General features: G+C 42.5%; 2 long non-coding RNA genes and 1 other non-coding gene across 6 annotated transcripts; 1 reads left to right on the forward strand and 2 right to left on the reverse strand.

The window, feature by feature from the left end:
• Positions 1–24,294: 24,294 nt before the first annotated feature.
• LOC140699702 (uncharacterized) lies at positions 24,295–25,653 on the reverse strand. The gene is made up of 2 exons (XR_012077946.1): positions 25,567–25,653; positions 24,295–24,580 (listed from the first exon to the last, which is right to left on the reverse strand). It is a non-coding gene; the product is annotated as an uncharacterized lncRNA (long non-coding RNA).
• Positions 25,654–26,464: 811 nt separating this feature from the next.
• Positions 26,465–26,591, reverse strand: LOC140699942 (small nucleolar RNA SNORA25). Its single transcript, XR_012078169.1, has one exon. It is a non-coding gene; the product is annotated as a small nucleolar RNA SNORA25 (small nucleolar RNA).
• A 7,493-nt stretch (positions 26,592–34,084) lies between these two features.
• On the forward strand, positions 34,085–54,074 carry LOC140699206 (uncharacterized). Of its 4 annotated transcripts, XR_012077215.1 has the most exons (4): positions 39,676–39,723; positions 44,377–44,545; positions 52,035–52,289; positions 52,647–54,074. It is a non-coding gene; the product is annotated as an uncharacterized lncRNA (long non-coding RNA). The 4 variants fall into 4 exon arrangements; XR_012077217.1 differs by lacking the exons at positions 39,676–39,723; positions 44,377–44,545 and adding an exon at positions 34,085–34,284; XR_012077216.1 differs by lacking the exons at positions 39,676–39,723; positions 44,377–44,545 and adding an exon at positions 51,281–51,364.
• The last annotated feature ends 18,015 nt before the right edge of the window (positions 54,075–72,089 follow it).

Consider the following 72,089-nt stretch of genomic DNA (forward strand, 5'->3'; position numbering starts at 1 on the left):
CTTTACCAGTATAAATAATTACATAGCTACAGGTGAAAGACTAGAAAATTTGCATCTACTGAGGCAGTTTTGAATCACTCATCCACTTTGGATTCTGACAGCTCAAAATGAACTTAAGATGACTTTCACATATTTCAGCGAAGAAACCAAACTGAAGGGCCTTGCTATTTCATCTGCTCTTGTTCTGCAATAAAGCGGTAGGAATTTACTCATACACAAGATCAAAATGTTAGAAAAAAATTAAAACTTCATTCTTTTAAATGAATTGCAAAAATACCCTCAAAATGTCTACTTAAGGCACATATGCTGAACAAACCCTGTTTAGAGAACTACCAAGGGAAATTTCAAGAGTGTGATGGTTTCCAGGACAAAATCCTCCTAACACTCAGGAGTCAATTCATTGATCAGTACTTGCAAATAGTTTTCCTACCCCTCTGATGGGCTCTAACCCTTCATTAGAACGGACCTACCACGATATAGTAAAAATTTGGTCTGTAAAATCCTGCAGGGGCTCAGTCCCCTTCCTGAATTACTGCGTGGATGCAGTATGTCACTGCTGTGGGTCAGAAAGGTGAGGAAATGCAGACTGCTCTTGGCTGCAGTGATTTGTTAGCACTTTGAAGAACAACACTGAGATGAGGTTCCCCAGGTTTTTCGGACTTTCTGGGTACCATGAGAATAACCAAATTCTGTATGGCTCGCGGGGATGACCCCGGGAACTGACTGTCGGAAGCAGAGGAACTCCCTCCCAGAAAGTCACGCAGGGATGGGCCCTTTGGGGGTGGAGGGGCAAGTACCAGGTCCTTCCTGGGGGGCGCACGCGCACGGCGCCCCCAGCTCCGCCGACACCTCCACCGCTCGCTGCAGCAGGCAGCGCGCCCGCTTGCGCATCAGGGCATCCTCGGCCTGGGCCAGCCCGGCCTGCACGGTCCTACAGAAGAGCTCCGCGCCGGGCTCGGGCAGCAGCTTCTCGACCAGGGCGCTGAGCACCAGCAGCTGCGGCCCGACGCGGCCCGGCCCCGAGGGCGCCCCGGGCGCGACCAGCCCCTCCCCCACGTCCCGCAGCGCCGCCCCGCCGCACTGGCCCAGGGCCGGCAGCAGCCGCCCGACCACCAGCGCGGCCGCGTCCTCGGCCGGCCCCGCCTCGTCCCCGCCCAGCGCCAGGCCGAGGGCGGCCTGCGCCACCCGCTCCAGCAGCGCCGCGTCCTCGCGGGGCTGCAGGCAGGGCCCCACGGCCGCCAGCACCTCCATGGCCGCCTTGGAGGCCCCCTCGAGGCCGGGCGCCGGCCCCACAGCGACTAAGTCGCGCAGCGCCTCCTCGGCCAGCGCGGCCGCCAGCTGTGGGCCCCCGGCGAGGCGGGCGCACGAGCGCAGGGCCGTGCCCGCCGCCCTCAGCAAGCGCCGGCGCTGGCGGGCCGGGGAGCCGGAGTGCGGGGCGCCCGCGCAGGCTCCGCAGCAGCGGCACAAGGCACCTGGCCGCGACCTCGCGCGCCTCCGCCCCCGCTCGCCTCCTGGTCCTCGAGTCGCTGCAGAGGAAAGCGCAGCGTCTCCATGCGCTCCGCGGGAGCGTCCCCGCGGCACAGCGCCCCAAGCAGGACCCGGGGGTCCCGGCTCTGCGCGAGCAGCGTTCCCGCGAGCCGCCGAGGCCGGGCGCCCAAAGGAAGGCGTGCGCGTGCGCGGCTGGCCCGGGCGCGCGCTGGCAGGTAGGGAGCTTGGCTTCCTACCTTGGGCCTTGGCGCGCTTCTGACAGATTTCACCAGCAGTTCCTGGAGGCTGATCCGCTGGCTTCTCCCCCTTACTTTTTTTTTTTTTACTTTAAAAAATTATGTTTTATTTTCAAGGCACAAGTTTACAAAAAGGCAATTATAAAGTGTTAGCATTTTAATCCAATGCCAGTGTGATACAAGCACTAAATCTGCTATTAGTCATAAATGTTCTCATTATTCATGGCAGACCGGTAGGCACTATACAGATAAATCAAGTATCATTTATCTTGTTCCACTTCAATTCAGTAATGTTCTGACTTCACAAGTTCTCTTTCAGAAAGATAATTCTGAATTTAAATAAAAATTTTCATTTCCCTATCATGCCAAAATCCTTGAAGTTTTCTTGTGCTAAATGACAGAACATTAATTGTAGAGAATCAAGTACCCCATAAACTCCATTATGCCAACACTAATTAAAATTTCTAATTTAGGGTAAATTCAGATCAACTTCTTCAGAAATCGAGGTGTCTCTTGTTATTCAGCAAAACATGATGGAGACAGAGTAATTGGACCGACATCTAGACATCTAGACCCTTTAAATAACTAACTTTTAGATGCCCCAGTTTCCCACTTTATCATTAAGGAACAATATTCTCCCTAGTGACAAATTTGCAAGTCTGTTTTGAAAATGAACCATTCCCATAAACTGTGAAATTAAAATTCCTCAACACAGCTTACAAAAGATAAATCTAGTACGATGTATTGGTCACTTAGAAGTCAATGAAATCCACTTTCATTTTGTGCTTGGGGAAAATTTCAATAAAAAAGGAAATATACATGGGGACCAGCAAAAAGAAATAAACAAGTCCACTATTATATTCGGAAACTTCAACATCCCTCTTTCAGTAGGAATAATTTAGGAAGGAATGTAGAATTTAACAAAAGGATCTCACTGTATTACAATGCATCAAGCAATCTCACTGAAAGGGGTGGGGGAGAAGATGCTGACCTAAGTAACTTGGGAAATAAACAGAATGTATAAAACTAAAGGCAAACGGAACTGCACATAAGCGCTGTACTCCAGTTGATAAAGCTGTTTCCGTGTTACAGTAGTTAATTCTGATACTGCTATACGTGTACACTGGAACTGAACTATTAGGTAAATGAATAGCAGTAGGTAGAAAGATTTCTCACTATTGGAGTGGAAATTCACAGATAAGCAAAGGAGGAGGCTACAGTGATCCATGTGGTAATGTTTCAAAGTTGGAGACATCAATAAGAACTCACATTTTATTGGTTATAGAAAAATATGTGTGTGTGCCTAGGTTACTGTACACACATGTATTTAACACTCTGTTCTCTGAAAGAGCCTAGAAGCAGTGACATCCCAGTAGCAACAAGAACATCTAAGGCCCAGATCTTGGTTTCAAATACCATTTTCCCAGCCAAAAGAACCAGGTTCCTTGCAGAAATGGCTGATTCTAGGGCTAGAGCAGAAAATATATAATGTGAGCTCTTATAGTGACAGAAGGCAAGTACTTAAGGAAGTACTTCTTTTTTTTTTTTTAGTATTTTTAAAAATTGGATTATAGTCATTTTACAATGTTGTGTCAAATTCCAGTGTAGAGCACAATTTTTCAGTTATACATGAACATATATATATTCATTGTCCCTTTATTTTTTCCTGTGAGCTACCATAAGATCTTGTATATATTTCCCTGTGCTATACAGTATAATCTTGTTTATCTATTCTGCATATGCCTGTTGTATCTACAGATTTTGAAATCCCAGTCTGTCCCTTCCCACCCCCTGCCCCTTGGCAACCACAAGTCTGTATTCTATGTCTATGAGTCTGTTTCTGTTCTGTATTTATGCTTTGTTTGTTTGTTTGTTTGTTTAGATTCCACATATGAGCGATCTCATATGGTCTTTTTCTTTCTCTTTCTGGCTTACTTCACTTAGAATGACATTCTCCAGGAGAATTCATGTTGCTGCAAATGGAGTTATGTTGTCGGTTTTTATGGCTGAGTAGTATGTTTTATGTATAGTATATATGTTAATCCCAAACTCCCGATTTATCGCCACCCCCTCATACACTTTCCCCTTTGGTAAGCATACTTTGTTTTCTATGTTTGTGAGTTAAACTGTAGTTTGTAAAAAGGTTCATTTTTGTCATTTTTGGATATCACATATATGTGATATCATATGACATTTGTCTTTCTCTGTCAGATGTAATTCACTTAATATAATAATCTCTATGTCCATTCATGTTGCTTAAAATGGTATAATATTGTTTTAATGGCTGAGTAATATTTCATTGTATACATATATCACATCTTCTTTATCCAGTCATCTGCTCATGGACATTTATCTTGCTTCCATATCTTGGTTATTGTAAACACTGCTGCTAAGAACACTGGGATGCATGTATCAATTCATGTTATGGTTTTACCTAGATATATGCCCAAGAGTAGAATTACTCAATCATATGGAAACTCTGTTTTTAGTTTTTGGGGAACCTTCCATACTATTCTCCACATTGGCTGCACCAGTTTACATTACCCCCAACAGTGTAGGAGGGTCCCTTTTTCTCCATACTCTCCCCAGCATTTATTCTTTGTGAACTTTTTAAGGATGGCCATTCTTCCTGATGTGAGGTGATACCTCATGTAGTTTTTATTTGCATTTCTGATCACTAGTAATGTTGAGCATCTTTTCATGTGCCTGTTGGCCATCTGTCTGTCTTCTTAGAGAAATGTCTCTTTAAGTCTTCTGCCCATTTTTTGATTGGGTTGGTTGTTTTCTTTTATATTAAGTTGTATGGGCTATTTGTATATTTTGGAACTTAATGCCTTGTCAGTCTCATCATTTGCAAATGCTTTTTCCCATTCTGTAGATTGTCTTTTTATTTTGTTTATGGAATCCTTTGCTCTACAGAAGCTTTTAAACTTAATTAGGTCCCAGTTGCTTATTTTTGCTTTTATTTCCATTACACTATGGAGCTGTTGGAAAAAATGTTGACACAATCCATAATTTTCAGTGTCTTGGCTTTTGCCTCTGGATACAAAAAAAGAAAAGGTCCTGACTGAGGACCATCACCAGGACACAGCCAGAAAGAACCAAATGTACAGCTGAGAGAACAGAACCAAATCCCGGGAAGAAGTACAAACATTTGAGACCCAAGCTAGACTTGGATCCTGCCCCAAATGCCAGAAATATGATCTGTGGCACACTGTATAATGAATAATTTGCTCAGTTCCTTATATGACTCTTTCTTCATAATCTGAATTTTGTGTATGCATGAAAATGTTCTTCGGTGACCCCCACATCTCACTTCTACCTTCCACAGGAGAGCCAGGTGGCTTTATTCTCCCAGTTGTGTCCCAGGGAAAGATAGACACTCCCAGAAAACTCCCAAGGACTGCACCTGATTTTTAATCTGGACAAGGCTAGGTCTGGAGGGAGCAGAAGCAGGAACTGACAAGCCTTCCAGAACTGCGACCTTCCAGACTGGTCACACATGCATCCATGGACATGCGACCTTCCTCACACTCAGAGGGGAGACACAGTGGCAGATGATGACCCTTCCCAGGAGCTACCCATTCTCAAGCTTCAATCAGTTCAAGTTGCACCACTGGTAGCCACATTAAAGACTTTATTAAGGTTTTTGTTTATGTTAGTTTAGTTTGTTTGTTTGTTTTTACCTTTTCCTCTACTGTTTTCTATTAAATCTTCCAAAGCAGAAGGTTACTTCTGAAGAAAAATGAAGAAATTAGTTTTATATCAGCCGACTAAAGAGTGACTGAACTGTGCTGGCATATATGTCCACAAGCAGATTTGGAAAAAGTCATAGATTTATTTAAATAAAATGAAATATATTTTTTAATTCTCATACAATTCAGTCTTTCTTTCATTTGCATTTATACTGCATCTATTATGTAATGATAATTATACTTGGGGTACAGCAATAACAAATTGATTAAAAAAATCATGGAACTTCCAATTCAGTTAAGAATTAAACAATTCACAAAAGACTGTACTTTACATAGGAAATGTAATAAAATCTTGAAGGGAATGAAATATGGATGTGCAGCAGCAAGGAGGCCTGTAGGGCTGGAGTAGTGTGAGGCCCGGCCAGGCTGTAGAGTTAGATCAGAGAGGTAACCACCTAACAGATGATGTAGGACTCATTGGTGCTGTGTGCATTGTGGCTTGATCTCTGAGAAGTGGAAAGCTATGGGCAGAGTGAGTTGAGGAGTGACCTGACTGGATCCCCTGGTGCTGGGTGGTAAACAGCCTGAAGGAGCGAGGGCAGGGGAAGGAGCATGGTTAGTGGCAACCACAGCCATCCTGTCAAGTGGTGGTGGTAACTCTGAGCAGGTAGAATGAAGGAGATGAATGAGGGACATATTCTGAAACTGGGGATGGAGTTCAGTGATGGCGAGGAGATGAGGTGGAGATAGGGGAGAAGTCAAGAAAGACCATGAAACTGGGGCTTCATCACCTGTCAGGATGGAGTTACTGTCACAAAAAGAAGGGGAGACAGAGGGAGAGCAGGTTCAGGGGAGACGTTTAATCTGTTTTTGGCATGCTAGGTATTCACATGGAGATATTGTGGTGACAGCTGGAATAGAATAAATCTGGACTGTATGGAAATGTTTGGAATGAAGAAATTAATTTCAAGTCATGACAGTCTAGATGTCATGGATGCCACAAGTCTGGATGAGGTCAGCAAGGAGATGAGTTGCTGAGAAAGAAAACTGGTCCAAGAACTACTTCCTGGGTAAAAACTAATCCTAAAGGGTATAAAGAAAAGTAGAAACCATCAGTAGAGTCACAGAATGAAAGGCCAGTGAGTTCTAAAAATACAGAAAACAGCCACAAAAACAATTATAAAAATGGTAGAATGTATTGAACTGGAATCCACATGATGGAAGCATTTCAAAGAAAGAGAGAGATTGACTGTGTCAAATGAAGCCAATAAAGAAAAGTGAAGATTGAGAAATCTTTATTTTTCTGTGATAGAATTTTCCTAAAATGGGATTGTGAGAGAGACACAGTTCAGCACATTTGCACACATAAGAACCAAAGGATTGTGTATTTAAATGCTTGAACTTCTGGCAAGTAAATTATACCTCAAGAAATCTTGCAAAATAAAGGAGCATTTAACACATATCTACCTAATATAGCTACTCCCAGGTATTCATCACACAGAGTAAATGAAAACAAATATTTAAAAACAGACACATGTATAATAATTAAAAAAATATTTATTCATAACCCACACTCGAACTAAACCAAATATCTATTATTAAGAGAATGGATAAATATTTTGTGATATATTCTTACAAGGACAATTTTTTTTAGCCCTACAAACAGAATGAATGGAATATTCAAATAAAAACAAGTAATTCTGAAAAACATTATCTAGATCCAAAGAGACAGACATCAATGTGTATATTGTGATTTCTTTCATTTTTATCAAGTTCAGCCACCATCCAACTGATGGATACATGTTGTGAGAGTGTTTGTGTTTCAATAGGAATGTGACAGAGAGGTATTTTCTGTGTTAACAGATATGATAAAAAACATATTGTTCATACACTGAATTTCAGATATTGTTGAGGGTTAAGTTAAAGATTTCTGAAGCCATACACTTAACATTCACACATTTCACTACATTTTAATTTTATATACATATAAACACATAAAGAGTTAAGAAGAATTACCAGTAGCCAGTAATAGAGAGAATCACATTTTAGTTACAACCCTCCCCTCTGACACAGCCCCTCCCCTACATACTGGGTAACTGATCAATCCAGGGTGTCAGTTGCTGGTTGGGTTCCAAGTGGAATGTTGGGGTGTCCCCTGGGGCTTGCTGTCAGTGGTGGATCCATGGTAATTGGGCAGAGCCCTGAGTATGTCGGTGCCATGGAGGGGCTGCTGTCCTCTGTGGAGCTTGGCTTTAGGCTGATCCTGAGAGAGGTGAGTGCAGACCTGGTGTTGCTGCTGCCCATTGGTCTGTGTTCTCAGTTCACTTTCCAGAGCCTTCAGTGGGAAACAGTGTTGAGTCTGCCTGTCCTCAGCTCATTGCTTGGTGTCTTATTTACTTTCAGACTTGTTCAGTCTGTTAGAAGTCACCATAAAGGTCACCATAAAAGTCACCAGAAAGGAAGACATGAAAAGCAGCTGGCAGAAACACTGGCTGCACAGATTGAGGAGAAATGCTACCTCATTGACAAGCTTTGTGCTGCTAAAAAAGAGTGTGCCAGGATGGAGACATCTGTAGAGAATGCCAGGCTAGAGAAGGAGCCAATAAACATACCCAGCCTCGCTGACGCTTTCAGAACAGTGATGAGCATCAACCTGAGTTTGAGGAAGGAAATCAATTCTCTGCTTCAAGAACTGAAGAAAGAGACATTCCTGCAGTCTATACAAGAAGAGATGGCAGAGATGCTAAAAGTGTTCAAGTTCCTGGAAGAGGTCATGAGAATCAGCACATCACAAGGGGCTTTTATAAACAAGCCAGGAGACCAGGTACCAAGCCCTGCTGGTCTGTTTCCCAGGACTGGGCCCTCTTAGTAAAGCTGTGCTGTTCCCTCTCCTTCAGTTCAGGCCTCCCAAGCTGCCAGGCTGCATTCACTCAGTAAGTCCGATCTCCACCTGCGCTGCACGTAGGCCAGTGGATGGAGGGGAAATCCCTCCTTTGGACCAGAGTTCCTCCAACTTTACCAGTGAGCACAGCAGTGAACTTTTTCATGGTCAGCTTCATCTAAAATGTACTGGAATTCCCAGAAAACACCAAGTAATGTGGGACTTTCTCAATATTCACAGAATGCTTGGATTGTCTCTAATTAGCAGTGAAAGAAATGTATTTAAGAGACTAATCTTTTACTCAGTCTCAACCTTCATTAAACCATATTCCTCAAGACAGTTTTGGTAATTATTATACATCAATTGTATAAGAGAACTGTATATATAGTTTTCTCTGTACAAATATTGCATTATAATTTGATAATATATGTAGTTTATCAATATAAAACTTTAGTTGGCCATAGCATTTTTTCTAAAGTTTATTTCTTAAAAGTCATAAGTTGAAGTTAAACAAATGTTTATGCCTGAGTTTTGTAGTAAAAAAAGACAACATCTTTTCAGATGGTAATAGTTTATTCTTATAAGAATTTTTATTTAATATTTATATTGTGCTAAAACAATAGATATATTTCAAAATAAATTTGATAAATTTCATAGAAATTATTTCTTTTTCCTTCAATAATGCAGTAGTATGAGTTTTCTGACCAAGAAGAAATCCACCTGGACAATTTGTGGGAACCTCCACATACCTGCCCTTATCTCTCCCTTGCCATCTGGCATACAGTTTTCTTTTCATACATAATTAAGTCTTGGGTCCATAATAAGTATCATTATTCACAAATGATGTGCTCTCATTGCACAGTGGGCACAAAGTGGTTTTTATTATGGTAGAAGGGAAGGAGCTCATAACACTTTGGGAACTGGAGGGAATCACATGAATAAATGACGGACCATCATCATAAGATATATGGCATTTCCTAAAGAAAAATTGTGCTTGGGTTGGAGAAGATTAATTAAAACTAAAAAGAAAGTCCTGTCTTCCTGTTGGGGAGGAAAGGATGATTCCAAACACATTTCAAAATAAACAGAAGATGTGGCATTTCAGAGGTGATACACGTAAATATAAGGAGGGAAAGTGGAAGCAGTGGATCTGGATTGGCCTTGGCAGAAGTGGCCCTGAAAGACCTTTTCCAGGAAGGGACACCTGAGCATGAAGGACACCTGGAGAGAAGCTTTGTAGGTTGAGGGGACAGTATAGGTGACAGCTCTGAAGGAGTTGTCATGATCACAGTGTGTGTGAGGACCAGTCAAACGCAGAGTCTCCAGAATGCAGTGAAAGAATGGGAGAAGTGAGGGTATGGCTACCAGGGGTCAGAAGATGGAAGGAGCTGACACCACAAAACTTTGATTTCAATTTGAACAGTTATTAGCTACCACTTTGGAAAAAAAGATAAAAAGGGTAGGACAGCATGAATGTGATTTGAGATTGATAATGGTGGTGACTGGAATAGGGAAGTGATGGAAGTGCAGGTGGAGCAGTGAAACTGGTTCCCCCTTTAGTCCTGCAGGCAGAGACCATGGGACATAAAGAGGTTTGTGGGTTGAGGAAAGTGAAGAGTCAGGATGAAGATAAGAAATCCAAGTGAAGCATCTGCATCAGAGGTGATGACTTCCAGTGAAATAGGGATGAAAACAGGAGTGCATTTAGAAGAGAAATCGGAAAGAGACTGTTTTGAAGAAGACTTTAGACAAGGTCCCATGACACCACAGTAGAAATGCCCAGTGCTGAGGGGGTACCAAGATCTTGGGGTCAGGGAGTGATTAGAAGGGCAGCTACAAACTCAGGGAGGAATGTTACTCTAGCAGAGACATAGACCAAGGCTTGGTCAACTTCAGAGGGGAAACTCCATGGGTCTGTTTGTGCTCCCAGGTCAACTTGGGTTTCTCAGTATCAACAATAAAACAAAGGGCCACAATGGTGGTCTCCTTGAGTGTGTCCCCACGTGCTGGGGTTTGAGTTGTGCAGAATCCCCACCCTGGTCCCTTTTCACAACAAAGGAAGTGACACCTCAGGTAATCACAAAGCCCTGGAGAGCAATAAGGAATGTGGTGTGAAGCATCACACAAGAGTCATGGCACAGGAAGTTCTCCTGTTGCCTTTGGCTCTTGTAAAATGATGGCATCCTGTGTTTGACACGGTGACTCAGCCTGAAGTTGGGGTTTGAACTCAGTTCTACCTCTAGGCACCCTGTTCCCCTATCAGGTGATATTGAGATGGAAAGACATCCTACTTTCCTTATGCTTCTGAGGGTGAATTCCACACTATCATCCTATGAAACTCTGAATCTATTACCTCCCATTTCCCAGGGCTGGGGTTGAGCGTCCTTTAGCCAGAACATTAGAGCCCATGCAAGCAATGTCACATGTGTCTTAACCCAGAGCAGGAGCCTCACTTTCCTTTGAAAATTAGAAATATGCTGTAATAAGGGACAGTAGGTGGATACCTGGATGCTTAAAGGAGAATATTAAAATTACTCTAAAAATGAGATACTTTCAGTTACATAAATAATGTAACTTATCTCACTAAGAAGGGAGAATTGACATTTGGGGGACATTTCTTTGAGTATGAAAAGTTCACTATCAATGCAGTCAGATCCTTTTATCTTTTTAATATTTTTTTCTTTTAATTTCTTTTCTTTTTTTTTTTTTGTCCTGGGACCATCCAATTGAAGTTCATTAGATGGGAGTGTGGGGAGAGGGAGATGCACTTGCCCTCACTCTCCATAACATAGTGCAAAGTAGGCATACCTCTGCTGGTCCAGGTAGGGGTGGGGAGGTGGGAGAGCTCACAGCCTCAGTCCTGGGGCAAGCTGAGAGAGAGGTGGTGGAGGTCTGTGTCTTCCTCATCACAGAGGCTCAAGACCCCTCCACCTTGGCCCCTCCCCTACAGGCAAAGGCAGATGGCAGTGGGATCCTGGCCTCAATTCCAACACACTCTGTCCTGACTTGGTCACCAGCAAAATGTGTTCTCCAAAGACCACCGACAGGAGCTTGAAGGGTATGTCCCTGCAGTGCTGTGGAAACCACAGGTGGTGCTGACCTGCTCAGAGATGGTGCTGGCCATCTGCTTGTCATTCTCTAGGTCCCCAGGTGTCACCAGCACTGCATCTTCACTCAGCACCAGGTAACAGAGCTGGTCTAGGATTTGCTCCAGCCCCCGGGTCAGGGAAGAAGGCATCACAGCCTTAGGTGCTGGAGGGCGTTTTCTGCCATATGTGGCTTCTGGGTCCACTTCAACTGCAAAACTTACTGACTTATAATTAGAGAGAAAACCATACAGCCTGAGACAGCTCCCAGCCCCCACCTCTGACTGTCAATTACTAATCTGTTCTTTGTAACTAGGAGTCAGGTTTTGGTGTTTTGACAGTTTTGTTTGCTTGGGGTTTCTTTTTTGGTTCCACAATGTGAGATCATGTGATATCTGTCTTTCTCTGTCTGACTTATTTCAATTAACATAAGACTCTCAAAGGCCATCTGTGTTGTTGCAAATGGAAAGATATCTTTTCTTTTATGTCTGAAGAATATCCCATATATATTCAATCGGATATTTATTATATATATGCATCACGTTTTCATACACGTGGAATATTTGTATCATATGTATATATCACATTTTCTTTATCTGTTCATCTATTGATGGAAATTTAAGATTACTTCCATGTTTTGGCTGTAGTAAATAATGCTGCAGTAAGCATGGGAGTGCAGATAAGTTTTTCAGTTTATGTTTTTGCTTTCTTTGGATAAATACCTAGGGGGGATTGCTGGATCATATTGTAGTTCTATTTTTATTTTTTGAGGAACCTCTGTAGTGTATTCCATAGTGGCTGGATCAATTTACCTTTCCACCAACAGTGCAGGAGGTTTCCCTTTTTACCACATCCCTGATGGCACTTGTCATTTCTTGTCTTTTTGATAATAGCTGTTCCAATAGGTGTGAGGTGAAATCTCATTGTGGCTTTGATTTGCATTTCCTAGATGATCAGACATCTTGAAGATCCTTTCATGTGTCTGTTGACTCTCTGTGTGTCTTCTTTGAAAAATTTGCCTACATAGATCCTCTGCCCATTTTTAATCAGATTGTGTTTTCTTTCTCTTTTTTCTTTTTCTTTCTTCCCTTCTTTTGCTATTGAATTGTAGAAGATCTTTATATATTTTCAATATTAACTACATGAGTTTACAAATATATCCTCCCATTACATAGGTTGCCTTTCCAGTTTGTTGATGGTTTCCTTTGATGTGCAAAAGTTTTTTAGTTTGATGTAGTCCCATTTTTTTTTCATTTTTGCTTTTGTTGCCTTTGCTTGTGGTGTCAAATTTTAAAACTCAGTATTAAGACCAATATCAAGGAGCTTAGCACCTATGTTTTCTTCTGTAAGTTTTACATCTACATTCAAGTTTTTAATCTACTTTAAGTTAGTTTTTGTGCGGTGTAAGCTAGTGGTAAAGCTTCATTCTTTTGCATGTGGCTCTTCTGTTTTTCAGGCACCATTTATTGAAGAGACTGCATTTTCTCCATTGTATATTCCTGGCTCCTTTGTAATAGTTTAATTAATTCATGGGTTTATTTCTGGGTTCTCAATTCTTTTCCACTGATGTATGTGTCTGTTTTTATGCCATTACCATATTATTTTGCCTCCTGTAGCTTTGTAATAAAGTTTGAAGTGAGGTAGTATGATTCATCCAGCTTTGTTCTTTCTTGAAATTTTTCTGACTATTCAGGGTCTTTTATTCTTCTATAAAAATTCTTGGATCAATTATTCTCTTTCTGTGTTCACACCTTATACGTTGTTTGGCCTGAGGTTTCCCTGCCCTTAAGCCTACAGGCTATTGGGTGGGGCTGGGTCTTGGTGCTAATGATCCCATCAGCCTCCAGGGAAGCTTATTTACATGAACATTCCTGGAATGTCAGTCATAAGCTTTTATGTCTCTAGGGTGAAGCACAGCCATCCCCTAACTCCCCAGGGGACCTTTTAAAACCAGCAGGCAGGTCTGGCCCAAGTTCCTATGATATCACTGCCTCTGCCCTTGGACCTGGCACATGTGAGATTCTGTACGTGTCCCAAGAGAACGAAGTCTGTTTCCCCTAGTCATGTGGGGTTCCTGGAGGTAAGCACCCTGGCCTTCAAAACAGATGTTCTTGGGTCTCCTCCTCCCACTGCTGGAGCCCCAGGCTGGGGAGCCTGACATGGGGCTCAAAGTGCTTAGTCCTGTGGGAAGGCCTCTGTCAGTTAATAATTCTTCAGCTTGTGGGTCACTCTGTGGAAATTTCTTTATATTTCCTGTTGAAGAAGATCTTTTTTGCTAGGTTCCAGTCTTTTTTTCAACGGTTGTTTAGCAGTCAGTTGTGGTTTTGTTGTAGTCGTGAGAAGAGGTGAACTCGTGGTCCTACGACTCTGCCATCTTGACCCCCTGATACTCTATTTTCTTTTAACCAGACATAGAGCTGTGACGTAGGTCAGATACAACCAGTAGTTTCCCACCCCACCCAGGCTGTGACTTTTTATCATGGGACCCAGTGCCTGACTCAGGTGCCCAGTTGTCCCTGATATACAGTGCTTGGGAAGAAGCCTGTTTTCCCATAGTGTGAAATAACAAGACAATTCCTTACCCTGCATATCTGTTAGGTAAAAATCTTACTCCAATGCATTTCCAAGGACTCCCAGATCCCTTTCTCTTCTTCATCCTAATGCAGGGTCCTTAGCTTGCAGCATATCTGACTAGCTAGTTCTCCAGCTTCAAGCTTCCCCTCTAAACCATCATTCACAAGTGCTTCATGATGGCCTTTCAAAAACACCTATCTGAGTGCACTGCGTTCTGGTGTTGACTGAAATAAACACGCAGCCTAGAAGTTAAGAGTTATGTTTTATTTGGTGGGAGGACTCGAGCTGGGATGACAGCCTCTCAGATCGCTCTGAGGGACTGCTCCAAAGAGGTAGGGGAGGAGCTAGGATATATAGGAGCTTTACAACAAAGACCAGGTAGTTGGAACAATAAAAGATTTCTTGTTATCTAAAGAAAACCAGGCATTTCAAGTTAAAGAATTTAGTGTTTTTCTATGTATGGAAGGAAACAAACATTTGGGCTTACTGAATTCATTCCTTTGACAAGCACCTAGCTATCTAGGGCCAGTATCCTGTCCTTTCTTATTCTGAGTCCACTCAGAGTGCACCATTGTGAGTGGCTGCAGAGGCTGGGCTGCAGGCCCGTCCCCACTGGGGGGTGGCGGCAGCTGCTGATGACTTGGTTTACTGATATGATTGCAGTATTTTCACTCACATTGCTGTATTTTCATTCACAGTGGCATAAAAGCATTTCCATGGCTACGCAGTGACTACAGAATGGTGCCCAAACTCTTCAGCAGACCCTTAAGACACTTTTGCAAAGATGGCTTGCCATATTCTGATTCTTTGTCCCTGAGCACCTTATGTTCTAGCTATATCAGATTTTACTATCCATTTCTTGTCATTTTATTGGTTACTTTTCAAAATCCAATTTAAATACAATTCTACAAGTATGTTTAATCATTTCTCTCTTGTGTTTCTATTGAATCTTTTATATAACTAAAAAACCCCTTTATACTCGGTAGTGGTTACTCAGATATCTATCACTTCTCTACTAGTCTATGAACTATGAAGGGAGGGTCTATGTTTTTATTTTTTATTTTCTATTAATTTAATAAAACAATTGTTGAATTATAGTTATTAGATTATAATATCTATGATTCCTTACTGATCTAAATATTATAAATTTTTATTATTCAGTTCTATTTTAGGAGACAAATCACCCTTTAAATTCATAACTTGCCTTTCTAGAAAGCATTTTGGTAATAAAAGTATGAAGAATCTTAAAAAATGTCCATTAACTCTGATCCAGTAATTATAATTCTAATAATCTATATTAAGGAAATAATCAGAAATGTAATTTAAAAAAGGCTATCAATAAGGATGTTCAACACAATATGTCTTAAGAGCAGGGAAAATTGGAGTCTAATTTCCTGCAAGAATCTAATGACTTACTAAACTACAGCACAATCATAAGATGGATTATTATGAAACCATCTTAAACAGTTCTAGAATTACAGTAAATGACATAGGAAATGCTCATGGTATAACTTTCAGTGGGAAAACATGTATAAAAGTGAATACACATGTCCAGTCAAATGGAATGATGAATTCATAGGCTGAGCCTTTCTTCTGCTGAAAACTCATAGCAATGAATGGGAACATAAAAGAGAACATCAAACCAAGACAATGTGCTTTACAAAAAATGTTAATATCACTTTGGACCAGAAATAGTAGAGAAGGCCAAGATAATAAATACTGTGTAGGTGAGAGGTCACTGGAGTGTACACATGGAGGAGAAGGTAAGGATCTTGGCTTACATGGAAACTGGTGGGGTGAGAGGTCACACAGAAGGGAATGGAACTGGTCTCACCACTGGAAATCCAGAGCTGTGACCGGGCTCCAGATTCATGAAAAGAGGATTGAAAAGAGCTATGGTCCACACACAGCTGTGTGTCTAGGGCATCAACAGCAGACACATACAGCTTTCTAGACATAACCTGACCCAAGTCATTCACTACCTTGATGACTGCATCTGCAATAACCTAACATGTCCACATGGCAGGACTCCCAGGCAGGCTAAATAAAAATAATTGAAAAAAATTAAGAGAGTGCAGATGCGTGGGGTCAGGGGATGGGAGAGAGCAAGGGACAATAAAATTGACAGACAGTTTCTGTCAGAACTCCTCAACTCTTCAGTTGTAACACAAAAGCAATCATACATAATTCATAAATGATTGGATGTATAAGGCTATTTTCCAATTGAACTTTACTTACAAAAAGCCCACAGGCTGTAAACTTCTGACATCTTTTGACACCTGTTTTAAATCAACATCCAAATACCTTAAAGAAAAATAATAAATAGAAATAAAGCATACAGCTATTAACAAAGGAAAGATGAAACAAAAACTAGAAAATCCAAACATAATTTTAATATATTTTAATAAACATGAAAGAGATAAAGGAAAAATAATATTCAAAATAAGAATAAAAAATTATTTTAAAAGAAACATAGATATGGTAAACAACATATTATAAATCTTAAGAAAAAAATTATTATAATTTTAAGATAATTGCATTGAAAATATAAACACCAGGTTGGAAAGAGTCATAGAGACAGTCAGTGAACTGGAAGACATCGTTGAGGAATGCATGAAGTAGTTATAGCAAAAGGAGTGGGGTAGATTTTAAAAATATAAAAGACAAGTTAGGAGACATAGAGTGTTGGACTAAGTGGCTCCAATACCCATCTAAGAGGAATTTCAGGAAAAGAGGAGAAACTGATCTATATATGAAAAGGTAATTGTCAAGAATTCTTAAAACATTAAGGTAGACATCAGACTTTAAAATAAAAGTTTTATGTGCAGAGAAAGATAATAAACAAACAAACAAACAAACAAACAAACAAACAAAGTCATACTATATATATTTAAGCAAAGCCAAATATGAATAAGGATGAGAAAATTACAAAAGTCAACAAAAATGAAAGATTATCTACAAAAGAATGACAGATTGAAAACAGATGTATCAGTGGTAAGAGATGGCAGAAGAAAAAAGGTATCCTCAAAATATTGATGAAAATGTATCAATCTACAATTCTATATCCAGCAGACTGATCATTCAAAAATAAGAAAGAAAATATTTTGCAGTTATTTCCAGACTCAGAACTTAACGCCCACCAAGCCTCAATGAGAAAACAACCAAATGAGAAAGGAAAAATGGGATGCAAAAGTGGTGGCAGAGTGATTAAATATATTGGTAAAAGTTATTATTTAAGGATTATAAAATATCAGAAATTTTTAAAAGAAGAATGATAGTAGTAAAAGTCTGGAAAAAAGAAAAGAAAGAAAAGAGCAGTTAATTAGTAGTTAGAATGTTTTAAAAGATTTATCTTATTTGGGAAGGTAAATATATTGAGTAAATTTATGGCATGTTTTAAAACTAGATACATTAAGAAAATATGTTAATACTTAAGATCAGCCAACAAATTAATAGTAATACTGCCTACAGCTTTCAAAATGTATTGCAGGAGTCAGGGAGAGAATGTTGACAAAATTTTAAGACAATAGAAAGCCAGAAAAAAGACATAATGTAAACATAAATATATTATCCAACTATAGAGCAGAGAATGTATGAATGGACAAAAATTACAAAAACCGTATGCATCATGGTGTCAATGGAATAATTCTTGCATGTGCAACATATACACACACTAGATAAAAACATACCAAAATATTAACCTTATATTTTTGGACTACAGAATGGCAGATGATGGAAGAAATTTTCACATACTGAAATATGGATAAGTCATTCTGGCTTATACATGATTTGGCTTAAAGTTTATGCTAGCTACAACAGACTGTTTTGAGGCTTTCAAACATGAATTGTATATCTGCTTTAACTATGAAAGAAAAGAATGCATTCAAGAATCAAAATGGATCAGTACCATACTGTTTTAATTACTATAGCTTTGTACTATACTCTGAAGTCAGGGAGAAATTTCCCCTTAGTTCTGTTCCTCTTTCTTAAGATTGTTCTGTCTATTTGGATTCTTTTGTGTTTCCACACAAATTTAAACAATTTATTCTAAGTCTGTGAAAAATGCCCTTGGTATTTTGATAGGGATTGCATTGAATCTGTAGACTGCCTTGGGTAGTACAGTCATTTTAACAATACTAATTCTTCCAATCCCAGAACATGGTATACCTTTCCACCCATTTGTGTTGTCTTCAACTTCTTTCATCAGTGTCACTATAGATGTGTTACTATATTACTGAAAACTTGAATTTTCTGCACTGAATCATACTCGAGGACACCACCAGTCATTCTCAGAGCAATATTTGCTAGTAGTTGCTAGCTGTAACCTCATGGTCTCAGGGTGTCCCCTCGTAACTATGCAACCACTTTGGACCATTCTTTGCTTAACTAACACCCTTACACCTTGCCAGCTCCAGTCTAATTCTTGACAAACAACATATGTAATTTTGCAGTTTTTGCCTGTATAAGTCTTCCCCATTTTGTGCTTCACCAGAACATAATCCAAGTGCTTCTCGATTCAGTGTCTCCCAAGCCACAATCCTCAGATTGGCTCAAATAAAACTGTTCTCTGTTCCTACTGTAAATTGCTTATTGATTATTTCTATTGATAAAAATAAATATATTTTCTTCTCCACATTTTTCCATGTTGTGTGATGTTCCATGCGGAAATGTTAGCACTTCTCCGTTACAGACTCGGCCGAATTCTAACCTATGTCCTCTATAAGTTACACATATTTTTGATGACAGGAATCTCTTTTTTTTAAATTTTGTATTTCTCCAGTGCCTAAAGAGACCACTGAGACTCGGGATGTGATTATTTCCTTTAGAAAGCACCTCCGGCTTTGGGGGCACAGAGAGAAATGAGAAATCAGGTTGAACTATGTTAACACAATTCAGGCACAAAATAATGAGGGTGTAGAGTTAGGGTAATGGCAGAGGGGGTGAGGAAGGGGCTACCCGGGGCCTTTAAAAGTTTGAATTTCACTTTATTTTCTTGATCATAGTACATCTAATTAGGTGGAATCTGAAAAATTCGGAACTATGGAAAGCAAGTAAAAATCACCTGTAATGCCAAACATCAAATCCATATTTTTTGGTTTCATTCTTAATTTTTGAATGTATGTATTCTCACTCTTGTTTTCTCACTATATACATTTATTTTAAATGACAATTTAGTATATATCATATTTCTAAGTAAATTAACATTATACTGTTTTGAAGTTTTTCATCTTTACATATATTTAAGCATTTTACAGCATGTTGCTAAAGAATTTTCCACTATGTGATATTTAAAAATTCAGTTGGGGCAGTAATAGCTCAATGGTAGAGCACATGCTTAGCATGCACAAGGTCCTGGGTTCAATCCTCAGTACCTCCATTTAAAATCTAAATAAAATAATAATTCAGCTGATTAACTATTTTACAGCTTATTTAACCAGTTCCATTTGTTGGACTTTTGCTTCAAATCTTATTTCATCTAGAAATGTGTACAGCTAAAAGGTAAGATTTTTAAAGGGTCTAAGAAAAAGACCTTGCTCACAGCTAAAAGTGTTAATTCATTTCTTGATATCAAATATTCAGTGTTTAAATTTCTCCAGATGTTCAATAAGTATGTTTTTCTGTTTCTTTTTGGCATTTCATTTGTTCAGATATTCAGTTTTGTTCAAGCACCTTAGTAAAGTCTGTTCATTGCAATGATATGTGTAGTTTGCACATTGTGGTTAGTCCATCCCAAGCTTGTCTTGATATCTGGTGTGAGCCGTGAGGTGTAAATGAAAAAAAGTGTGTGTAAACATGTTTCAGACTGTGCTTAGCACATGCTCATTATCTGCTGTGAGTCTTGACTTTTCCCCTTGGTTTCATCAGGCAGTTGCTTGTTTTGTTTGTTTTTAAGGAACCAGCCCTTAGATTTCTTTCTTTCTTAATTTCTCAGTTCTCTCATTCATTCATATCTGTTTTAATTTTTCCTTCTTTTACATTCTTTTAGGATTTCTTGCTGATCTCATAGTGTCTTCATTTATTGAAAATTCAATTGCACACCTTCCACACACCAGGCTTTGTGCCAGGTGTTGGGGATGCAGTGGTCAGCAGATAAAGATGCCCTTTCCCCAGGAATATAATAGTTGAGCCCATACTTTAATTCTCTTTGTTTAATAATAAAAATATATCTATATACAGATACATAGGCAGATGTATGAGTGTAGATATGGCTGCTTTCTGTAACTTTTGTTATAGAGTCATATTCTTATCATTGTCTAAATCTCTACTGTATAATGTTGAATCATAGAAAATTGTTGATATTCAGGATCAACACAGGATCAACCCAAAGAGGAACACACCAAGGCACATGGTCATCATATTGACCAAAATAAAGAATAAGGAGAAAACATTAAAATTAGCAGTAGAAAAGCAACAAAAAACATACAAGGGAACTCCCATAAAATCATCAGCTGATTTTTCAGCACAAACTCTACAGGCCAGAGGGAAGTGGCATGATATATTTAAAGTGGTGAAAGGGGAAAACTTACATCCAAGAACACTCTTTCCATCAAAATCTTCACAGATAAATGAAAGTTAAAATATTTCAGCACCACCAAACCAGCTTTACAACAAATGTTAAAGTACCTTCTCTAGTCATCAAACCATAAGAAAAGAGAACAAAAAGAGAAAGTGGAGAGAAAAAAAAAAGACCTACAAAAGATTGCTTTGGCTGTTCGGGGTATTTTGTGGTTCCTTACAAATTTTGGAATTGTTTGTTCTAGTTCTGTGAGGAATGTTGTGAATATTTTGATGGGGTTGCATTGGATCTGTGGGTTGCTTTGGGCAGTGTGGCCATTTTGATAGTGTTCATTATTCAAATCCAAGAGCACAAGAAATCTTCCCATTTCTTTGTATCATTTCAGTTTTCAGGGTATAGGTAACCTCCTTGGTTAAGTTTATTTCTATGTATTTTGTTGCTTTCGATGTAGTAGAACTGTCTCTGCCAGTTAAAAATGTCTGGTTTTTGAAGTGGAAGAAAAAGTGAATGAAGGGCCACAAATGGCAAAATATCTTTCTTTTTTATTGGTGAGTTAATTCCATTATATACACATATACTGCATCTGCATTATCTATTCAACTATTGATGTGCACTTAGGATGCTTCCTTATCTTAGCAATTATAAATAATGTTGTGTTAATAGCAAGGCGTGTGTATCTTTTTAAATTAATTCTTATTTTGTGGTTGGCTTTATTCCTTTGATAATTATGTAAGTTTAAAAAGCTAAAGCTCTAAACATTCTTAGAAACAATAAACAGTACATATAGGTAAATTTTAAAAATATAGGTGCAGTAAAAAGAAAAGAGAAAAGATAAAGCCATGAGAGACAGGGAAGTAACTTAAAAGACCTATTACTAAATGAAAAGAGCCAGTCTGAAAAGGCTAAAAACTTTGATTCTAACCAAATGACAATCTGGAAAAGGTACAGCTACAGAAACAATAAAAAGATCCTGGGGAGAGGGAGGGAGAGATGAATAGATGATGCACAAGGGCTTTTTAGGGCAATGAAATTATTCTGTATGATACTATAGTGGCTACATGTCATTATGCATTTGTCAAAGCCCACAGAATATACAACATCAAGAGTGAACCCTAATGTAAACTATAGACTTTGGTTGATATTAATATTCCCATGTTGGATCATCGATTGTACCAAATATGCCACACTGATGCGAGATGTTGAGGCTAGGGGAGTATGTGTGTGGTGGTGATGAGGGCTATGTGTGAACACTCTGTATTGTCTGCTTATTTCTGCTGTGAACCTGAAACTGCTCTAAAAGAATAAAGTGTATTAACAAAAAAACGAGGATGGATCAATTTGTGATATAATCTTACAAGGATGAATTATTCAGGCCTACAAACAGAATGAATAGCATATTCAATTAAAAACATCTATCTTTAAAAATGTTAGTTAGAGCCAAAGAGACAGACATAACAGTGTACAGTGTGATTTATTTCATTTTTATCAAGTTCAGCCACCATCAAACTGATGGATGCATGTTGTCAGAGGGTGTGGTTCAGTTGAAATGTGACCGAAGTGTATATTCTGTGTTAATGGATATGATTCAAACATATGGTTCATACATTGACTTTTTGGATACTGTGGAAGGTTAGGAATTTGAAAAATTTGTGAAATCAATAACTTAACATCGATACATTTCACTCTATTTTTTACTGTATGTAGATATAAACACAAAAAGAAAGAGGTAAGGAAAGTTATCATTGGACAGTAATGGAGAGAATGACACTTAGGTTACAACCCTCCCCTCTGGCACAGCCCCTCCCCCACACACTGGTAACTGACCCATCTGGGATGTCAGTTGCTGGCTGGGTTCCAGGTGGAATGTTGGGGTGTCCCCTGGGGCTTGTGGCTGGTGGCTCCATGGTAACCAGGCAGAGCCCTGGGTGGGTCAGTGTCATGGAAGGGCTACTGTCCTCCATGGAGCTTGGCTTTGGGCTGATCCTGAGGGAGGTGTGTGCGGTCCTGGTGGTGCTGCTGCCCTATGGCCTGTGTTCTCAGTTCATGTTCCAGAGCTTCCAGTGGGAAGCAGTGTTGAGTCTCCCTGTCTTCACCTCATTGGTGAGTGTCTCATTTACCTGCAGACTTATTCAGTGTGTTAGAAGTCACCTTTATCAAAGCTATGAAAAGCAGCGGGCTGAAACACTGGCTTCCCAGATCGAAGAGAAGTGCCACCTCATCGACCAGCTGTAAGTGGCTAAACAGGAGTGTGCTAGCATGGAGACGACTTTAAAGAACACCAGGCTAGAGAAGGAGCCAGTAAATACACCAGCCTCGCTAACGCTTACAGACAGTTGATGACGGTCAACCTGAGCTCAAGGAAGGAAATCAGTTTTGTCATTGAAGAACTGAGGAAAGAGAGATCCCTGCAGTCTGTTCAAGGAGAGGTGGCGGAGATGCTGAAAGTGTGCACGTTCCTGGAGGAGGTCACGAGAATCAGCACATCACAAGGGGCTGTTACAAACAAGCCAGGGAACCGAGCACCAAGTCCTGCTGTTCCCTTTCCCAGGAGTGGGCGCTTGTATTAAACCTGTGCTCTGCCCTCACTCTACTCAGACCTCCCAAGCTGTCTCTGCCCTTGGACCTGGCACATGCGAAATTCTGTGTATGTGTCTCAAGAGAATGAAATCTGTTTGCCCCGGTCACATGGGGCTCCTGGAGGTAAGCCCCCTGGCCTTCAAAACCACATGTCCTGGGCTCTCCTCTTCCCAACGCTGGACCCCGGGCTAGGGAGCCTGACATGGGGCTCAGCGCTCTCAGTCCTGTGGGGGGGCCTCTGTGACTTAATTACACTTCAGCTTGTGGGTCCCCCACCCAGGCGCTATGGGGCCTGATTCTATTGAAGCATGCCCTCCTACTGTCCCCTGCAGGTCTCTCTCTATATTTCCCATTGAAGAAGATCTTTCTTGCTAGGTTACAGTCTTTTTTTTGTCAATAGTTGTTTAGCAGTCATTGTGGGTTTTGTTTTTAGTCATGAGAAGAGGTGAACTCATGGTCCTATGACTCTGCCATCTTGACCCCCCCGATACTCTATTTTCTTTTAACCAGACATACAGAGCTATAATGTAGGTCAGGTGTCCAGTACTTTCCCACCCTATCCAGGCTTTGATTTTTTAATCATGGGACCCAGTGCCTGACTTGGGTGTCCAGTAGTCCCTGATATACTGCGCTTGGGGAAAAGTCTGTTTTTTCATAGTGTGAAATAACAAGACAATTCCTTACCCTGTATATGTGTTTGATTAGAATCTTGCTCCATTGCATCTCCAAGGACTCCCAGATCCCTTTCTCCTCTTCATCCTAACCCAGGGTCCTTAGCTTGCACCATAATATCTGACTAGCTAGTTCTCCAGCTTCAAGTCTCCCCTCTACACCATCATTCACAAGTGCTTCATGATGGTCTTTCAGAAAAGCCTATCTGAGTGCACTGCATCCTGGCCTAGAAGCATTCCCGTGGCTAAGCAGTGACTGCCCAATGGAGTCCAAACTCTTCAGCAGGCCCTTAAGACCCTTTGCAAAGATGGCTTGCCATCTTCTGATTCCATCTCCCTAAGCACCTTATGTTCTAGCTGTATCAGATTTTACCATCCATTTCTTGTCATTTTATTGGTTACTTTTCAAAATCCAATTTAAATATTGTTGTAAAGTATATTTAATCATTCCTTTTCTGTGTTTCTATAGTATCTTATTTAAATAACTAAAAAAATGCCTTTATACTGGGTAGTGGTTACTCAGACATCTATCGGTTCTCTACTAGTCTATGAGCTATGAAGGAAGGGTCTATGTTTCTATTTTTTATTTTCTATTAATTTCATAGAAGCCTGATGAAGCCAAGTTAAGAGGCAAAAGACAATGCACAAAAAACATTTATCCTCACAATATTCATGAGGTATGCACATAAGATACTGCATTTTCCAACTGGAAAGAGCCTACCCATAGCCTGGATGCAATCTACAGGTTGCTATGATATGGTCACTACTCAGGTTTGTCCAAGAAACCTGGCATTTTCTTTGTCTTTGGAGGACCAGCCATGCTTCTCCATTTTTTCCAGTTCATCTGACTATTCTCTGTGGAAAAACAAAAGCCAAGTGGTTTTTAGATAATCATGATTTTAATACAGTAAAACTCCATGTATTTTGATATTTTTAGCCTCTGTTTGAGGTAAAGCTTGACTTAATTCATGACACATTTTAAAATGTTTAAATATGTTTAATACAAACCAGCTCATCTCCAAATCTTCCAAATGCTATTGGCTATCAGTGATGTGCCAAAAAAATTTTTTTTTATTTATTCCAGCATGCTTTGAAACAGTACAGTTTTCCTCCCTTGTTTTTTTAGCTGTTTATAATGCTGTCTGGAATGGAAGACTTTCATTTTAAAGTGGTATTTCTCTCAGAAAGTAATCAAGTTTAATTTGAAAGTAAATTAATCCTTAAGGTGTTATAACATTTTTAAAGAAAAGAAATATGTATTTGATTATTTCAATCATTGTTTTTGCCTATTTGTTTTCAGAAAAGAAAAGTACAATTTAATTATTAAGTCAACAAAAAGAAAAGATTTTGATTCTTTCAAATTTTTTTTGACACAAAACTGGCTCTAAGCTTCTTTTCTTTCTCATTGTCCTCTTTCACCCTTTAAAACCCAAGCTAAAAATTTATTGCTCTCAGTTTGGTTATAGCAGAGGATCCTCTGCATTTTAACATAAGGCAGAATATTTTATAGGTTTCAAAACACAAAATTTATTCTTAATAGAGAATTTAGATGATCTTTATTTTCAGTCTTATCTCTGTAATTCACAAAGATATTTCAAGACAGTCAAAATCCTACATTTTCTAAGTGCATTAATAAGTCTGAGTCGACCACCGTATCTTGGGTTTGAGTCTAGTCCTCAGAAGTTAAAATTCCTTCAACATTTTTTGTTGTTTAAACATAAAGGCAGCTCAGCCATAAACTGCTGTAAATGATAGAACCTGAGAGATTTCTAACAAAGCTATTTTGTGTTTTGTATTCACTGATTGATTTGAAATGCAGGCTTTTCTGTTAATGGGATTACCTAGCAAAGACTAGCTCCTCAAAGGAAGCTTCTTTCAGCAGGGAAAGATTTGATGACAGATCAATAGATCTTCTGAGGGCTTGATCCATTTGGCTATTGGAAGGTAATACAACAAAAAGATACAGAGAAGTAAAGGAGATGGTTTGGCTTCAGTATAACCTTCACTAAAAAGCCTGCCTTACCCACCTTCATCCTCATTATAACAAGTCTCTGTCCACAATAACACAGAACCTTAAATTTGTTCTGTTCTGAGCTTACTACAATGTCTTACTGGTGCTACACATGTATGTCTACTTCTTCTACTGACTGGAGCTTATTGGAGAGAAGGGCTATGTCCTGTGTATCTCTGTGGTCTTAGTGACCAGTATGATTCACGGTACAGTCAGCCCTCTGTATCTTCAGGGTCTGCATTTGTGGATTCAACCAAACACAGATCCAAAATTCTCAGGCATAAAATTTCATGAAGTTCCAAAAAGCAAACTTGAATTTGCTGTGTTCCAGCAACATCTTACATAGCATTTATGTTGTATTAGAAATTATAAGTAATCAAGAGGTGATTTCAAGTATACAGGAGGATGTGTGTGGGTTATATGCAAACTATGAACAATTTTATTTAAGGGATTGAGCATCTGGGGATTTAGGTAGCAATCCCCTGCAGATACCGAGGGATAACTGTATGTAGTTACAAGTCAGTAATTTTTTTAAAGACAGAAAAATTGAATCAGTAATTGAATAGGAAAAAAGAAGGCCTCCATGTCCTGGGAGAAGAGAGAGATAAAAGGAGGAAAGTTAATGACAAGACAATCAAAACAAGAAATATTGAAGTCATAATGATATACACATACTGCCAACTGTTTACCATCATCCTAGAGTAAAATGAAGGTCTTTTATCTTTTTATCTTCTATCACCATTAGGAAACATAGCACTATTGAGTGACTATTACAGCCAACAAAGAACTCAATCATTGATCGCAGTGTTAAGAGCTCCTGGGTTTTGGTCCCATCAGCCCTCTTTGAAATGACCTATAAAATGAGGGTCCTTATGAGGTAATTTGATATTCAAATAGATAACTATGCATGCTTGAGACAGAATCGGTGATGTCAAACACCAGGATACAACTACATTAAGAAATAAGAAGGCTGCATCCAGCAAAGGTACATGTGAATTCACTCATCTATACATTCATTCAACACAATGCTCTCAAGTACATATCATTCATCTCTTATGCAGGAATACTTATGTGTAGAAAGTTACAAAAATAAAGCTAACTTAATGTTAATCAAATCTGCAATATTCTGCTATTCATTGCTACATCAAGGCCAACTGTTTCTTCTTGCCTGACATCTTGGTTTTCTCCTTGCAAGTCATGTGGGATCAAGCAAAAGTCAGTATTTTTCTACCTGTTAAAAACCCCAATTTCTCACTCTTATCAGCAACCATCAACTATGTAAAACTAGTGCTACAAATTCATACCAGAACTTAGAGGTCATCTGGATAATTTTGGCTTTGTTTGACCTCCAAAGTTAATATAGTCTCAAGTGTTCTCCTCTGGTTCTTCTTTAAAAAAATGAATTTGAGGGATTATTTATTCATCCACCCATTCAATCAAAAGCTGACTGTTTACCAGGCATTACACTAGGCACTGGAGATAACAAGATAAATGCCGGGCTTCTGACTGCAGCAAAATCCCACCTCACAAAATACCCAGTTACTCATAATATCACTCTTATTTGCTCAAACCTTCTATAGTGATCTCTTCCTCTGCTTTTTAAAACTGTATATAACCCTCTATGAAGAGAATGTTGGTGATCTCACTGCCATACCAGTGGTGATGAGAGTTACTTATTGAAATAGGTTCATTTTCCCTTATGGCCAAAGCTATGTGCAAAGTAGCTGCACACTAACACATCGATTACCAACATAAAAGAACCTCCAAGTTCTAAACATTTAAATAACAAACTTTCACTCTCCAAATCCCAGGCACATACCTTCTAAGATTAAATCATTTCAGTCTCCAGGACAGGGGTTATCATTTGGTTACTTCCTTTCTTTTACTGTTCACGTCTTCCCACCCTGACCTCGATTATCTGCAGAAGGTTTGTTCCAGAATATCATTTTCTCGGTTTCCTATTTGCCTATACATGAACTAGTCCCCTGCTGCTAATTTGGAGGCTTTCACTGGTTACCAAAGTTTAATCCCACCCAACACCCAGACACACTATTCACCCAACCACTGGCCAGAATGGATCCAGATTCCTGGCTGTCATCCTTGATTTCACCAAATATTTTGACCTCCACTGCCCTAAACACACAACACCCTGACACTGAACCCTGCTATTTCAATGCCTCAGAAAAACTGTATCTTTACCAGAGAGGGGGTTGGGGAGCAGGGGTGGAGAGGGAGGGGAGGATGTTGAGAGGGATGGATGCACAGTTCTGTGGCTGAGTCTGTTAATGACACCCAGCAGGTGTCCCTCCAGTGCTGTTCCAGAGAACACGGACTTGGATCCCTGAGAGTCGGTAAGTACTGTTGCATGGGCCATCCACCTTGAGACTCACGGTGCTAGACAAACACTCTTAGAAGTTATGTTACTGACAAACTGTTTCATCTTAAGAGTGATCCCCATACTTACCCCATCATGAAACATGATTGTGCATGAGAGAGAGAAAAAGAGAAAGACAGAGACAGAGAGACAGAGAGAGAACATGACAGTAACTCTCCCAAGGACCCAGTGCTCTAAGGGATATGGATGAAAACACTGTGCCAGGCCAGCCTTTTACTAGTTCCTTAATTCAGTTTCTAGAGTGTTCATACTATTTCTATTCTAAATCTAATCTTTAAATCTTTGCCTCTCTCCTCAGACACCGCCATGCCTCTCACTCTTAGGGTTGCCTCCTAATACTGTCCCCTTTGATGACAGTACTATGCCCTCTGTCCTGGAATTCCTCCCACCCCTCTGCAGACCTCCTCAGTCTTCACTGCCCAGGTGGAAGCCACTGTTTCCATTATAAGCCTTTGTTTTCCCTTCATATCCACACAGAAAACTACTTTTTCAACATTTCCAAGAAGCATCTTGGATCAAATAAATGTCTAAAAATAAACTCATGTTTTCTTCTCCCAAATATTCAGTGATCCTGATTACTGGAAACTGGAAACTAGTCACCCAGCCACAAAACTGAAAGTCATCTAAACATCCCTCTCTACTTTGCCTCCATGTCTGATGCATCACTAAGTCTCCAGTTCACTTACTTCCCTCCATTTCCACGGCCATAACCCTTGTCCAAACTACCTCCTCTCTCAATTTGCCTCCTTTAATACTGGGCTTAGTCTCCTCATAGCCATCCGTGTCTCTCTCTAATATAAGTCCTACAGGGCACACAGTGTCACTTTTAAAGATGTGGAAAAGAGCATGTACTCTATTACACTCTACTTATGAGTCTGTAACAGCTAACTGCCATGCTTAGAATAACACCCTAGCCCTTGGGTGCCTACGATGTCTGCACTGCTCACCTTCCTCCACCTCCCATCTCAGGTCTTGCTCCCACTTGCTGAACACATTGTTCTTGGTGGCTTTCATTCAGTTCCACATTTCATATTCCTCTTTCATGAATGCTGTGCCCTGTGTCTAGAACATTCCCCATGCTTCTCAGCTTCCACAGTACCCACTACCTCATTGCAGCTCCAATCTCTCTACCTTGGGGAGGCCTTCCTTACCCTCCACATCTATGCAGAATCCCCCTGGCAATATAACCCCACTGTACAAATTCCATTCCCCTCACAACACGTGTCACAGCTGTGCATGGATACATAAGACTTGACTCCCACATTCGAAGGAAAGCTCCATAAGCACAAGGATAATGTCTATTTTGTCATCATCATAACCAGAGCACATGCCTGGAATAAAGCAGATGCTTAGTAAATGTCTGATGGCATAATAATGAATGACTGAAGCTTATTATATAAAAATTCCTAATGTCCTAGCTCCTCATTCAGTCTCACCTTTCCTCTGTTTCTCTCCTTTCTACAACAGGAGCTGCAGACTACCAGGAGCTGAAGTGGTGGGTTACAGTTCCAGTGGGTGCCTGATTTGGAAGTGGTAAAGGTCAACATACTTGGTGACATCAGTGATGACAGCCAGGAACTGGGTTCTGTGCTGGATGGGGTTTACGGGAGAGTATGCCTGGTCTCAGGGAATAGTTTTCTTTCCTTTATACCGGGTGTTAAATCCAGTATCAGCAGCAACCTGGCTCTTTCTGTAATTTACCTCTTTATTTCTCCCTCTTCAGTCCTTTATTCTTTCCTATCTAAACTTCACATTCCTTTCTCCCCCAGTCACTTCCCTGAATTCCTTCACAACCCTCTCTCTACTTCTCCAGGAAAATATTTTGAAGGTACACTGACTTCTTTTCTCATCTTTTGCTTGGTTTTTGAATCCCTGTAATCTGGCTTTTGTTCTCATTAAGTCACTCTCACTAAGCCCAAAAATAATCTTCTTAGAGCCAAGAATCTCAACTACAGGTAAAGCAAGAGATCACTTTTACTGGGCCCTTAGTAACGGTCGGGTATCCTGCAACTTACTGTAAATGTATAATGTCACAGACAGAGGCATTATTAGCAGCAACAGCATCATCCCCATTTGAACTATGAGGAAGCTGAGTCTTAAGTCCCAACCAGTAAGCACAGGTGCCAAGGTTCTAACAAAGTTGGAGTGGCTCCCAAGCCCTCTTCCATCATCTCCTGCTGTCAATAGCCCTATGCTGTATGTCTTCACCAAGCTCTACTGAGTCTAGACTACTTCCTGAAGTGGCCCAGGTCCTTAAAAACCGACATGGGGCCAAGATGAAGTCACTCCATTGCTTGCCATTCATTCTTGTGACTAAATCTCCTGGTACTAAGACCACAAACAAACACAGGAAAGCTATGAAAAATAGAGGGAAGGCTGACTGGCCAGGAAGCTGACAACATGAGGAGTGGTGAAGCTACCTGGGTTTTCTTTCCCCTTCACCCCTGATGAGGTGCTGGAGAAGCCTGGACCTGGAACCACCAGAAGATAAGGGTTGTAAATAAAGCCTCTCCCTCCCTCTAGCCCAGGGACAGGGAAAGGGACGTCTGGCAGAAAAAACTTGTTCTTAAATACTGGCACTACTCCTGCCAAGACCAAAAGAAAACTGACCCCTTGTGGAATCAGTGTGGCCATGTGCAGAACTGGAGGTGCTGCCTGACCTGGCATCGCTGAGGTAAAGGTGGTGTGTGGGAGGAGTGCTACTCAGCAATCTGCCTCCCCCATCCTCCACCCCGCAGGGTCTAGGGGGCCAGCAGGTGCTTCCTCCCGACCCCTCCAGCAGCAATAAGGCATAATGAAGTGTCTCAGAGTACTGACATGGAGCCCTGTAATACAACTAGGACATGGGCAACGACATAGATATTTTTATCAAAGAGAATACACAGAAGACAAACACATGAAAAGATGGTCATTTGCCATTAGGAAACTTCAAATTAAAGTCACAATTAGATATTAGTCTATACCTACCTACTAGAACAGCTAAATTTTTTTAAAATGATGACAATACCAAGGATGTGGCAAAATTAGTTATCTCATATATTACTTCTGAGATTGTTGAAATGGTACAGTCATTATGGAAAATAGTTTGGCAGCTTCTTAAAAATATATTCTAAATATACATTTAATATACAACACAGCAGATGCAATGCTGGTCACTTATCACAAAGATATGAAAATGTAACCACACACAAAAGTTAATACATATGAATATTCATAACAGTTTGATTTGTAATAGGCAAAATTTCAACACAACCCAAATGTCCCTCAATGTATGGAACAAATTTTGGTGCATTCATACCATGGAATACTACTACTCAACAATGGAAAGAAATGAACTTTCGATACACTCAACAATTGGATGGATCTCAAGGGAATTAATTGTACTGAGTTAAAAAAGCCAATATCAAAATATTACATACTGTATGACTCCATTTTTTTAACACTCTCAAAAATGACAAGAATTACAGAGATGGAAAACACATTCGTGACTGCAAGGAGTCAGGAAAAGGAAAAGGGAAAGAGTGTGAGAGATTTTGCAGAGGTGGAACAATTCTATATCTTGATTGTAGTGATGGTTACACAAATCAACATGTAATAAAACTGCACAGATACATACAGGCATACATGCACACACACATACACGGGTGCACGGGAAACTGGCGAAATCACAAAAAGTTCTATGGATCATACCAATGTCAATTTCCAGATTTTAACACTTTTGTTAGTGTTATCATTCAGGAAAACTGGGTGAAGGCTACCTAGGATCTCAGTGTACTAGTTATGCTATAATCATTTCAAAATAAAAACTTAAAAGAAAAGAAATCAATGTGACCAATTGATCATCTGTTCCTTTATGTCCACAGTGTCCATCCTCTGAATATCCAACGTTGGTTTATGGCCATCCAGTCCAAACACTCAAGCAAGAAGTCTTCTTCCAGTCTCTCCCCTCCACATCCAGTTAGGCAACACTTCCTATCTAGGTCAGCCCTGATAAAAAATCTCGGAAGCAGATTTCTCCCTCTCCAATCTCACTGCCACTCGATTGCTATGGCCACATCCATCTGTGTCAGTCTCAACCCCTACCCAAATCCCATTACAATTCCCCTATATATTACCTTCCTCCTACTCAGAACTCCTCACCCCAAATACATTTTATAAGAACAACCCCAAATATTGCCTCACCATGAAGATTACCCCAGGTCCCACAAGATCAAGAAATTGTGGCCTCTACAGCAACTATCCTGTTCTTTCCATAGAACTCTAGCCTAGCACTTACCACATTAGGCTGTAATTATTTAGTTGTGTCCCAGGGAAATACAAACACTCCCAGAAAATTCCCAAGGACTGAATCTGATTGTCAATGTACACAAGGCGAGGCCAAGAAAGAGCAGAAGCTGGTACTGACAAGCCTTCCAGACCTGTGACCTTCCAGACTGGTCACACATGCATCCATGCACATGGAAACTTCCTCACACTCAGAGGGGAGACACAGTGGCAGATGATGACCCTTCCCAGGAACTACCCATCCTCAAGCTTCAATTAGCTCAAGTTGCACCACTGGTAGCCACATTTAAGTCTTTATTAAGTAGTTATTTATTTATTTTAGCTTTTCCTCTATTACTTTCTATTAAATCTTCCAAAGCCAAAGGTTACTTTCCAAGAAAAATGAAGAAATTAGTTTTATATCATCTGACTAAAGAATGACTGAACTATGGTGGCATATACATTCACATGCAGATTTGGAAAAAGCCATAGGTTTAATAAAATAAAGTGAAATATATTACTGTTTCTCATGCAATTCATTCATTCTTTCATTTGCATTCATACTGGATTACCTAAAGTGAATTACATTTGGGATAAAGTAGTAACAAACTGATTAAAAAAATCCTTTATGAAATTTCCAATTCAGTTAAGAATTAGACAATTCACAAAAGACTACTTTACATGGACATGGTAATAAAAGCTTGAAGGGAAATGAGGCAGGGAGGTGGGACGGACGGTGATGTATGGGGCTGTCATCATTGTTCTTACTGGGTGATCACTACAAGGGATCCTGGGAGATCTTACTGACAAGCAGGCATTTGAGCCAAGACCTGAAGGAAGGAGGGAGACCACCAAGTATGTGTCCAGGGAAGATTCAAGGCAGAGGGAAGCGCTAATGCCAGGCCCCGGGGCAGGACATTCTCGAGAAAGTAATGGACAATCCACAGAATGAGAGACTATTTTTTTCATATCATATTTCTGAAAAGGGCCTTTTATCTAGAATATATAATTGCTAATACATATTTCTCCAAAGAAGATATACAGATGGCCAAGAAGCATATGAAAGAAGCTCAGTATTAGGGAAGTGCAATCCAAAACCACAAGGAGATGCCACTTCAGAACCATGAGGATGACTATCATCAAAAAGACAGACGATGACAGGTGTTGGCTATAATGTAGAGATAAATTGGAACCCTCATAGTCTGCTAGTGGAAATATGTAAAACGGTGCAGCCACTTTGGAAGCAGTGTGGAGTTTCTAAAAACGCCAACCATAGATTCCTTATAACCCAGCCATGACAGTCTCAGGTATGCAGCTGTGAGAAATAAAACAGATCCCCAAAAAACTGGTTTACAAATGTTCACAGCAAAATATTCCTAATAGAAAAAACAATACAAATTGTTTGGACACCAGTTCATGTATCCTGTCTCCAACCTGAGGAGCAGCCCCGCCCCCAGACCACAGGAGCCAATCCGCGCGCTCACTGCCAGGACAGCCCCTGCCCCAGAGCCTTCCTCAGCTGAGCCCCTCCCTCCGCCTACCGGCCCGCCCCTTGGTCAGGCAGGGAAGCGGCAGTTGGCAGTTGGTCTTAACAGCCAGCGGTTCCGACGCGCGGCAGCTCTCCCGAGGCGGCGGCGGCGGCGGCGGCGGCGGCGGCGGCGGCGGCGGCGGCGGCGGCGGCGGCGGCGGCGGCGGCGGCGGCGGCGGCGGCGGCGGCGCGGTCCCTCCGGGAGGCGCGGCGTGAGCCTAGTGGCGGCCGCAGAGCGTTGAGCCCAGCGCGGTGGCGACGGCGGCGTCAGGCGCTGGCCCCGAGCTGGTCCGCGGGCAGGTCTTAGGCGTGGGGCCGCGCTCCAGCAGTCTCATCCTCGAGGGCTCCTACCGCGTGGTGTGGTGAGTGTCCTCGCCCCGCGTGCCAGCCGCGCCCCCTCGGCCTCCCGTTGGGCCTCGTTGGCTGCAGCAGTGGCGTCGGGCCGAACTCGAGACCCCGACCCTGGCCGGACCGCAGCCGGGCTACCCCGTCGTCCGCGCGCCGGGGGTCTCGATCGGGGCCGGGCCGCTTGGGCCGGGGCGTTACTCGCGGTGCTTCCCGGGCGGCCCTCGATGGCGCGCGGAGTAGGGGAGGGGCGCGGGGGGCGGAGGCAGGGACCCGGGGACCCCGGGACAGGAACGGCCCCCACCCCAGGGTGCTCGCCTAGCGGCTTTCCCTTGACGTCCCCATAGTGAAGCCGCGAAGTACTTCAGATGCTTGAGGAGGCGGCTGCGGTCTGGAAAGCGGTTCTCAGCGGCGCGTGTGCACAACCCCGAAGTCATTGTCTTGTTTTCTCCCCTCCCTTGCTTTTTCCGCGGTCGGCTTTGGTTCAGCACCTTCCGTGGTGCCGGGGTGCTCCCCTGAGCAAGCTCTCTATAAGGCATTTAATGGCACCAGTGTGGGTGTGGAATGTCTCCATCTTCAACTGTTTAAGTGGGTTTGGGCATGGTACTATTCGCGTTCCAGGAAGAGTAAGTCAGCATCACTATTGTGATTTATTTAAGGAGTCTTTTGGAGTTGGCCCTAATTTGAATTTTCCCCCATTTTACCCGGCATAAGCTCTCTCACTAAAGGCTTCCAGAGGTTTTAGCACAATGACTGTGGACTTTCCCTGTTAATGCTTATGTGGCCAGTGTGTATGCGGCCCTGATAGAGTTCTTGCAGAACCACATGCAGGCTGCCCTTGTCTGGCTCCAGATCCCTCAGAAGTGTTCGTGGGATGGGGTTCATGGTGTTTTTTTGTTTTTGTTTTTGTTTTTTTGTTAGAACCAACTGCCTGTGGTATTTTGTGCTGATGCAGACTTGTGGAGGTGTAGGCTTCCTTACGCCTAAACCTTCATGTGTGTCTTTTGTGTTGAATGAAGGAAGCAGACTATTATATGATCACTTCATGTCAGGTACTGTGCTATGTACCTTATCTCATGTAACCTGAACAGCCACCTGCAAAGGGGGAAGGGCAGTGTTACCTCTATTTCAGGTGAGAAAGTGTTTTGAGGTGAAGCCAGTTCTGAGGGTCCCACAACTAAAGAGTCAGACTTGAGATTATAGACTGAGACCCAGTTTCAGTTGCCAGAGCTCTTTTCATTACTCCCTATTTCCTTAGTGTTATTAATAATTTTGAAATTTTAGCATATTTTACTCTTACAAGCAAATTTACTTCAGAAACATTCAAATTTGAACAGTAATAATTTTAGGAATACATACAGGGAATATTTTACCATGTATGTTAGCTAGGTACAAAGACTAGTTAAAATTCTTTTTAAAAAAAACTTGAATATTTGCATTCTCTTCAGGAGCAGAGTGTTTCACAGTACACAGCTGTGAAGATTCACGTGAACTCAGTAGGCTAGGAGCCATAAGAGGAATTAAATTAGGTCAGGGCTAAAAGAAATAAGGTCCTAGAAGGTAACAGAAAGACAGTACTGCCCACAACATCACTTACCTGGAGTAGGTCTGATTGCTGTACACCTGCTGGTATGTGTGCTAGTTACCAGGTCTCATTGTGAGAGGCTTGGAATTGCCCGTCACATCATTGGGCCCTTAGAAAAAATTAACGCTTAAATGTGTACTGAAAAAGGCTAATTTTATGACATCTCAGTCAAAAAATTTTTTTTTAATCTGATGAGAATTTTTCCTAGCCTGAAGATGATTTAGATCAGGTAACTTTCTATCTTGGCTGTGGACTTAAGTGACTTAAGTCTCTATTAGGTGAAATGTCAAGTCCACTTACTAAATATATATTTTTCCTTTCTTAAGTAAGATCCAAGTACAAATAATATTGGAATTAGAATCCTTGGATCAGATTATACCTTTTTACCTTCAGGTTGATGATATTTCATATAAGAGTTTACTTTACATTGTTCATTATCAGTATTTAGTAAATGTTGGTTAACGATGCTGGATTTTTGAAGGATTTCTTGATCGAAATATTAATAATATTTGAAGAACTGATATTTTAAAAAGCTTAATATTTACAGAAGGACTTAAATTTTAAGGAAGAAAATTTTTTTTTTAATTTTCTGAATCTGTTCATTAGGAATTTTGCCTTTTCCATGAAAAGTCCTTTCCTAAACATTATGTAGGGGATATAAAGAGTGGAGTTTGAATTGAGCCTTTCTGAGTGGCGTGATTTTAATTGAAAGATGATAGGTCCAAGTGACAATCTAAGCTATGGAATCCAATCCTGCAAAAGGTCTTAGGTGGCAAATTGTGGAGGACTCTGTAGGCAGAATAGAGTTTGATTTTATGTTTGTGCGATGGAGAAGGATCAGAGTTTTTGAAAAGAGGCAGGCACATGATCAATTTTGAAATTTTGGGAGAATCTAGATCGACACTGGTGGAAATGACAGGAGAAAATTAAGGTAGGGATTCAACTAGGCTAGTGGCCTTCTAAAGGTGAAGTGAGGTAGCGGTGTGGAGGATGGAGATGTTAGAGTCAATAATGGGCTCTTGTCAGAGGAGTGGTGGACTTTTCATCATGGCAGGTATGGGATGCAAAGGATGATGAGGTCTTACATGGTAAGAGTTATGGTGGTGCCATTATTAGAGGAGGAATACTTTAGGAAGAGGAGGTTTGTTAAGGAGAAATAGTGAGTTCTGGTGTGGACTTGTTAAGTTTATGATGCAAGTAGGTCCTTTAGGTTGTATCCACAAGGCATCCTGAAAATAAGAGGGACGTAGAATCTGGAGAAGGAAATTTGTGTAAGTGGTAGGTAGTCTGGGGCACAGGAACACAGATCCTTATTTGAGATCATTGGTTAGGTGAAATTGCATACATATATTCTGTGTGTTTATCTTTCTAGTAAACAATCCATAACATTTGTAGATTTTCAAAGGGTTCATTATCCCAGAGAAGTTAAGAACCAGTGAGACAGAACAGAAAGACCAAAGAAGACGCCTTGGCAAGCAAGTAGTTTTAAGAGATGGGAAAGGAAGAGGAAGCTTAGGACTGGTGAGATGTATAAGACCGGATAAAAGGGGAAAAAATGGCATTAAAGAGAGAAGTTTTGAAATCCCAAAATTGTAGAATAGCTAAACAAGATTGCACTGTATAGCACAGGGAAATATACACAAAATGTTATGATAAATCAGAGAAAAAAATGTGACAATGAGTGTGTATATGTCCATGAATGACTGAAAACTTGTGCTGAACACTGGAATTTGACACAACATTGTAAAATGATTATAAATCAATAAACAATGTTTAAAAAAAAGAGAGAAGTTGAAGCTGTATGCTTCATCATCTAATTAAGGTAACCATCTATGTTGTATAAATCCAGCTTGAAATGTTTTCTGAATGTAACTGAGAGGTCGTGGGGTCATCTCCATAGAGATGATAATTGATGGCTTGAGAGGGGACAAGATGAGAAAAATGTGTGAGCTGAGCTCAAGGAATGCCTGACTTTAGGTGTCCTTAGTGGGCAAGCTACAGAAGAGGAGGAGGAGGTGTGGTCAGAGGCCAGAGACCTGGGAGTCCGCATTGTCGGAGGAGGCGGGGACATAGTGGTCACTAGGGATCGGTCCTGAGGACTGTAGAGAGCAGGGTGCAGCTGGAAGACAAGCTGTTGGATTTGTTGACTTTCAGCTCTCCTCAAAAAAACATAGTTTTAACAAAAATTTTGTCGTGCTCATATTCCTGATGGTGCAGTATCTGGTCCTGTTAATGTTTCTGTGATCACAGCAGGCTGGTAAGAACTACCATTTAGTCAATGTTTTCTGTTATTTTAAACATATATTCATTAGGCCTCTTAACCACACTGCAGGGGTGGTTCCTTTCAGTAAGCGGGAGTCTGAGACACAGTGAGGTTGCTTAATTTGCCCACAGATACTCAACTAGGAAGTGGTAGAGCATCTGTGTCTGCTTCCTAAGTGATACTCAGCGAAAGAGTAGAGTTGAGAAAATGCATGCTTTCAGTAGCAGAAAATATCTATTGTCTGCTTTTTGCATGGTTTGCTTTTTAGCCTTTTAAAAACCTTTCATGCAAGGTCATTCACTTAGAATTCATTCAGCACCAGTTCTCTGCAAGGACTCATGTGGCACCTGCCCTTCAGTAGCTCTTGTTCCAGACAATGGGGTGCAGTTGGGCAGGAACACAGAAGCCCCTGTAGAGTGCTGTGGGTGACAAAGTCCTGAGTGGCGTGTGGCTGTCCGTGTCTGGCTTCGCAAACCTTCGTGCTGGGTGTTGGTATCTGACTGGGAGTTGGCCGTGAGACGTGCACTCCGGGTAGAGGAGAGTGCGCACGCTGAGGCACAGCAGTCTGAACACGGCACAGCCGGTCAGGAAAAGCAGGAGTTGTCTGAGAAGTGAGGCTGTGGGTGGGTCCCTTGGGGAGAAAGCTGGAGTAGAGGCAGCTGGGATGGCTGGGGCTGAGTTCTGAGGGGCTTTGTTTCCTAAGCAGTTGGGACTTGAAATGGTAGGGGAAGGTCCCTGAAGGATGCCCTTTTTCTGCTGGTTCCTCATCCAATTTTGTGTTTCCCTCTTTGTCTCTCTGACTTTCTACCCGCTGTACTTGTCTCTTCTTTCTGCTTATTTAGGGCTACTACTCAGTGGGTGTGATTTTTATCCAGTCTCCAGAGGCATTGAAATGCATGTGGGTTTTGTTTTGCTTTTTGTTGTTGCATTGATTGTAGGTGTTATTGGCCTCTGGTGTGTATGCAATGGAGGCCGATGTGCCAAATGACCTGCATGCAGGAGGTGTTACTGGGTGCCAGTCCTGAAGGTGTTCATTGCAGCTTGAGGAGTCTGAACTTTTTATCAGTCAGAGGAGCCAGTAAAGGATTCATTTAATTTAATTAATTGTAATTAATTTTTTTATTGTGATAAAATACACATAACATAAAATTTGTCATTTTAACCATTTTAAAGTGAACGACTCAAAGGCCCTTAAGTATAGTCACACAGATATTCAACCATCCATCTCCAGAGCTGTAAAAGCAAGTTGCTATTTGACTCATTTGTGGTAAATGATGAAAGTTACTCAGCATGATTTTTGTATTGTTTATCAATCTTCCATTTTATTTAGTTACACATACTCTGCACCAGTTTCTGAGCGCATTTGGATATTTTGTATTACAAGTTATATGGTAGAATTTTGACTTTCAAGCTTCTTAGGAAATTACATAAAAGAAAAAGAACAGATCTTGAATCAACAGCTAATTTATCATTTTTGTCAATCTCTGAGGGGATTCCCGGGGGATATATAATGATGGACTAGACTAAGAACTTGCTATGTTTCTTATGAATACAGAGGGAGCTAACTACTCATGGAAAACATCTGGAAGGCCATCTATGCCCTGAAAGGTACAAAACTGGTAAAATTGATATTTATCTGGCATGTATAATTTTCATAGCTTGATTAATTAGTAATAAAATACACACTGGTTCAGTGAATAATGTTGCTGTCACTTTCAACCTTAGTTGTACAATTACTTAATCTAATAATACATAGTGTGTTCCCGTGTAGAGATAAAGCAAGGTGAGTGCAGTCCTTTTATCTGTATTCTAACTGGTATTACAGGAGGCCATCAGCATGAGTTTTAATTCAAAACATCTGTGTTACCTAAACATAAAAGATACTGAAATACCATTTAGATGATTCTGTTAGATGTTTCATGTTTACACACATTAAACAGCATTTTATATAATTAAATATAAAAAGGTTAAGCAAAATTAATTTTTGAACAAATTTTGAATAGAACAGACATTGCAGAATTATACATTGACCCAGAGCTTTTATAACCTCTCTTACCTGAAGCTCTGTACCCATTAAACCACTACACCCCATTTTCCCTCCCCTCCCAACCCTAGCTGTTTACAGCCTCCATTCTACCTTCCGTCCCTATGACTCTGACTACTCTAGGGACCGCATACGCATGGACTCATAGAGTGTTTATCATTTTGTGACCAATTTATCCTGGAAGCCTTTTGTCCTCAAGACTCATCCATGTTGTAGCAGATCAGAATTTCCTTCCATTATGAGGTCAGATTGTACATATATACCACATTCTGTTTGTCTGTTCATCTTATTAATGGATGTTTGGGTAGCTTCTGCCTTTTAGCTATTGTGAATGTTGTGAACATGGGTGTACTAATATTTGAGATCCTGCTTTCAATTATATTAGGTCTATGCCCAGAAGTGGAATTGCTAGATCATATGTAATTTTTAGTCTGTATATTGCTAGTTTTTTTTATTGTGATAGAATTGAAAATAGCATTATATTCGTTTCAGGTGTAAATCATCATGATTCTGTATCTGTATACATTGTGAGATGATCACAATAATAAGTCTAGTTAATATTCACCACCATAGGTAGTTACACAATTTATTCTTTTGGTAATACTATTTTTAGTTTCTTGAGGAAATGATATGCTGTTTTCCATAGTGTCTTTACTGTTGTGTATTCCTACCAACAGTACACAAAATTTCCAATTTTTTCACGTATTTGCCAACACTTGTGTTAAAAAATTTTTTTTAGATCCTAATAGGTGTGAGGTATCATCTCACATGATGGTTTTAATTTGCATTTCCCTAATAACTAAAGATGCTGAGCTTCTATTTATATCTTTTTTGGCTATTTTTGTATCTTTTTTGGAGAAATATCTTTTAAAATCCTTCACCCATTTGTCTTAATTGAAGATTAGTTAATTTTCAATGTTGTGTTCTTGTGTACAGCATGGTGATTCAATTATACATACATATAAATATATATTCTTTTTCATTATTGGTAGGTGTTTCAAGATACTGAATGCAGTTCCCTATGCTCTACAGTAGAAACTTGTTTATTTTATATATAGTTGTCTTTATCTATGAATCCCAAACTCCTAAATTATCCCTCTTCCCCTTCCCATTTGGTAACTCTACATTGGCTTTCCATGTCTATGAGTCTTTTCTTCCTTGTTTTAATTTTAAAGATCCCACATATAAGTGAAATCATGTATTTATCTTTCTCTGCTTGACTTACTGCACTTAGTATGATTACCTCTAGATCCATCCATGTTGCTGCAAATGCCAACATTTCATTCTCGTTTTATGGCTGAGTAGTATTCCATTGTATATACGTACCACACCTTTATTCATTCATCTTTTGATGGAAATTTGAGTTGCTTTCATGTCCTGGTTATTGTAAATAGTGCTACAGTGAACATTGGGGTGCCTGTGTCTTTTGGAGTTAGAGTTTTCTCTGGATGTATGCCCAGGAGTGGGATTGCTGGGTCGTATTCTTCATCCATTTTTAATTTACTTATTTTGTTGTTGTTGAGTTGTAGTAAAGACTTAAGCAGGATGTTCTCATTTCACCTATGGTTTGGAGAGGACTGAGCTTGAAACTTTTGCAGTAACCAGGGCAAGAGTAGAGGAGGACCAGAGCTGTCTGCAGCTGAGAGGATGCACCCTGCACATACAGGTGTTCTACACAAAGGCCCACCTGGCTGTCCTCTGGATCTTGGGTGGCCTTGGACAAGGAAGACCTAGGCCATTCCCTTAAAGTCTGGGCTCTGCCAAGATCCTCGCCTTGTTAACTCCCATGAAAGGCTCAAAGTAGTCCCAGGCCCATGTGAAATCCAGGGTTTTGGTCCTTCCAAGTGACCCAGGCAGAGAATGGTTCATATTCAGGGCTATAGGATGTCTGCTCTTCTGCAGCAGTGGCTGGGGGGTAAGGTGGGCTCTAGAAATCACAGAAACTGACACCACATGGGGACACATAAAAGCACTCTCCAAGTCCTGTTTTTGACAAGCAGATTGTTCAAAGGGTTGTAGAGCCTGGGGTCAAATTGTACTTGGTCACTTAGTAGATGGGCAACTTACATAAGCTTCTAGTGCCTCAGTTTCCTCCTCTGTCTAATGAGAATAATCAGCATGCTTCCCTTATTAAGAATTAAGAGTAAATGAGTTAATAATGTATGTAAAGCATTACAGCCATGCCTAGTTCATAGAAAATTATGGCCAGTATTGTCATTTTCACTGAGATCAGGGCCTACCCAGCTTCTGATCTAACTACTGCCCAGATTCCCGCAGCAATCCCCACCCAGGTCAAGGTGACTGTATCCTCCAACCAGGTCTGTCTCCTGGGGTTCTCATGGCCATCATAACCAGGACTGATCCCAGGCTGCCAGCATAGGGTAGCATTGCACCATCCTGTCCCTGCTCACAACAGTAGGTCCAGCCTGGGAAGTCTACATCTGTGTCCCTGACAGGATCCCCTCTGGCCTGGCATGCTGGGCATGAGTGACTGGAGACTGTTTTCTCTGCCAGCACAGCTCCTGGCATCCTCCTTCAGGAGGCTCCCAACACCATGGGGCTCCTGTAGCTCTTTCTCTGCCCTTTGTGCAGCCTGGAGGCACTAGAAAATGGTCTTGACTTGGTGCACAATCTCCTCATCTGTAAAATGGGGACAACTGTGCTGTGTTGCAGGGCTGGTGGGGGCAGGAGATGTTTTAACAACTTCCACCATGGCCTTCTTTAGGGAGAGGGCTGGGCTGGGAGGTGATGTCATCTGGTGGGGTTTTGGGGGGTGTTAGGGGAGTGGGGAAATGGAGGGGGGGGTTGTGTTTCTGGACATGTAACCTGCTGAAGTAGAGTGTGGCCATGAGGATGTGCACAGGGGTCTCTGCTCCAGGCTGTGGCTGGCTGTGTGGTCCTGAAGAAAGGGCTGATCTGCACATGAGCACACCTCATTCTTGAAGAGGCTCAGTGCCTTTTCCTCTGTTTCCTGGAATGGCCCTCCCTTTCTCCTTCATCATCTTCTAACCCTGCTTGGGCTTCTCAGAAGTTCTTAACAGACTTCTAGGTAGCTCAGGGCCTGACATCAACTTCGCCTCGCCCATGCCAACCCCCAACAGCAGTCTTAGCCGCATCTGGGGCTACCCAAATTCCTGCCATCAGGGCCTGAACCTCACACCAGAACAAGTGTCTGTCCCACCATGGCCCTTAGCAAGGGACCAGGGATGTGGTCCAGCTTCCAGTAAAGAAGAGTCCCAGCTCAATGGTTCTAGTCCTGGAATCTCAGGGACTTCAGGGATCTAGCCCTTGACTTCCTCCCCTACAATTCCTTGAGGGCCTTGAACACTGGCCTGCCCCACTTTAGCCATCTGTGGTCACACACCTAAAATAGACCATGGCAGATGCAGGTTCCCGCCCCCTTAGAAGCTTAGGACCTGAAAAGCCCTGCCAAAGAGCCACAGACTGGCAAAAGAACACTCTGTGACTCCAGCGATCTGGAAATGCACATTAAAACAACTTTGAGACATAATTGTTCACTTACCAAAATGAAAAACTTTATTAATTAATAACACCTAATGTTGGAGATGCAGAGAAACAGTCATGATTTTCTCTTGGAAATGTAAATTGTTTCTAAAAACTGCTTTCAAAGACCATTTTGGAAATATGTATTAAAATATTTTAATCATGCATACCTTTCTAATCATTTATCATAAAAATAATTACATAAGACCCAAAATGCACATATGAGTGCTTTTATAGTGGCATAAAAAAGTCCATCAGCAAGTGACTGGTTAAATAACTAATGACATGTGCATGAGAGAAAACTGTCATCAGGGGAAAAAAATAAAGATAACAGAAAATAAATTCACATCCAGAGAAGGGCTCACATTTAAATGTTCATTTACTTGCTAATTAGTACATTGGTTTAACTTTAACTAACATTTATTGAACGTTGAGACATGTTAGACATTGTTCTGGATACAGGAAATAAAATCATAAATGAGATATACCCTATCTTTATTTTCATGAGTCTTACCCCTCTATGGGGAGACAGATAATAAAAAAATGAAAAATAAAATCATTTCATGTAGTATCATTTTGTCAACTTGTATGTAAAAATTATAAATGAACAGAGAAAATGACAGGAAGAGAAACATCATAAGATAAATAGTCGTTTCATGTTGGTGGTTAACAGTTAGCATTTGTGTTACTAATAACTGAAAAGTTTACTGCAGGAGCTGAACTAGTCAACGGTTGAACTGTATTGTGTGTCCTGTGTCCAGGGCTGAGAAAGCCGACCACTGTCATCTGGCAGCACTGTCATCTGGGGTGAGACTGTCAGTCTCTGCTTGGCTCCTCAAGGTCACATCACAGCCTCTTCTGGATCTGCTGTCCACATTCCAGGTCTGAAGGAAGAACAGGGAAGGCGGAAGGGAAAAGTCTTTCTCCTGGGGTCGTTATCTTTTTATCATACAGGATCAGAGCTTCAGCCAATGTAGTTGTGCAGAGAGGGCCACGTGGCAGCTTTTAGCTGCAGGAGGGCAGGGGAGAACATGGAGTTGGTGTCAGAAGTGATCGTCATTGTCTTCTCCATGTTTTGTGGCATTTTCTAAATCAACCAAGGCATTAAACAGAGGTTTTGTGTAAAGGAAACCAAGAGATTTCTACATTTTAAGAAATAGGGGAGGGGTGGTATATTGCATTCTCTTAAGGCCTGGCAGGTTGACAGAATCTGGCAGTCAGAAGAAAAGTCACAGAGCCCTGGGTGACACTGATGTGCCTCTTTTGTGGAGAGCAGTACATAGGCTTCAGTGGCAGAGGTGGAAAGTGTCAGCCGAGCAGTATCCCAGCCTCTCTTAGGTTATGACCCTGAATCCTCTTCAAGTGGAGCTAAACCTCCTGAGATTTGCCCCTTTTATCATGAGACTATATCCTCTGTACAGGGGAGAAAATTCCCTTTGGCCTGCCTGAGAATAAAATATTTTCTTTACTGTCTGTACAGCATCGTTTCTCAGGTGGGCAGTAGACCAGCCTCTCAAAGATGATTTCCAATAATCCCGATCAGGTGGAGCCAAATCTCACAAGGTTTACCCCTTTTCTCCTGAGACTAAGTCCCCTGTACAGAGGAGAGTAACCCCTCTGGCACTCCTGAAGTTAAAACCTTTTCATTACTGCCTGTATTGCGTCCCTCCTCAAGCAAAAAGCAGCCCAGCATCTCACAGGTGATCACCCCTAATCTTAATCAGGTGGAGCAAACTTGCATGAGTTTTTCCACTTTTCTCTCAAGACTGAGTCTGCTGTTCAGAAGAGAGAAACCTTTTTGAGCCACTGAGAATAAGAGCTTTACTTCACTGTCTGTATGACTTCCTTTCTCAGGCCAGAATTAGCCTCTCAGATGATCACCGAGAATAACCTTTAGGTGGAGCCAAACCTTGTGAGATTTGCCCCTTGTTCTCCTGAGACTGTGTCCCCTAATCAGGGGAGTGAATCCCTTCTGCCCTTTTGAGAATAATAGCATTTCTTTACATTCTGTATGGCTGGCCCTCTCAGGCGAGCAGTAGCCCAGTCTGTGACAGGTGATCCCCAATAATCCTAATCATGTGGAGCCAGATCTTGAAAGAGGCCCCAGTTTTCTCAAGAGACTAAGTCTCCAGATCATGGGTGATAACTCCCTTCAGCACTCCTTAGAATGAAAGCTTTTCTTTACTGTCTGTATGTCTTACCTACTTAGGTGAGGAGTAGCCCAGCCTCTCTCAGGTTATCACCAAGAATCCTCTTCATGTGGGGCCAAGTCTCATGAGTTGCCACTTTTCACATGGATTCTTGCTGCTCCTATATGGGAAAGTCATGTCCCTTATTGGAAATGAGGCCTGTCCTTTATTTGGAGGGAAGAATGGACTCCATCTTCAGATGGTGCCCTTTATCACTCCTGAGACCAAGTCCTATCCTCTACGACTTCTGCACTCAGAGGAGCGTGAATCCAGCTTCCCTTGGCTCAGTAAACACATATCATCTCAAAGAAGCCTCAGCAATTTCATGAGGTTTTCCCCTTTTCTCACTAGACCCAATCCCCTGTTCAGGGGGGAGTAATCTCTCAGCCCTCCAAAGAATAAAAGCTTTTCTTTACTGTCTGTGTATCCTCCCTTCTCAGGCGAGCTGTAGCCCAGCCTCTCTCAGGTGATCATCCTGAAACCTCTTAAGGTCTCATGAGATTTGCTCCTCTTCTTGCTGAATTCAGGCCTCTCCTCTGGCGTAAAATCATTCCCCTTATTGGAAATCAGGTCGGTTCTTTTTCTGAAGGGATGAAAGGGCTCCAGCCCCAGATGGTGTTACTCATAGCTCCGGAGACAACACCTATCTTGTAAGGACGCATTTTCTTCTCATATGACCGTGAATCCAGGTCTGACTCATCTCAGTGAGCACACATCCTCTCACAGAAGCCCCAGCTGTTTCAGGAGAGCTGCCCCTTTTCTCAAGAGCCTGAGCTCCCTGTTCAAGCAAGAGGAATCCCTTTGACTCTCCTGAGTGTTAAAGCTTTTCTTTCCTGTCTGTGTGCCTTCATTTCTCAGGCCAGCTGTAGCCCAGTTTCTCTCAGGGCTCACCCTGAATCCTCTTTAGTTGGAGTCAAATCTTGCAAGATTTTCACCTTTTCTCACAAGACTTAAGTCCCTAGTTCAGGGGAGAAAAATTCCTATGGCATCCCTGAGAATAAAAGCTGTTCTTTACTGTCTGTGTGGCTTCCCTTCTCAGGCCAGCAGTAGTGCAGGCTCCCATAGGTGATCACCCCTCATCCTAATCAGGTGGTGTGAAATCACATGATTTGTCCCTCTTCTCACAAGTCTAATTCCTGTTCAGTGGAGAAGAGTCCCTTTGGCCCTCCTGAGAAACAAACATATGGATGAATGGAACAGAACAGAGAGCCCAGAAATGAACCCACAGACTTTTGGTCAATTAATCTTTGACAAAGGAGGCAATGGAATAAAGAAAGTCTCTTCAGCAAATGGTGTTGGGAAAACTGGGCAGCAGAATGTAAATCAATGAAGTTAGAACACTCCCTCACACTATACACAAAAATAAACTCAAAATGGGTTAAAGACTTAAAAATAAACAAGACACAATAAACCTCCTAGAAGAAAACATAGGCAAAACATTATCTCACATATATCTCAGCAATGTTCTCCTAGGGCAGTCTACCCAAGCAATAGAAATAAAAGCAAAAATAAGCACATGGGATGTAATTAAACTTACAAGCTTTTGCACAGCAAAGGAAAACATAAGCAAAACAAAATGATAACCTTCGGAATGGGAGAAAATATTTGCAAAGTATTAAACTGGCAAGGACTTGATCTCCAGAATATATAAAAAGTTCATATGACTTAAGAAAAAAAAAACCCAATCCAAAAATGGGCAGAAGACCTAGAGAAGCAATTCTCCAATGAAGACATATGAATGATCAAGAAGCACATGAAAAAATGATCAATATCACTAATTATCAGAGAAATGCAAATCAAAACTACAATGAGATATCACCTCACACCAGTCAGGATGGCCGTCATTCAAAAGTCCGCAAATGATAAATGCTGAAGAATGTTTGAAGAAAAGAGTACCCTCCTACACTGCTGATGGGAATGCAGTTTGGTGCAGCCACTGTGGAAAACAGTATGGAGATTCCTCAAAAGACTAGGAATAGACTTACCATATGACCCAGCAAACCCACTTCTGGCAATATATCCAGATGGAACCCTAATTCAAAAAGACACCTGCACCCCCATGCTCACAGCAGCACTATTTACAATAGCCAAGACATGGAATCAGCCTAAATGTCCACTTACAGATGACTGGGTAAAGAAGATGTAGTATATTTATACAATGGAATACTATTCAGCCATAAAAATGACAACATAATACCATTTGCTGTAATATGGGTTTCCTGGAGAATGTCATTCTAAATGAAGTAAGCCAGATAGAAAAAGAAAAATATCATATGATATCATTCATATGTGGAATCTAAAAAAAAAAAAGAAGATGACAACAAGTAAACTTAAATACATAAACAGAAGCAGACTCACAGACAGAACACAAACTTGTGGTTGCCATGGGGGAGGGGTGTGGGAGGGATAGACTGGGAGTCTGAGATGTGTAGATACTGAGAGGTATATATAAAATAGATAAACAAGCTTATAATGTATAGTACAGGGAAATATATTCAAGATCTTCTAGTAGCTCTTGGTGAAAAAGAACAGGAAAATGGATATATGTATATTAATTTATGACTGAAAAATTGTGCTATACACCAGAAATTGACACAGCATTGTAAACTGACTATAACTCAATAAAAAAAAATCAAAAAGCCTCTTTTTTTTCCCCTTTCAGGTTCTGCTAATTAAGCCAAGTGTGTAGTCTTCGGTGATGGGGGCTGTGTATAAATTTCTAGGACATGATAAGAGCTATAACTTCAATTTTTCTCCTAGGAATAGTTTTCTTCTCTCAGGGTCAGCATTTTGAAAAGATGTCTGATCAAGTCAGCTTTCTCTACAGTTTTGGGATGTCGAAAGAGGTCCATCCTGGCATTTCAATGTGGAGTTCTTGCCAGCATTGGCAAGAGAAGAAGCCAGAGATTCATCAAGTGGCTGCCTCTCTAGGAGCTGTTCAGATTTTGAGCTAAAGTTTCCCATCATTAACTTGCTGTCCTAAATCACCTATGATCTGAAAAACTTTCTGAGGGCCTAGTGATGGATCCAAAGTATGCAGCTTCTGAGTCTCGCTCCCTAAGGAGTTCTTCCTGGGTCTGCTGGATTCTGTCATCTGTCCCTCTCCAGCAGGAATGGCTGGGGGCATTTGGAGCACTAGGTGATCGGCCTTATGGTGCCCACTGTCCGGCAGAATTGACATAATTGCTACAGTGAGATCCCCTGCAAAAACACTAACCATCAAGAGGACAGATCCACAGACATTCCACTGGGCTCTCAGTGGCCAGAGAATGCCTTGTGGCCAGAAAAAGCAGATTCCTTTTCTTCAGAGATGAGCATACTCAGTCCTTCATGTCACCAGCAAAGAGTTTGTTCAGACCATATGTACATAATCTTCCCAGTTTAAGCCTAATATTGAAAAAGGACAGCCAACCCACTTCCTTCCAAATTTCCCCCTAGGTCCCTGCATAGGAAATGTACCAATACCCTCTCAGGACTCCAAGTCCCAACAAACACAGCTCCAGTACAATTCAGGACATTATTTAAAGCAATGACATCCTGATACCAGGAGACTCACCAAAGCACCTAGAAAGACAAAGAAGCAGGTGGGATTAGAAAGACCTGTGCTGGTACCACGCTGCAGTCTGGGGTAGGCTCCAGCTGGCCCCTGGTGGTGTTTCTAGACTATCTGAAGAATAATACTTTTCTCTCTGAATAAGAACACAGAATTCTAGAAAACACACCATCTGCAATCAAAGAGAGGAATCATTTCTCCTGCAGTCATCTCCCCTGTACCCAGGACTGGGGAGACAGTGCTGGACTTCCCAAGGCCAGGATGAGCTGGCTAACGCACCCTGTCTCTCTCCAGCTTCCTCTCACTGTCAGCCCTGGCAGTTTCCTTGCTGGTCTTTTTGTCTTGATCTCTGAGTCTCTCTTTGTCTCTTTTGCTCCCTGTCAGTCTCTGTCTTTGTCACAGTGTCTCTCTGTTTGTCTCACTCCCCTTTCTCTCACTTGCTCTTCTTGCCTCATCTTTGCTGTGGTCGATGCCTGATGAACATGACTCTGCCTCTCCCAGGTCCCCACAGGCAGGGCTGTTTCATAAAACACAATCACTGGCAAATGCCTCTGTCAAAATTTCACTAAACCCAGATGACATTAATTAAAATCCCATGCTGCCTGGGAAGGACTCATTGACTGGGAGTGACCTCTTGGTGGATACAGGCCACGGCCACTTCTAGGTCAGGAGACTCTTCTGTACTCCATCCCCATCTTTCAGTCACAGGTCGTTGTCTTCAACAGTGAGATGATGTGCTGGCTGCCTCACTACCAGAGACAAAGGGTAGTAGGTTGTTTGTTTGTTTATTTAAGTCATTTCTGAGTGTTTTGTGTAGAAAATTTGGTGCATCAAGAAAAAATTTTAATAGAGAAACACAATATCTTACAAAGCATTGTAAATTACAGTGATCCCTTGTTTTAACAATCTTCTATTATGATTTGAAGCCTGCTAACGAGGAATGTTTGTACCATTAAAAAAAAAAGCACATAAAAATCCAGAGGACAAACAACAAAGTATTCTAAAAGAGCATATGCATTTGCTGGAGCCAATCTGAGGTTCACCTGCAATTACATATTCAAAATTGAAACAGTGCATAGCAGAATGTCATGAAATAAGCATTTCTCCTTCTTCCGTCGGCTTCCCTTCCTCGTGCAAAATTTATCACAGGACCCCCCAAAACAAAAAGCCACCAAGCCTTTTAATGATTAGAATTTTCAAATATTTGAGTGTCTATGGTAACTGCTCAAAATGAATTTTTAAATGCTCATTGAACTGAGAGTAAGCTTGTCTTTCCAAAAGACGGCCGGTTGCTGGAAAAGAGTACCACCAACAGGAAACAAAAACACACTGTTCAAAAGGCCCTGGAGATACAAAAATGTCAAAAGGTGGCCATGTCTTTCTAATTTTGAATAGATGTTAGTATGTCACAACTTGTCCTCCAGGGGGCGCTCTGAGAGTCAGTAATTGTCATTTCTATCAGTAAAGTGGGAAAACTCTCAAAGGTAACCTGAAGCCTTTTGGATCTGATCCTACCCATTGTCTTTTAAGAAGTGGTATCTGAATACGCTCTACAGGTGGCTGGTGGTCCAGGGACATCATGCGGTTTCCGCACACACCATCTATGCACAACCAGAGCCCAAAGGCAACATCACAGCTCTGGACACATCAATGGGAGACTTGAGCCCTGGGGCCCCGACTTTGTGGCTCCTCTCAGGCGGCCGCCTGGTCCAGAGCCCGCGAGCCTCAGGGCAAGTGGCCAAGTCCGGGGCCGCAGCCCCAGGCCAGGGCCCGCCCCGCCCCCACCGCCACCGCAGGCGCCCGAGGGGACGGCCCCCGCTGCCCTGTGGGCCCGGGGCGCGAGCAGGAGGGACGCCCTCCATGCAACGCCCGCCTTCGTGGCCCGAGCCCAACGGCCTTACGCTGCCAACAGCGGAGCGGCTGCGACTGGTAGCGGCCGCCCCGGAGCCGAGGACCCGGGTAGGATCGCGGCCTGGCAGCTGGAGAGTCGGGCCCCTTGCTGGTGCGCTGGCCCGCGGGGAGGAGCGACAGAGAGGGCTGCATTTACCAGCCTCTGTGCTTCTCCCCGGCCGCTGGGAGGGTCACATAGTCAGTGACCCACTCAGTCTTCAACTTCCTTGTCACGACCCAGGGCCTCCCAGGAACCCACCCAGTTCAGGGCTGAATCCCCTTCCCCGCAACCCTCACACCTGCCTCCGCTCACGCCTGCGCACTGGCTCCTGGGGGAGGGGGACTGGGGGCGGCTCCCAGCCTCAGGACTGCTGCCTGCATGTTTATTTTTCATTTACTGAAAGTATTTCACTTGGGATCAAATGTAGAAGAAATACGTGGTAAGATTTCTTGTCCAAAACATAATTTAATGACTACAGAGTCTGCCTTTGTAAGATTTCCTTAGTGACCATTATTTGGATCCCATCAACTGACCTGAGTCAAACAGCAGGTACCAAAATTGTTCAGTAGTGTATTTTCCTTGCGTCATCAGTCAGTAATGCATTTGACCGTGTGGAGTTTTATTGGATGTGAACTATTTTTACTAATAATCACTCTGATGTCTTATGTACCTCTAGGCTGAAAGTGTGGGTGTCCAATAGGCCTAATTTTTGATGACAGATTTTTTTTTTTTTGGCAGATCTCAATTTTTGATCCAGCGATTTGGACATACTGCTTCCCCAAGTTCCCACCCTCCACCTCTGCCCACATCATTAGAGAACAGAGGAGGATCTTCTCTGAGCTGCTTCCAAGGAACAGGCAGATGAAGGCCCCATTGTGGTTCCAGCTGCCTGCCTGGGAAATGAAAGCATCTTTGCCTCTAGAAAATCCTGGTTAGAATCTGCATCTCTAATTCCCCTGGGAATGAAGAAACACCAAGCAGAGGGCCTCTATGGTGGGTAAACGAAACCCAACTCATCTGAAAATCACTCCATCTCCTCCCCTTCTTCTTGGTGTTTAGTGTAGGCAAACAGCCCAGGTCATCACCACATGGCTTTCATTTTTTGTTTTTTCTGTTTTTTTTTTTACTTAAGAAGAGAAAAATGGTCTAAATGAGGACAGAAATTCTCCATATCAATGGTTGAGTTCCTAAGGTCTCTTGTCGCTGAAAGAGGCCAGATGAACTTCAGGCAGATTATAAGTGAGCAAAAGGATCGTGTAGACTGTGTGGGTTTGAGGGAGGCTGTTTAGATAGAGTAGATGCAGCTGAGTTGGCCCTTTGACTCTTCCTCTTTCCTCCTTCCTGCCTCAGAGGTGAACTCATGGAGGCAGATCAAGTCCCGTGCTCCAGCAGCCATTTTGGACCAAGAGACTGAATTGAGGATGGACACCAGCTGAAAATACTGAAGGGGCAGAAAGATGGATAATGGCTGACTACCGTGGTGTGCTGTTGACAGTATGAAATCTCTACACTCGTAATTATTTTCCATGAGAGAGGAAAAACCTTACCACTCTACGCCTGTGGTATTCTGGGTTTCTGCTCTATTAGGGAAATATCGGCATCCAAGGAGAGTGGTCCCCTCCTGCCAAGTCAGACAACCTGAACTGCCCTGACTTTGTGGACACCCTATCCCCTATCATTCTCTCTACTTACGAGCTACACATCTCAACCTTCTACAGGATCTAATGTAGAAAAGGGATGTTTGAGGATCTGTACTGAATGTGTCTTCTTGGGGCAACTTTGGTTTTACATAGAGACCCTGCAATGATTATTCTTAGTAACATCCTACAAACCAATACTCAGCCTGTGCTCCTAAGCCTCAGGGTAGAGCCTCAGCCCAAGCAGGCCTTCCCCTGGGCCCTTGGATCTCTGCTTCATCTGATCCCAATTTAAACAGGGGCTTCTGTTTTTCCCTCTCCTGGGAGAGCTTCGAATTTCCTTTTTGTGAGGACCTATGTTCTCTGCATCGGGGGCTCCAACTCTGGGTGGAGAGGAGGGAGGTCACTGACCATCATCTCACTCACTAACTCAGACCTTGGGACCCCCTTGACCTTACTTTGATGGACATATTGGCCCTCCTTCCTCCCCATTTGTGGTTTTGGGCAAAAGGTAGAGTCCCTTCCCCTGCAGAAGCTGAATGACAGGATGTCAGCCATGGGGGGTCTTGACCAGGGACAAGGCAGGGAGACACTGCTGGGGGAGCCTGAGGGATGGAAGGGCCTATGCTCATCTCTGAAGCTCCTGACCTGAAGCTCTGACCTTCCTGCAGTTTCCTTGAGCACCTGATATGCTTTGTTACAACTCTTTCTTCTCATATGATCTCAAGTGGGAGCCGCTGCTGCAGCCAGGAAATTCCGCTGGAGGGAACACATCCAAGGCCTTGCCTTTAATTTGGTGACATGGCATATTTTTAATATTTAAAATTTATATTTAAAGCAAAAACACCCCATGATAATAATTCTCCTCATACATTACTCAGCCAGACACAACAAGCTACTGTAGTATGATGTCACCAATAAGAATACCCAGGGGTTGTAAATTCACAGACACATCAGGCACAGCGGGTGTCCCAGCACTGAAGGGGAGGGGAGGCAGCAGAGCCTGACTGGTGCGTACAGCCGGGTACTTTGATGAGAATGTTCTGGAATAGATGTTAAAAGGGGTTATTGTAACATTGTGAATGTACTTAATGCCAAGTACACGTACAATTTAAAATAATAAAAAAAATTAAACTTTAAAGTAATTGTATATCATAGAATAAATAATTTAGTGTATGTAAGAGAACAAATTTATTTTTTTTTAAATAAGGAATTACAGGGAAGGGGAAGGATGTCTCCAGTGCTGCTGCTGGCACCAGGGGCAGCTCAGCCCCCGGTTCTGAAGGCACTGCACGTGCTGGAGCTCCTTGCTTGTCGGGTAGCAGCTCTAGGCGTATCCAGGGAGGACCTGGCTCTAGCACCTGAGTAACTAGGAGAACTGGGCGTGTTGTGGTCTCTGATCTAGAACTGGATAACCCTGTGGGGTCACAGCTGGGCCAAAGCACTGTGGTGCCCCAGGGCCAGTGGGGGAGCTCTGGCTGAGGTTGGCTGAGACTCTGGATGTGATGCCGGGCAGGCAGCTGGCTGAGGTGGTAGAGGAAGTGCTAGAGCAGCTGTTCCTGATGTTTCAGGCTCTGAGATGGAGGACAGCTGTTGCCTGAACCTCCTCTAGAATTGGAGTTTGTGCGGGTTCTTTTCCTGGCTTTGAACTTAAATGAGAGCTGGGGCGGGAGCAGGCTCTGGCTCTGGTTTTGGAGTTGGTATATCCCTTCATCTGGCCCTTGAACTTGAGCAAGGGCTGTGGCTTGAGCTTGCTCTGGCTCTGGAGCTGTCCTGGGCAGGAGAGGTGCAGCAGGCTTTAGGTCTCCAGGAGCTTCCAGAGCTTGCTCTGAGCTGCTGCTGTAGCTCCAAGAAGGGAAACTCTCATCAATATGACTGCTTTTCCACATGTCTCCCCAAAATAGGAAACTTCTCATAGCCAGTCAGTGAAGCATCAGTCCAAGATCCCATGCCCAAGAAGCATTTTCAGATGCAGTCCAGGGCAAATGATCTGAGGCTCCCCATTGCTCCTGGTCCAGTTCCAGCCTCAGGAGGCTCTCCTCTGTGTGGTCCATTGCTTTCCCCTCCTGACTCAGCCCATCACCCACCCTGCATCCTCCTCATCATCACCCTCTGCCTCTGGGAGCTCCAGCTCTGCCAAAAGATGGGCCTGGTGCTCCAGGTCTGAGCCAGGCATGCTCAGCTCTGCATAAGCCAGTACCATCTTCAGGCAGGGAAATTCTGGGAGCTGGTGGAAATCCTCTGGGTACGGGTGCAGCCAGGTGCCCAGGACGGAGGACATGGCCCTGGGGGTAGTAGTGGGGAAGCAGAGTGACAGACCTGGCCTTGCCTTCCACGCTGTGCTTTCATGGCAGCCCTGCAGGGACATGGGCCACTATGCCTTTGGCTTCTGCCCATCCAGAGGCCAGTTTTGCTCCATGTCCTATCTCACGTGGCAGTCTGTGCAGAGGAGGGCCTGGACTCAGAGGAGGGGCTGCTACAAGCCTTCTGAAGGGACTTCCCTTTGTCTGTGGTTTGACCACTTCTCCCCTTTTCAGGGATGTCTGACACACTGCTGTCTCCCCAGCTCTTCCCCACTGGATGGCACCTCTGTGAGGACAGGCAGGCTGTCTGCTCTGGGCACTGCCCTTTTGGGGAAACAGGAGCTGCTCTATGAGTGTCTGACCCAGGAGGGAATAGAAGCTTGTGTCTGCCTCCCAGGCTTCCCACGAGCCTCCTCACACCTCAGACTTTAGCTCCTTTCCCTGCCTATTGCCTAATCCTCCAGGGAGCCTGCCTGGGTCTCCTCCTGTCCCTGACACTCACCTCCCACAGGGTGGACTCAGCTGTCCCCTGAGGCTCACTGGGTCCCCTGAGCACCAGCTGAGTCCCCACCATTAAGGCTTCACCAGAGGGTGGGCAGGATGCCCTCCACCCATTGGGTTCTGGGCCCCAGGAAGGGGGTGGGGACAGGGCTGAGATGGCGAGGGGATAGCTGTGGGTTCACTTAGGGGCTGATTCTGCCCTCTGACCTCCCAGATGCTTCTCACAGCACCACAGCCCCAACAACAGCTCTCTGGGTCTCCAGAGACCTTTCCCCTTTGCCAGAAGAAGCCCTAAGACTTCTACTCTCAAGCCAAAATCATAGGATGTGTGGGATTCAGGGTTTCCCCACAAACTTATCAACACAGTCCACAGCTCCACACTTATTTAGGCAAGGGGGCCCCTCTCTTCAATCAAAGAAACTCCCCATTTCAGCTCATACATGGGTCCATCCTCATCAGTGTAAGGGAGGATGTAAGGGAGGATGAAAGCCAGGACTGTGTCACATGGACTGTCCTGAGAACACGACCTGGATGTGATGTCTAGTGTGACAGTGTGATTCCTGGGAGTATGGAAGCCCTGGAGGGCAGGGCTGTTGTCTGCTCAGTGCATTAAATGGTTGTTATTCCTATATGTGCCTTTTCCTGGTGGACCTTCCTATATACTTGAGGAATGAATGAGCCCAAACAACCCCACCACACAGAACTGAGTGAGACTAGGACCCCAATTCTCCCACCCAGGGATCCCTGCTCTAGCTGACCTAGGACAGGGGCAGTTAATGGAATCAAAAATTACACTTGAAATAGGAAAACATTTTAACCCAAGGCCACATTCAGTGATGCAGGAGGCAGAGGCCGCCTCAAGGGCAGGAGGAGATGACCAGTTAGCACAACCACAGCCCCTTCTGCTGACCTTTCCAGGGGCCAGGGCCCCAGAAAGCACTTTCCATGAAGGGCTCTCTCTGTTCTTAATATCATCCTAGGGCCCGATGCTCTCTCACCCGATGGTGCAGAGCAGCAAACGAGGTTCACATTGGTGGAGTGACATTCCCACATCTCACCACTAGTATGTGGCTGCATAACTGATGTCCCATGAGGGCAGAGTGCTCACCTTTGGAATAGAAGGTTAAGCACCTTCTAGGCAGTGGCCAAAGCTCTATAGGTGCCCAGGAGTGTGTGCAGGTAGGAGGGGTTCCTTCCCAGGATGGCAGGCACCAGATTTGCCACAAGAATCTCCAGTCTGTCTCTCTGGATGCTCCATGCCATGCACTCCTCATTCCTGCTCCCTGTTGACACATCCTCCCCCTGGGGTGGAACAGAGGAGAGACATGATTTAGATGCAACACCGTAGACCACCAGGGGATTTAGGGCTGAAGCTCAGATTGAATCCACAAGCCTCAGGGACTTGTGCCAAGAGATGGGACAAGAGAGCTCTCGGCAGAATAAAGGTTCTCAGTATCACCAGGAAAAGTGTCAGTGGGTGATGACTAAGTGCATCAGTTTCTCAGATCATTGTGTCAGCCCAGTATTGACAGCACCTCCCTCTATTAATTACATCATCCCCTTGACTGCTATGAAAGCATCTCATTTTAGAGATGAGAACCCAGAGGCTGATCCCGGAGTGTGTGGGATCAGGATTGTCAGGCCAACGTGGACACATGGGGATGGAAGGAAAACATGAAAATCTGTACAAAAATACAGAAACACCCTTGATGTAATATGAACTGAAATTCTATCAAAGGCTCTTTCAGAGATTCTGTCTCATATGTGGGCACTGACTTTGCATCTGGCTAAGGCAGGGTCTGGGCTGCAATGGCGGGTGGGAGAGATGGGGAATCAGATTCTTTGCCAGCAGGTCTCAAGAGGGAGACCAGGAGAAGTGGAGGGCAGCTCTGGGACCCAAGGCTTCCAGGGTGTGGATTCTCCTTGCTTGCACTCACCCTGAGCCCGTCCTGGGTTCTGTTGGTGTCTTGGGACCGCTGCCACTCTTACAAGGAGATGGAGCAGGGGACTCCATGAACAAGGTCCTGTGTGATCTCCTGTGTGGAGTCCTGCAAACACAGTCCCCAGCAGCCAGGCAGAAACCTCAGAGCCCTTTCTGAATGTCTCGGCTGGTTCTCAGATCCACAGGACATCTCCACTGCAGACTCACACATACCACTCTGCGCAGATCTATATTAGTGACAAAAAAGCTGACAACCTGAAGCCCTTGGATTCCCACTGGCACATGTAAGATGTCCCTCAGGAGTCCTCATTCTCCCCGGCCAGACCTGTCCTTGGGTGTGGCCATGACAGGACCACCAGGTTACCACGTGTTCAATGACTGGTTCCTGCCCAGAGGGGACACCTCCCCTGAAGTCCCTCTTCCCCCACACGGAGACGAGGTGAAGTGGGCCTGCCCAGGGAGGGCTCCCAGAGGAGGCTGGGCCCAGATTGGCCTGCTCCAGGCCACATTTTTTACCTTAGGTGACCTCCTGGTTAAAGTCCAGAGTTGGCCTGGTTGCTGGCAGAACCCAAACCTAAACCTTGAGACACCTCTCATGCCAGGTTTTCCTGAAGGTGAAGCCCAGGAGTTCAGGATGCAGAAGGAGAACATGTTTCTCTGTGAACTGTCTCCAGCCAAGTGAGCTGGCACAGGGGCCATCACTAGAATGTGGGTGCCTGGTTACTGGGTTCCAATTCTGTTGGGGTCTGTTATCAAGGAAGTGATGTCACTTCCTGTGGTCCACTTCCTGGAATCCCCTCCTCAGACAACACCTCCACACACAGCCCTGTGGGCTGCTGCCTGCTCACCCCCTTCTCCACGTAGACCCATCTCTTCCAATTATAGCAGCCATGCCCTCTCCACGGCTCCTGGGGAGGCTCTGCATGCAGCTGTGAGGGGACGCCCTGTCTTCCAGACACAGTTCCTCCTTCTTACCTGTTCTTCATCCTGGATAAGTCCTGGTGTCTGTCCAGGCCTGTGTGTCTCCCCACCCGCACAGTGGGGGTGATTCTACACGGTACTTCTAGGGACGTCCTCAAGCACTTGTCAAATAAGACCTGAGAAGTGTAGGAGTGGTCTCACATTTAGATGATGACTCCAGTACCATTTCTTCCTCTTATTTCCTCCTCTGTGTCTGTTTTTCTCTTGATCCCACCCCATGGACCATATTTAATGTCAATCTTCGTGTCTGTGTGTCTGTGTGTCTGTGTGTCTTTGTGTCTGCGTGTCTGCGTGTTGTGTTTTCAGGCTTATAAGCCAGTGCTCACTCTCTGTGTGGCCAGCAGAAAACTGCCCACACATGGGAGGGTTGGGCAAGAGCATCCTGAGGCCTGAGGGTTTCTAATTTCCAAAGAAAAGGTGATGAAAGGGGTTGAGGTTTTGGATAGCAGGTCAGAGCACCATGACTCAGGCCATACAGGTAGCAGGGGCTGGAGATGGGATCACAGACTCATAGACAGTCTGGCTCAACTGCCCACACTCAGTACCACAGTGCTCGGGGCAGGAGACTGTCCCTTCATGAGGCACCCAGAATGGCAGGCTGGGCTTCGCTGGCTGGATGCACAGTGGCTCAGGGACAGACAGACAGATGATGGGTGCCATCACCAGACAGGCTTGTCAATCTCATTTGCTGCTTCCTTTATGTTCATGTCCTTAAGTCACTCTCCCCAAGCTTCAGGATGGCTGTCAGCTTTTATCCAAACCCAGTATTAACAGAGTCCAGGTCAACAGGCACAGAGCCTTTCTTTGTCACCAGCAGTACTGCATCTTGCTTGAAACCCCCGGGAAGCAGTTTCTCCCAGTGACTTCATTATAAAATGGAATCACTTTTACCTTTGTTTAGATTCCTCATCTTAATTATATCATATAATATTTCTCTTTGTCTGACTTACTTCATGTAGTATAATAATCTCTAGACTTCCCAGACATACAGCTCAATATTCACATCAACTCTGTTTACGACAGCCAAGAGGTGGAAGTGCAGTCAATGTCTATCTGCAGTGAGTGGGTAACGAAGACGTGGTATAAGCACACCTCAGAATACTAGGTAGTCACTACAGGGGATGAAAGAATGTTGTTTCCAACTAAATGGAATGGACACAGAGATTAGCATACTAAGTGAAGTAAGTCAGACAGAGAAACATAAATCTATAACTTATACGTGGAATCTAAAAAAAAAAAAATACAAGTAACCTTATTGACAAAACAGAATCAGACTCACAGACATAGATAACAATCTGTGGTTACCAGGGGGAAAGTGGTGGTGGGGAGGGAGCAATCAGGAGTGTGGCATTACAGATACATAGTAGTATAGACCAAATTGATAAAAAAAAAAAAAGGACCTGCTGCAGAGCACAGGAAACTATATCCAGTAACTTGTAATAACCTATAATGGAGAAGAATGTGAGAAAGAACATATGTACATGTATAACTGAATCATTATTTTGTACACCACGAACTTACACAACACTGTAAATCAAATATGCGTCAATGTAAAAATAAAGTGTATCAGAATTGATCTAATCTCATAAGTGTCCAAGGTTATGTGCCTTTTGGAACTCTCTTCCCACCCTTCCCCCATCCATGCAGTAGCTTCATCTCCCCACCTGCTCAAACCAGACCCTGGGGCCCTGTCTGCTCCCTCTTTATTCCTCATCCCCACATGCAGCCAGCTCCTCCCCTGTCCATGGGTCCCAACGCCAAGTGCATTCATCACCCCTCTGTATCTCCCTCCCCTCCCTGTCCAGGCAACCACTGACACTGTCCTGGATTCATGCTCTTTGCTTCCCTTTCTCAGTCCCTCTGACCCAAGGGAGGGATGGTTAAAAGAAAAATCTGTTACTGTCACACAGGAAATCTCAAAGAGGCACTTTGGGGAAAAGCCATGATCCTCAGCCAGACGTGAAGGCCCTCCTCCTGCCAGCAGCCCACCTGGCCTTGCTGCCTTCAGTCCAGCCACTCTGGCCTCTGTCTGTTCTTCCAAGGACCACCTCCTTCCCTGCCTTCAAAAGCCCTAGGCTGGGAACCCATTGAGCTCTTTACCTGGGTGACTCCTTCAGGTTTACCTCAAATGCTGGAGGTTGCTCTGTCCTGGGCCCTCGGTTCCTCCCCCAGGGCTCTTTCCATAGTCCTGGGAGATGTCAGTCTGGTTTTATGGGTCCCAGGACTTGCCTGGGAAGTGGCAGGAAGCTGGGGCTCTAGAAAACCTCAGGTCCCCAGTCCCATGACTCATCCTGCAACTGCCTAGCAGGTGGCCCAATGGGCTTTACAGCCCTGGGCGAACCCAGGATAAAAGGCCCTGCACTGCTTAGGAGCCCTGGCCCCTGCTGGTTTTCCACATGTAATTTAGAGAAGGAGAAAGCAAGCCACAAGTGTAGTGACATGAACAGTATGGTACCGGCATAAAAACAGGCACTTTGACCAATGGAATAGAGTACAGAGCCCAGAAGTAAATCCACACATGTGTGGTCAAGAAATTTACAGCAAAGTAGCCTAAAATGCAGAGACGGGGAAAGGAGAGTCTCTGCAATAAACAGCGTGGGGACCAATGGGCAGTCACAGGCAGGAGACGCCCACTGTTCTGCTCTCTCACATCATCCACAGAACAGGAGTTAGAATGTGTTAAAGCCTTGAATAGAAGACCTGAAACCATGTAACAGCAAGAAAGACTAGGTAGTGAGCTCCTTAACATCAGATTTGGTTTTTAATTGTTGGCTCTGACTACAAAAAGTACAAGAAATAAAAGTAAAAATTAACAACTGAGGCTACATCTAATTGAAAAGCTTCTGGACAGCCAAGGAAACCATGCACACACTGAAAAGCTGAGGTATGAAATGGGAGAAAATATCTGCAGTTCAGATCTGATTAGGGGTAATATCCAAAATATATACAAACTGACACAACTCAATAGCACACAAAGTCTCATTTAAAAATGGGTACAAATACTAAGTAGCCATTTTTCCAAAGATGACATACAGATAGTCCACAGGCACATGAAAGATGCTCAACATCATTAATCATCTGAGAAATGCACATCAAAACCTCAATAAGATCTCATCTCACACTTGCCAGAATGGCCGTCATCAAAAAGTTCACAAGTAACAGATGTTCATGAGGAAGTGGAGAAAAGGGAGACCTTGTACAGCATTGGTGGGAATGTAAATTTTGCAGCCATTTTGGAAAAAACATGGAGCTTCCTCAAAGCCTAAATATAAAACTCATATGATCCAGAAATTCCACACCTGGATATATATTTGAAGAAAAGAAAAACTCCAATTCAAAACCTCAATATACATAACGGAATTATTTACAATAGCCAAAAAAATGGAAGTAATCTAAGTGTCCAACAATAGATGGAATGAATGAATAAATAAATAAATAAATAAATAATATAATTTATTTTCTTTGCATTTACACATATAGGATGGACTACTACTCAGTTATAAAAAAGAATGACATTTTTCCCATTTGAAATGACATGGAATTATCTGGAGGATATTGTGCTTAGAGGAATAGGTCAGACAGAGAAGACAAATACTGGATGTTATCACTTATATGTGGAATCTGAAATATGAAACAAGTGAACATATATACTAAAACCCAAACAGTCTCACAGGTATACAGAAAAAACTAGTTATTACAGGTGGTGAGAGGGAACGAAGAAGGGACAAGAAGTGGTAAAGGATTAAGAGAAACAAAGTACTACATATAAAACAAATAATCTCTGTGTCTATAGGAATGTTTACTTGTGTGTTTTAAACTTAAACAAGCCCCAGTTTCATCCTGGGGAAGCTGGTGGATACTGGGGTGGGGAGAAGCTACCTTTGTAAAATAGTTGCTAAGTTTTCCAACAGCTCAAAGGCATCAGCTCCTCAGGCCACCCGAGGTGGATGTGACCAGCTTCTCCATTTCTTTTAAGAAAGTGGTCTGTCCGAAGTTTCTGTCCTTTTGAGATTCAATTTTGGATCCATGAATTTTTTTATGCGGGGGAGATAATTAGGTTTATTCACTTCATTTTATTTTTAGAAGAGGTACTGGGGATTGGACCCAGGACCTCGTGCATCCTAAACATGCATTCTATCACTTGAGCTATCCCCTCCCCTCGAGACTCAATTTTGTAACTTTTGTTTCCAGAAAATTATTTATGTAGCCTAACATGGCCAGTATATAGGTATGTAGTTGTTCCTTATCTTTTTATAATACATTTTTGTAAAGTATGTCTTTGTCTTATTCATAATTGACTTATTTTTTATTGGCTTGACAGCATTCACCTATTTCCAAATAGAAAACAATACTTTCCTTTTGCAAAAACCAACATTTATTTGTATCCATCAAGCAGAGTGGTTGGTTTCTAACTGGTTATTTTAGATTTTTGATATTAATTTCTCCTCCTTTTTCACTGAAAAATACTGTATGATATCTCTAATAAATGAAATCTAAAAAAAAAGAAGACAAATGAACTTATATATAAAACAGAAACAGACACACAGACCTAGAATACAGACTTGTGGTTGCCGGGGGGAGTGGTGTGGGAAGGGATAAACTGGGAGGTGGAGATTTGCAGATATTCATAGGTATATATAAAATAGATAAACAAGTTTATACTGTACAGCACAGGGAAACATAGTCAATATCTCATAGTAGCTCACAGTTAAAAAGAATATGAAAATGAATATATGTATATTCATGTATGACAAAAATTGTGCTTTATGCCAGAAATTGGCACAACATTAAAACTGACTATAACTCAATAAACAAGAATGAAGGCAAAAAAATAAAATAAAAATGGGAAAAAATATTTTTTTAGGAACAGGTCTTACCAATTGGAGTCCCATGAATTATGTCATGAGAGCCATTTCTCAGATAATTGATAAATGATTATAAAATTGACAAATTCTCATAAGGGAAAGAAAGGTGGAATGATGAGTGAGATGGCCCAAGGGTATGGTTTGGGGACGGCCAGCCCAAAGGTGCAGTGCTGCTCGGAACTGAGCGATTTTGAATTTTGAATTTCAGATTCTTGGCTGCAAATGCTTCACTTTAGAGCTCCTCAGATTCAAACCTGACCTAAGACACAGGCTCTATTTCTATGATTACTGAACTCTTCAAAGTTGGTGCTCAAATATCATTTGCTGAATGAATCCTCACAGATACTTCAACATCACACATTTTTCTGAAGCTGAACCTGAATAAAGAGATCTCCATGTCAGGATAGGGTCCCTGCTCTGTTTTCAAAGGGGACAAATGATGAATTTCTCTCTTTGTCAAAGTAGTTATCTAGTTTTTGAATGCTAGCTTCTTTCCCCATGTTTTTGATAAAGCTGAATTGATTGCAAAGGTAGAATAATAACTTCTTCCCCCAGGACTATATTCATTCTTCCAAACTGAGCTGGAAAACACTGTTGTTAGTTTTAGTAACATTTTAAAGTACTTCTTCCCCATATATTGCTTCTAGAGGACATTCTTAAGCCTGGATAACCAGTATGAAAGATGTGGAAAGAGTCAGGTACAATGAGAAAGTCTGAAAGCATTTCTCTTGAGCAAACTAGCCTATTTCCAATAATGCCATTATTGTTATTAACATTATTTTTGATTTATAAAATAAATTTGTACAATAGCAATCTCCTCTCCCTGGGGTCTTAGAAATAATATCCACCATCTGTGGAGAATTTATTACATTCTGGTCATTCAGCACATACTAATTTGATCCTCACAATAATCCTATGAGGAAGGCCATACGATCAGAGAAATTCAATACTTTCATCACACCTACCAGGGTCTGGAGCAGGGTTTGAACTCAGGGCAGAAGGAGGCTAAAGCTGATTTTCCCACCTTACTGTGCTGCTTCCCTAGGACACCAGGAAGCTGCTTTGTATCCAACATGAAGCTGAACTCAGTTAAAAACAAGCACATGGGCCAAAGACCTACCTCCCACAGGGAAGATGGCTTGGTGCCGCTCAGAAAATGTCAGCTTAACACCCTGAGATTAGTTAGCCTTGCATCTCTCATCCACGAAGGTCTGTTTAATTCAAGTCACATGTGGGCATTTTCACTCCAAGTACAACATCAGTTCTAAACCTGGTGGTATGTCACAGAGGCACACGTCAAAACCCAGGAAGGAAACTGAACTGTTACTGTTCCCAAGCAGAAACTTCCTTGGAAGTTTACCTGAACAAAAGGCCTATCTGAAACCCTGGAGGTTTGCCCAGCCTTGGTTTCCTGTCTAACTGAAAGCAGAGAGACCCAGAAATGGAGCCAAGGGGTTTGTGCCTGTGGGATCAGCAACCTCAGTTTGAGGATTTGGACCAGCAAGGCCGCATGCAGCCTGCAGCCAGGGCCCTGCCAGCACCACCAGTCTGGGGGCCCAGCAGCACAGTGAGAGACCTGAGGAAGAAGGTGAGCGTTACCAGTGTAATGGTGCAACGGGGCAAACTGACTTCCCACCTGGCGGAGAAGGGGAGACAGATCCCCCGGGGATATTTTTATAGATTATCAGGGAGGGATCTTTTTCTGTCTGCAATACTGCTGGTAGCTAATGTGTGCTGAGCACTTGCCCTGCTCCTGATACTATACTTAGCACCTTACGCATAGTATGTCAGTGGTAAGTAATTATAATGAGTAGCTGAAAAGACAAGTGTACGGCTTTAAGGGTTTCTACAGAGGCTGTCATTTTGGCATAGTCTTTGCTAGAAAGAGCTGCCTCCGTTTCTAGAGCTGCACCACCTCCCCTGCCTGCACTGTTTCCTACACCCCAGCGCAAGGTCACCTTGAGTCAAGTTGCTGTGTTGTTGCTGTGCGGTGGCCAGGACTGTAACAACCCCACCGCCTGCTTTGGGAAGCAGGGCCTCAGATGCACCCACAGCCCTCCAGCAGTTATTTCCCACCATCTCCCCATCTCCCCGTGATGCTTCCTGCTCTGGTTAAACTTAACCCCAGGCAAACCGTATCTCTTCCCTCCTGAAAACCCTCCCTTTGCTTAGAGAATACAGGGCAACATATGTGGGGGAAAGGGGAAACTCTCTTCAAGGGTTGTTTTCTTAGGAAGGAGAAAGATTTCTATTATTCCACAGCAAACCAGCTGTCTCAATGGCCAGAATATTTTGGTCAAGTACCCATTTCTAAATCTAACTTTTGCAGAAATGAGGCTGCTGTGATTATCTTACACTCACCGGGATTGTCCCCTAGAGCTGGGGTGGGGTTGACATCCCCAGAATTATGTGAGCAGAGGTAGACACCCGCATAGATGGAGGTTAGGAAGGGAGACCCGGGGGAGTGGACACTGGGTAGCAGCCCTCAGTGTCCTCTGCAGGCTGGGAAAGTCCTTCCTGCCTCTGACCCAGACAAAGTCTTACTTTCCCACAAACATCACCGCTCCAGGGCTGGGTCCTGCTATTAAGGAAAAGAAATTCTTTCCTCTTTATGTCCCCATGCCACTGTATACCAGCCTCTGTTATAGCTCCTACATCTTCTTTTTTCAAACAGACATCTTCTTTTTATGCATATCTCTTCCAGGTGGGTTAGGAGCTCTCTGATCAAAAAGGCCATGTATTACTCAATGTTGTATTTTTAGCACCCAGCTGAAATATAGGTGCTCTGTAAATGTTGAAATGATTTCTGAATTTCTTTTATGAAGGTCTATTTCATCATTACCTAGAATGGAGGGTGGGGTGCATGTTTGGTTTAAAATGTGGGAGAGACCATAGGATGATTCTGTTGTTTGTTGGTTCGTTGGTTGGTTGGTTGGAATTAATTTTTATCCTGCCTAATTTAAAAAGAAAGGATGTAAGGGAGCAGGGGCACCAGGTGTGATGTACTATGCTGAGCGTCGCTCTTCCTGTAATCCCCACCGCACACAAGACAGAGGGATGCAGCGATTCAGACCTCATCCACCTATGCTTCAGCTCAAAGACTGACATATTTCCCGACTTGCCCAAGGCTCTGGCAAGGAAAACTCAGGTCCCCAAACCCAGGTCATTCTGGTGCAGAAGTAACCAGCTGGGTTTTCAGCAACTTGGATGAAGCCATCTGTTTTTCCAGCCCACATAAAAATATGCACAACAAAGGTGCAAGTCAGCAAATCTACAGCTCCCAGGGAACCCAGCTGGGCTGTGCCCTCACTTAGGGGACCACTGATAGGTAAATCCAGCCCTGGAAGACAGAAGGCCAGCAGCAAGGCTAAGGGACTAAGCAAACCCAGACTCTCTCATCCCTTTCCTGCCTTTGCCAAGAACAGAGTCCACCTGGCTCCCTGGCCACATGGCCATTGTGCCTGTGCCAGGGGCACCACAGGGCATGCTGAGTGCCCAGAAAATTACCAGCAGCCTCATGTAGTTTGCACCGGGCCACCAGGAATGGCCACATAGGAACTCCCTTCTCTTACACTCCTGGGTCCTCAGACTGTCTGGTCAACACCCACATTCTCACAGAATAAGCATGGTGAGCCCAGGTAGTCAGGAACAGAGGGGGTTTTTGTGTCCTGGTCTTAGAGAAGAGAACCCCTTAGCTTTTCCCACATACCCACATTCTGCGGCCGCAGCTTCTCCTTCCCTACCACACCACATCACAGAAGGGAATTTAGCCATCTTGGCCCTCCAGCAAAGACAGAGGACAATGGATTCCACATGAAAAATGGAATAAAATGGGGGTGCTGTTAGCCAGCCACCTAGGTGCAGGTGGCATTTGGCAACCCAGGATGGGGTGGTGATTTAGAGGGGCATTTCTCAAAGTCATTACAGTTAATTATCACAGAGTTACAGACTCATCAGCAGGCAAAGAGCCAGCTCCAGATCCCCAGGGAATTTCAGATGGCTTAATAAGCAAAGTGGCATGCATGTAAGGAAGCTGATTCTCTATAAAGAAATGATTTCATTATTTCTTTATTCCTCACTCCTGGATCCCATGCCTATTATATACTCACCACATCTTGGAAGGCGTCTGTTCAACAGGGCTCTGGGTCGGGGAAATTACTGTGTTCCTTGTTTTTAATTTAGCAGCACACTTTCACCATGGGACCAGTGCATTTTTTCACAACTCCTGATTCATCCCAAAAAGGTGCATTTCAACCTGGTCATCTTCTAGACTCCATGGTAGTCACAATTGAACCAAAATTCTGCAGACACTGATGCAGTCTTAACAATTATAGCATGAATGGCATCACCACCATTTACGTATAGAAGGCCCTTGCACGTTTGGGAGCCAGAGCAGCAGCTTAATGGACATCATGCACAGAAACAGGGGATCTGTTCATTAGAGCTGGTGCTGAACACAAAAGGAATGTTCTGGGTTTTGAACATTTCTTCCTCTTCCAGTTTCTTTTTCTTTGATTGTTGTGCTAAGGTCTCTATCATTACTCCTGAGAAGCAGGAATCATCTCAGATAGTATCCTGCTCTTTGGCAGAAACCCCTGCTGACTCTTCCTGCCCCACAAACCCTGCTAGTCCAGCGTAGAGGAAGAGGGCTGTGTGTCTGCTCAAAGCCACTCTCTCACAAATATGGGTACCTGGATTCCCCTTTCTTTGCTGCTTGTGAATTTCCATTTCCTCTAAGCCTTCTCTCCTCATGTAGCCCCAAGAAGCAGAGGTTAATGAAAAAATGAAGATCATGACCTTATAAAGAGAGTGGAAAATACATTCTCTAAAAAAGAAAAAACTAAGTGAACTAAATGCAGTGCAGGATAAAGAAAAGATTTTTTTAAGCTAAATAAGAGTGAAGATTTAATTAACATGTTGCTACTTGAAGACATTCTTATTGTGTGCATTACTGCTGTTTCCTATTTAAATTTTTCAATGTGACTGAAGGGTCTATCACATCAAGCCTAAGCTTCTAGTATTTAAAATTACATGAAAATATTTCAGGAAACAATTGACTTGTTCCCAGCTCATCCACTTGTCAGGCAAAAGCTGGGTGGAATATTACTTCACATCAGGGGACTGCAAACTTCTTCTGTAAGGAGCCAGAGAGTGAATATCATATGTTGTGTGGTCCATGTTGGTTCTGCTGAAACTGTTCAATTCTGTCCTTATTAACACAGAAGAAGCCATACCCAATACGTAAATGAATGTGTGTCTTTGTTGCAATAAAATTTTACTTATAAAAACAAGCCACAGACCAGCTTTGGCTCTTAGGTAATGGTTTGCTCACCTCTGCTTCCTGGCAAAGCCCTAATAAATTTTGTTCTTTGGCTAAATAGTGAATGGGAGCTTGTAAAACCAAAGCCATCCTGAGGGGATGACACAGCCCCATATGAGGTGGTAGCTAGCACACAATAACTGGGTTTCTTTCTTCTACTTTCTAGCAATAATAATAACTGATAATTTAACAGCTATTTTCAGCTTAGAAAGTACATATTATCTACTTGTACTGCAAATTCTGTGAGCTAACATCATCACAGTGCAGATTATTTATTATCTCGGGCTTCTGGTTTCTGGAGATAGTGGCTGGTTATCCATACCAAGCATCCTACTTAAAACAACTGAAAAAGCTGAATATAATACAAAAAGCATCTACCTAAAAGCACCTGAGAGCTAGCAAGGTAGGAAGAAGCTACCAGACCTGAAAGGAGAGAAAATATTAAGACGCTCAGAAGCAACTTCTGCCCTGACACTATTTGCTGATCCTGGCAAAACTGAACTTTGCTTTTGGTAATTCATGGGGTGATCAGGGCTGAAATCAAAGCCTAGGGCCTGTACAAACTAGAAAATCTTTAAGAAATCACCAGTACTATATACTTGAAACTCAAAGGGAATAAGCCCAGGGGTAAAAGAGAGCCAGCAATGAAGCTGACTTACTGCAAATAAGCGGGTAGATTTCACACCCCCACGTGGATCAAAGACCCTCTAGCCTTGAACTTGGCTGAAGGTGATAGTTCCTCCAGACATCTTTCAGAAGCAAAGATATGTCACATCTGGATGAAGGCACATATACTTTATTCTGGGCCTCAGATTACTCCTATAAATGATTTCCCAAGCAGGAGGACCTAGCACGTCAGCAAGAAAATAAGCTACACAATTAACCAGAGCACCTGATGTCAACAAGAACAGATCTGCCAACACTTTAGCTGTTAGAAGTATCAGAGACAGCTTAGAGAGCAAGTGTCTACTATTCTTAAAGGAAAAGAGCGAGCAGGATTGATAGCAGGAAACCATAAAAATGACGGTGTAAATTTTTCTTTAAAGAAATAATAGAACATCTAAAAAAGGAAAATCAAACAACCAAAAATTAAAAACTTAATAGAAAATTTTAATAGCAGTTTAGACACACAATAAGAGAGAATTAGATATTGGTAGCCCCATATTTGGAGAAGAGGTGCCCAATATCCCACAATAGCAAGGGCCCCAAAATGGTAAGTTTATTTCTTTGGATTTGAACATCCCACTAACTTTTCAATATGTGGCCAACTTTGTGATTATATGTGTTTATATTGCTAAGGGAGAGAGGAAAACTTACCATCTTCTCCTGCCCACCTTAAACTGATGATTTTCGATACAGTTTTGGAGCTTCATTCTGCCTCCTGATGACAAACTCCCCATCAGGCCACCAGGACGTTGATCCTTCTGTCCTATCTAGGAGTTTCGGTCTTGTGATCAAATTCACTTGATCTGCCAGAATGGCATTCAAGTTCTTAAACTTCAGTTTCAGTTTTTTTTCTAGATAACAAAATGAAAATAGAAGAGCCTGCTATTCATCAAATGACTCTTGTGTATAATAACCAAACATAAATCGAGTTGGGATTTGAGGGGGAAAACAATGAAAGAGTATTAATAAAAATATTTCTTCACATAAGGGTATTTAAAAGTCTACACATGAGAGTGTTGGTTGCACGGGTAGTTCTGCTGCTCAGAGAGGGCCGTGTAATCCTGTTATCCCTCAGCACTGGACACTGCCCTTAGCCTGATGCTCCCAAGGTCCCCTGGCCCCTTTTGTACCTAACTTCACTGGGACTGAACTCTGCCCAGATACCTTCAGAGGGATCACAAAGCCTTGACCAATTCAATGTGATTGAGATTTTTTGTCTTCCAATAATAAATGATAGTCTAAATGACACCCCGCCCTAATTTTGTGTTACGTTTTACATAAACTGTAATTCTCTGTATATTTTAAGCCCTGCAAAACTATCGATAGCATTGAATTTACCACCTACTCCTTCTCTTGTTCTTTATTCCTTTTTGGATTTCTGGGGTAACTTTCCTCCTGTCCAAAGGATTCCCTTTAGCATGTATCTTAGTGTGGGTCTCCTGGTGATGAATTTCTCTGTTTTTGTTTGTCTAGAAAACTGTTTATTTCACCTTCACATTTGAAAAATATTGTCACTAGATAATCAATTTCAGGTTGATATTTTTGGTTTTTTCTCTTGCATTTTGGAGACATCATCACATTGTATTCTGGTTCTTAGTTCTCTTTTGAGAAAACAGCTATCAGTCTGATTGATGCTCCTTTAAATGTGTCAGTTTTCTCTGGATGCTCTTAAGATTTTGGCTTGCAGAAATGTACAACCATGAGCCTAATTGTGGCTTCTTTTGTACTAATCCAGCTTGGAGTTTGTAGTACTTCTTTGATATCTTTCATCAGTTTGGTGGTGGGCGGAGCTCAGCTATTGTTTTTTCAAATACTGTTTCTGCACTATTATCTCCCTCCATTTGTTCTCTAATTCCAACTGTGTATATGTTGGATCTTTTCTCCATGTGCATATATCCCTTATGTGACTTTCCTGCATTCTTCAACTTTCTGCTCTCTGTCCTTCAATTTGAATATTTTAACTGACTTAATCAGTTAACAAATCCTCCTTTTTGTTATGTCCAATACGTGATTAAACCTTCTATTTAGATCCTAATTTCAGTTGTTACATTCTTCAGTTGTAGAAATTCCACTTGATGCTTTTATAGACTTTACTTCTCTGGTGAAATTCCCTTCTTGACATCGATTTTTCTTGAATGTATTAATCAGGATTGTTAAAAATCCATGTCTCTTAATCCGAGCATCTAGCTTAACTGTGGATCTGTTTCTATTGTCAGTTTTTGTTTAGAATGCTGTTTCCTGGCATGTCTTGTACTATTTTACTGAATGTGTAATGTTATTTATGAAAATGTAGATGTTCAGGATTATGTTATCTTTCTTCCAAGGAAATTTATCCCATCCTCTGACAAACAGGCACAGTAAACAAGAGACTGGGCTGATTCCAGCAACTTGTAATCTCTGAAAGGCTTTAATACCTCTGGCAGATCAACTGAGTGCCTAGGGTACTTACTAGTGAAACTGAGGACAGTCATCGGTTAGGTCCATTAAACTATAACCTGCTTAAGAAACAGCAAACTGTAACCTGCCTTCAATAATCAAGCTCACTTTGTCTTTACAGAGACTCACATATCCTTAAAGC

The sequence above is a fragment of the Vicugna pacos genome, chromosome 11 (genome assembly GCF_048564905.1).
Source record: "Vicugna pacos chromosome 11, VicPac4, whole genome shotgun sequence".
In the NCBI taxonomy this organism is placed as follows: domain Eukaryota; kingdom Metazoa; phylum Chordata; class Mammalia; order Artiodactyla; family Camelidae; genus Vicugna; species Vicugna pacos.